Source organism: Arachis hypogaea, chromosome 13 (assembly GCF_003086295.3).
Source record: "Arachis hypogaea cultivar Tifrunner chromosome 13, arahy.Tifrunner.gnm2.J5K5, whole genome shotgun sequence".
Lineage (NCBI taxonomy): Eukaryota > Viridiplantae > Streptophyta > Magnoliopsida > Fabales > Fabaceae > Arachis > Arachis hypogaea.
Genome location: NC_092048.1, coordinates 124,717,647 through 124,789,735, shown reverse-complemented (window position 1 = coordinate 124,789,735; position 72,089 = coordinate 124,717,647). Strand labels below are relative to the sequence as shown.

Genomic DNA, 72,089 nt, shown 5'->3' with positions numbered 1-72,089 from the left:
CGCTGAACAAGAAGGACTCGTTGTTCTGCAGCAGGGTTTGGTTGGTTGTGTTGTGGTTCTTTTTTGATGTTTTTAGTTTGGCTTATTTTGGTTTTCTAAATGCCCTTGTTTTTGTATTGATGTTGTTCCTTACTTCCAACAATGGATCTATATAAAAAATAGACTTGCGTCCTCCACCTCCCTCTTCGCAACAACGCTGTTCTTGGCGCTGCTATTGGCTGTGTGTCGCGCGCCATCATCTTCCTCCAATTGCAGATTTAGAGCATATGTGTCTTAGTTTGTTGGAGTGATATTAGAGAGAGAGAGAGAGAGAGAGAGATAGAGAGAGAGAGAGAGAGAATTTTATTAAAAAGTCAACACAAAATTAGAATTTAGATATTTTTGTCATACGGAACCCTTCTTTGATCGGTACAATGTTAATTTTTTCTTTGACAGGTATTTTTGTCAGCGTTTGTAAAGTTCATGATACAAATGGATTCTTTTCCTTATAATTAAATCGGTTACTTATGAAATTGTTATTTTTTCAATGAACATTCATTCTTAATTCATAATCAATTGTCTACAACATTAGTTATTTATTTCGTAAATTAGATATATAAAACAAACTTTTCAAATTATAGAATATGTATGCATCTGACAGACTTAAATATTGTTTACCTAATTTATACTCATATTTTTAATTGCCAAAATAAACATAGATATTCTTTTGTTAAAAGAAAAAGCTGATGTAGAAACCTATTGTTACCCCTTTTGCCTAAATGCCCTCTTGTCGTTGCCGCCTCCGAATTCCTGTCCCCCTGATGTTCTCCGAATTCTTTTGTCGTTGGGCTTAGTGCGCTTTGGTCTTATATTGCTCTTGCTCTGCACCAGTGTCCCTTGGGTTATAACCACTTATGTATCTTGCCATTGCCCTACCGCCAATTTGCAGTGTAGTACCTCTGCACCGATTTGACACCTGCATTTCCACCATTTCCTCCTCTCCACCTGTTGCGTGGTTGCTATTGATGTTGAGTAAAATGCATCCAAGTGTATAGATCAATCGATAATGTTACTTTCTTGTATGTACGTTAGTTAGAAGGTGTTTTTCCTTTAACCTTATGGAGAATGTTGGAAGTGAAAAATAGAGAGATGGTGAGAAGGAGAAAAGTCAGTAGGTACAAGTTAGAAATAGAATCTCAAGTATCCATCAAGGTCAGCTCCAAAATAGAGAACCTTTTGCTAAGAAGTAGGGAGTGAACTCTTAAAGTATTTGAAACTCAAAGGCATTTGAAAATTTTAGAAGAGTAGAGCAAAGATCTTTTATTGTTTTTGTGGACAATATATCATAATTGGTGAATCTTCAATGGCTGTGGAAATTTTTTAATTATGAGGGACAAGTTATAGATGTCTTCTTATTGAAAAGGTAATGGTTAAAGACTCTTCATAAGTTTGTTTTTGTCAAATACGCCTTCAAGAACCATGCACATAGGACAGTTTATAACCTTGATGGTTGGAATGTAAGTGGAGTATAGTTATCAGTGTCAAAAGCTAAGTATGAGAGAGGTGATAATAAAGATGGTTATAGTGTCAATCCTAATAGTTATAACATGAAGGAGAAATAATGTTCTCAAAGAATGGAGGAGAATGGATATGTGGGTTATGGAAGATCTTTTAAAGAGGTCCTTATTGGCTCTGATTATGTAAAAGAGGATAAAGTGGCTGAAAAGTGCAAAAATAAAGACCAGGTGATGGTAGAAATCATTAAAGGTAGTATGGAACCGAGTATAATAGAGAAATTGCAAAGGAGTATTATTAGAGAATTAGTAATTCCTATAGATAAGGAGGACATCATCCCTTGTTTATTTTAGGATTAGCATACTCTGTTTGAAGTAAAATCTATAGGCCGGTTCAAAATGATAATTGTTTATAATTCAATTGAAAAATATGGAGGAGTCCTTCTAATCATTTTTTCTGTTCAATTATTTTGGAGAAGTAAGGAGATGGTCTGAGAATGAATCCTATAGAATAAGGAGGACGTGGATTAAGATTCACGGTATGCCACTTCATGCTTAGAGTGAGGAGAACTTTCATGATATTACAGAGGTCTAGGATACTGTTATAAAATGGGATAAAAATTCTATTCAAGGTAAAAACTTCAATCCGATAAGTGTCATGGTGAAAACTACTTGTGTGCCCATAATACAAGATCAAATTATGCTAAAAGTAAATAAAGCAAAATATGAGATCTTTGTTCATTACAAGAAAAACGCTGAGTATTGTCAGATTTACCGACAGAAAAATAAAAAAAATAATTCGTCGGTACTATGTTTATCGGTGGATTTTCCGTTGGATTAAATCCAATGATATAAACCTCGCCGGTAAATATTTATCGTCGGATTTTGATGTTTGCCGGTAACTTGCGGTAAATTTAACGTCGGAATGTGATGGTTCATGGGTAAGAAATCTGAGTAGCGTTACCAGAGGAAAAAATCTGACGGTAACGTTGGCACCATAAAATGAGCCTTCGCGCCACTTTACCGTCGGACAAATTTGACGGTAAGTCCGACGGAAAAAGATTTTTTTTTTTAAATATGAATGAACGCTACTGTTGGGATTTTCCATCGGTAAATTTGTCGGTAGCGTGAATATTTTTATTTTTTTCAATCTATGATGTACCCCAATAGTTAATAATTAATAGCCAACTCTTAATTAACATAAAATAAATTAGTATTTTATCTGAAAAAAGTGATTAATATATGATGCAAAATATCAAATATACAAAATGTAAACATGAAACGAAAGTTTGATAACGAAATATATAAGATAGAACTATGTTTTTAATCTTATTCAGATTCATCATCTTTTTCCTCTGATTTATCATCATCCTCTTCCGAGATAATTTCCTGATCATCGAACTCGTCTTCTTCTTCTTTGTCTCTATCAACACCGTTTTCTTCTTGAAGATCATCATCGTTCAGTGGTAGTGTGTCGTCATCTACCCTAAGGTCAATGATGTCATCATCCATAACAGCCGACTTAAGAGTGATCGGAACACTAGTATCAACCACCATTTTCGAAGAAGTTGGGTCATGAATTTGGAAAGGTTTCTGACCCTCTGTCCCATCAGACTCGATTTGACCTCTTGACTTAGTCTTAATCACAACCACTCAACTAGACTTGCAAGACCCCAAATAAGACAAATAGTATACTTGTCGTGCATTTTGAGGTAGAATAAAAGGATCGTAGTGCATATATTTTCTGGTTACATCTACTTCAGTGATATTGTAGTCCTTGTGCATTCGTGTTCCTTGATACGAACTTGGCTCATACCATTGACATTTAAACACAAACACCTTGTATGTAGTACGACCAAAATACTCTAATTGAATTATATTATACAACACACCATACCAATTAGAATGTCTAGTTGTCCACTGCCTGAATCCCCACGAACTCAGACTCCGGTGTTATATGTTTTCTTTTCAACTGATCATTGTAAAGAATGAAATCAATATCCATTAACATTGTATATCGGGTAGCTTGTGCCATTATTCATTGGACCCCAACTAAGTGCAAGTAGTTCTGAATCTATTGTGTGCATTAGATGCACTCTGACCGTATTCTCTGAACCAATTGAAAAAATTATTCAGTGATGTCTCTGGATTTATTTCTTGGAATAACCTATGATACAATAGGATAAATAAAATTTTTTTAGTATAATGAAGTTTTGATTAAATGAGAAATATAGTATCTTATTAAGTACAATAATTACAAAGGCTTAAAAACTCATATCAAGTAGGGTGAACCCTGGTCACAGTTAAGCAACACATGCAGATATACGGCATCGATTTTCTTTTTCTCTAACCAATAATCACTACCTGCACCCATTGCAGCTCCTTTCAAAATGAATATTGGATACGTTAGTCCTTCTGACGAGGATTCTCCTATCTCATCATTCCTTCCAACTCTTGTTCTACGTGACTCAACATGAGATTCAAAATAGAAGGAGCAAAATACAGATATTTCTTTAGCAAAGAATGATTCATAGATACTACCCTCGATTCGAGCTCTGTTCTTCATGGTGTACTTGAATGATCCAATCATTCTCTCAAACGAGTACATCCACCTAAATTGGACTGGCTCACATACTCTTGCTTCGTAGGGCAGGTGGATTGCTAAGTGTTCCATGACGTCAAAAAATCTAGAAGAAAATATCCTTTCTAACTTATAAAGTATGATCAGAATGTTCTTCTCCATTACTGTGAGATCATTTATGTTAAGAAAATGTTGAGCTAAATTGTCTTTCCAATAAGACAAGTCCCAAAATATACTCTGCTTAGTCCAATTATGCTCCTTACCATATCCCAGAGGTTTCACACTATCCCGTTATCAATAATCTTTGGGATTCTACTGACATGATGCCAAACTTGAAAACCACTCAATCTCATGGGTGTTTCTTCTTGTTCAGTTCTACTCTTCCTAAACGAGTCTTTGTTGCACTGAAAAAGATGATCAATATCGACGAACCTTCGATGACAGTCAAACTACGAATTCTTACTCCTATTTGTAAGCAAAATGCCTTTGTATCCTCCATGCAAATAGGACACGACATTCTGCACTAGGTGGACCAACCTGATAACATCGTGTATGCAGAATAGTCGTTAATGGTTCACATCAACACAACATGCAGTTAGAAGTTTGTATTGGTTGAAATATCATACGTTTCCACACCATTAACCTACAATTCAATCAACTCATCCACCAAGGATTGCAAAAAGACATCTATTTTGGTCTTTGGATTGCTTGGACCAGGTATGATACAAGTTAGGAACATGTATGGGTCCTTCATGCACATTTCGGGAAGTAGGTTATAGAGAGTCACCACTACAAGCAAACAAGAGTATGCATTACCGAAATTAGAATTTGATGCAAATCTGTTAGAGTACAAAGCTAATTTAACGTTTTTGGGCTCGCTGGCAAATGTAGGGTGGACCCTATCAAAGTGCTTTCAAGCATCTCCATGTGACGAGTGCGTCATAAAACCATCATCTATCTTATTTTTACTATGCCAGGTCATGTGAGAAGCTAAACTCATTGATGCATATAACCATTTTAGCCTAGGAATTAAGGATAAGCTCTTTAACCGTTGTTTACCAATCTATTCTCTCTCAACTTGAAATCTCGGTGCATCACAGAATTTACAAGTAATTAGATCTACGTCCTCCTTGTAATATAGCATACAATCATTCAAACAATAATCGATTTTCACTGAATTTAGATCCAATTTCGAAACTAACTTCTTTGCTTTGTAGTGGCTTTGAGGATGCCACTAGTCCTGACAAGTACTAAGTCGTTGCAAAAGGTGGCCCACTTATCAAGAGACTCTTGGGTGTGATTTGAATCAAATTTAACACTCATTATTCTAACATATGCAGACAATTTCGAATGAATAGACCCCTCGTACAAGGGTTTCACGGCAGATTCTAACAGATGATAAAAGCTCTTTGCATCTGGGTTAGGCTCTTATTCAGCATCTTCTATATCAGTATAACCTATTACATCAAACATCATTTCGTTGTATCTCTCTTGGTTACCATCCCAATTCATTTCTTCCATATTTGGTTCTCTAACCACTCAGACCCTCGTCGATCGACCCCCAGCCATATTAAAATTTGAGGCAAACTGGTTAACTCCCTTCTCATCCACTTCTCTGTGTTTCATTCATATCCAATATCCATCCTTGAACCCATTACGTTAGAGGTATATTCAAAGGTCCTAACCACTTAGTTAGCCGACACTTATAGCACGGACACCTAGATACCCCTTGAAACCTAAATGGTTCCATGTTGAAGACATATGCAACAAACACATCAATCCCCTAAAAAAATTCAGGTTTTAAACCCCTCGACCACTGTTGTCCCTATCATACATCCAAAAGGATGACTTGGAATCATCTTGCAACAAACACCCTAGAATTCATCCAACAATATAACTTATTAAAATTTTAGAAAATTTGGCAAGATGTCTCTTATAATTAGAATCTCCAACCAAATTTGATTATTATTTTCACACAAACCGAACATGTTTTAAACAATAAAAATGAAATTTCGGCAAAACTTTTCCTTAATTCAAAGACATCCACCAGTTTTCATAAAGAAAATTGTTGCAGGTATAAATTAGAACAAACACGAATTCAATAACACGTCAAATCCTAATCATTCTAGTGCTCAACTCTTTATAACTCTACAATTTTCCAGCAAACAAGGGTTTCGAGAAGGCGCCTCTACGCAACCTTCTTCTACTTCTGTCCTAAAACGCTATCCTAAGAAAAGTAAGTCCGGCATAAAACTTAAACAATTGATTATATTTAAAGATAAAAAACCTACCTGGAACACGGATGCATAGAATACAGAAGAAGTGAACTCCAATTGATCTCAGAGAAATAGCACTGTCCTAATAAAAAAGAAAACTTATTAAATTCACAAGGTGAAACTAATTCAACAAACTAAACAAATTCTTTCAACCGCTCGAGCACTCTTAATCTCACCCTACTTAACTTACCTTAACTTAATTTAATTTCTATTTACATTAAATTAACATAATAAAACCTAATCGCAAACTTCATTACACTAATTTAATCAATAATTTGATAATAAAATACCTAACAAAATCCTAAACTCACAAAAAATATGAAAAACCTAAAAAAACTAAAACAAACCCTAATCACAAACTTCATTACACTAATTTAGTCAATAATGTGATAAAATACCTAACAAAATCCTAAACTCACAAAAAAATATGAAAAAAACTTACCAAATCCTAATTATAAACTTCATTACACGAATTTAATCAATAATTTCATAAACTACTTAACAAAATCCTAAACTCACATAAAAATCTTAAAAAGTAAAAAAAATATGCCAAAATTACCTCTGATGGTGGCTGCAAGATGGTGGAGACTTGGTGGTGATAGGAGGCGGAAGTGATGGCGATAACGTCACCAACATCGACGGCAGTGACCATGAACGCGAACAGCAGCAGCGTTCCCGACAGCTCCAGCAGTGATCGACAACACCATGAGCGACAACGTCCAGCGGCGGCAGCAGAGGTTCCAGCTGGTAGGGCGACGCCAGCAGCTTCAGGGCAGAAGAGAGAAGATGATAGGAGAGATAGATAAGAAAGAGAGTGAGTTCGCAAAAGAGAAGGAGAGGGGTTCGCGTTTGAATTTTACCCCAATTTTACTGTCGGATTTATCGGCGGAATCTTTCGACGGTAAATTTGGTAAACGCAGCGTTTCACTAAAACGATATACCAGCAGCCGAATCCGATGAAAGATCCGCTGGTAAAGTTGGCACCACTAAAATAAGATTTCGCGCCACTGATTACCGTCGGTGTCCGAACATAAAATTCGATGGTAAGTAATTCGGGAAACTAAATCTAGCTTGTTTCTAACGTAAAAGTTACCACTAAATCCGACGGTATTCAGTGTGCTTCTTGTAGTGGTTAAAGAGACATATAGCGATCTTCTTGGTGACAAGGGAAAGATTTTGAGAGTCAAAAATAGACGAGGGGTGAACGGATATGAAAAAGACACACTTTTTGGCAGCTTTGAAAAAAAGTGAACAGTCAAGTAAAAGAGTTATAGAAGAAAGACGATGTGATGGAGGAAGAAAAAGGGAACAACATAGCACATGAGATGGGCGTAAGTTATGATCTGTTGGTAAACTTGTCTCAAGGAGAATCCATGAAAAATGATATAAGTGAACTTTTAGACATACAAAAAACGGAAGATGACAGATGCACTAATGAAAGTGATACATGAAACTCAATTGGATTTAGATGGTGGTCCAAGCCAAAAAGTGATCCAAAATAAAGTGGGACAGGGTGTAGTAGCTCATAAAGTGGACGATGATGAATTAGTTTTTGCACTTCTATATCCACCGGGCTTTGAGAAAGATATAAAAAATGAAAGTCTTCATAATAGGCCATGTAAGGACAACAAAGTCAAGAAGAGTAGGGTTGTAATAGGTCCTAATGTCACATAGATGGGAAAAAAGGGAGCGCAAGTTAGCAAGACCTAGAAGAAGATTGAGAGTAGAAATGAAGGCTAAGAAATGCTTGAAGGAAAAGAGAGTAAAGACGAATAGTTCTAGAATCAAGAAGAGAGGCATAAATGAAACATCAACCAAAAGAGAAACAAGATGATTTTCCACTAACAAGAAAAGTGAGAATACGTTGGGACGAGACTATAACAGCAAAAAAGAAGAAGTTGAATTTGCAGATGAAACTATAAAAACTTGGAACGTGATAACTCAATTAAAACTGACTTGCAGTAATAATGATGAAGCAGTAGCATATATTAGAAAGGAGTTTGCGAAATCTGAAAGGAAGAACAAAATATCTATCTGAACAAGATCAAGAGAAAGAAGAAGAGCTAGTCGAAACCAAGTAGACAATAATAACTAAGATCTTCATTTTCTTTAAAAGTGAGGAGTTTTTGTAAATCAAAATCTTTAGGTGTGGGTATTTTTAACTTATTTTTATTTTTACCTTTACAAAATCCAAAAAATAAAAAATAAAAAATAGTAAAAATAAAAACAAAAAATAAAAATACAAACTAAAGGCATTCTTAAGTTTTTGACACATAACATTATATCTTTATTAAAGTAAAAAGTTTTAAAAGTTATACTAATAGTAATGTGAAACGTGTTCTAAAGTATATATTTTTAGTATTCTTTATTTAGGATTTATATTTTCTATGACGACCAATTGAGTTGATCCTGTTTTAATTTCACAGCTTTAGCACATCTACATACTATTTAATTGTAACTCAATGGTAAAATGCATGGAAGACGACAACATACATTATATTTTCAAGTTTCAACCAGCAATGCAAATATTATTGGAGATCATGCATTTTACCCACCCCCCGGCTCAGCCTAATAAACGTCACTTCCTTGTACATAGTGCATAGATGGTTAGATACTATGTTTGTAAATTGTAATATATATGTTAGTCACATATCATGTTATGATAATATAATTAAAAAAATATTGGTCCCAGCCATATCCTCTATAATCTAGTATGTAGTAATCAGATCACAATCTCTCTCCATTTGGACTACTTATTAACGACTTGTGGCTACCAATAAAAGCAATTTGATGCAAAAATCATAACAAAATGATCAAATTGGCAAACTGTGTAAGCAAGAATTGATATGCAATCTCATCGCATTAGTTTTCCGATCCAGCTGTATACTTTTAATTACGCAGAAAGTACATTTTAATTTATAAGGAAAAAAAAGGTACGAGGAGACAAGTGGAGATGGCTTTCTTTCTTCTTCTTCTTCCTTTTTTTTATTTTTATTATTTTCGCTTTGATTAGCAAATTGGGAGTATGAAGACACGGGAAAAGTTAGGTGATGTTATTTGTTAAAGAGTGCTTTTGCTTTTTTGGCTCTCTTTGGTTACATTAGTTGTATTAAGAGTCTTAAGAGTGGTATTAGTAATAATAGTAGCACTACTACGTTGATCCGTATCTTGGTGGGTTGGATCTCACTACAACTCTGATATTGTTTCTCCGGACCCACCTTTAGTGAGTAGTAGATAAGACTTAACACACAAAGTGAGACTTGGACTTGGAGACTCTGCTAATGCCATCACCAAACGAATGCACATGCCATGTTAGCTCTCGGATTTGATTTATCGAAGAGTGATGCTATTGCATATGATGATCTTATAGACTTGTTTTTAAGGTTAAAAAATATATTTTTAAAAATTATATTTCTATTATATTCAGGAATATTATTGTTTATACCTGGCTCATATAATGTAGCCCAACCCAAACATATTTGGCAACAACTCTCGTATTGGACCACTCTACAAATTTGACCCAAGAATATCAATTCAACTGGTGTGGTCTCGTTCATATAGATCGGACCAACTTAGATAAAGATAATTACAATTCGTATTCAATCCAATTTAAAAAGCAGATTAGATACTTTCTACACTATTTCGATTATTACCACAAAAATAATAACTACCTCAAATAGACGAGTAATTTTTCATTATGCAAAAAAATAACCATCCATAATTATCAAAAACTATCTTCAAAAAAATGATTTAATAGTTCTATCTATAACTCTATAAATAATTAAACACTTTAACATTCAATATTTTTTCAATTTAATTTTACTTAAACTTTCTAAATACCCTTGCTAACTTAAATGTTAAAGTCCCTTGCAGGTATCCCTATTGCTGCCTATCGCTTTCAGGCAAGGAGAAACCATCGTCTTAATGAGCAAGTCGAAACTCTCACCCTTAAGCTTTGTAACTCTCGTCCAAGTTCAATAAATAATTCAGTTTTAGATAATATCTCGGAATAATTATATTTAGGTATTATAAAAAATTATTTGTTTAATGTTATTAATAATTAAAAATTATTTTTAATATTCTAAAGAATAAATTATAAATATATTTGTTTATTATACATATTTTCAAATATAGTTTTCAAAATATTTCTAATATCAATAAAAAAGAGTTTGTAATAAGAAATTTAATAATTTTATATTTTTTATGATAATATCAAATATCTATCTCTTAAGATGAAAATAAAAATTTTAAACTTTAATAAAAAATTGTTTAGAAATAATATATTTTTTATGAACAATTTCCATAAATAATAAATTAAAATTCTTTTAAACAAACGTCTGCCACCAAAACTAATTAACCCTGGTATGGTTCGGTCCACATCCAATAACCTAGTGAGTTATTAGATATGCAATTGAAGTTGTTGGAGTGAATCTACCTTTCTAGCTATCACAAATTAAGTAGTCACTACTCACTATATACACACAACTAAGTGGTTGATTTAATCAACAATTTCGCCTACCGGCTGCTCAAGTATAATTGCAAATAATCCATTACCATATTGGCCTGTTGATAATCATAATATCATATCCTTATCTTGGCTTAATTATATGTATAATGATTTAGTGCAGTACAGAACAGTGCTTCACACTGCTTTGACTGGGAAGACTTGCCATCCACAACTTAAGCGCCTAGTATTTCTACAAGTAGCATACACAGCGTTTATTATATGTATTCATGTTCATATACGTCACAAACCACCATGGCTTTAAAATTGCAAAGTATGTGTTTGATGTTACAGGACAGCAAGTACCACACCATAACATACATATATGTGTTACCTTCTTGTACTTAGTTTATTTGTTCAAATTGGATGATTAAATTATCTCCTTCCAAGATCTTCAGGTTGATCTTCCTAAAGATGCTTCTAGGATTAAATATTCTACTTTTTTGTCTTAGCTATATCTTTTACCCTCTTCTTTATTATTATAAAATGAGCACAACAAATATCATGATGACAAATGTGTAACTTTTTTTGAAAAAAAAAAAAAATCCATGATTTTCTATTTCTGTATATATATCTTGCATTGTTTATTCTCATGTTGTGGATTAATTACTCGAACAAATTATTGAACCTGGAAGTACAAGGGCATGCGTTATATATACCGCTTTCTATCCATAAAGAACCTATCAGTTTTCATTCTTATCTTAAAAGCCACTCAGCTTATACAATTTGCAAGTTTATTTGTGAATTCATATTAAGAGGCATTGGGAGTACAGTAGGTACATTAATATTAATATATAGAACATGCAAGTAGCTACTATACTATAGTGTGATACGTTTTAACGAAAAGGGAGTTGATGGATCGGATCGGATATCCTTCAACACATTCCAATTGGCTTATCTCTCTGTGAATCTGAGTATATTATAATTCTGTCCAGTTACTTTTGTGACTTTGTCTTAACCAATCATCTTCATGTGTATGCCTATCTGAAAATGTAATTCGTTATATACTACTAACTTTTTCTAGCCCTATATACCCTTAAATAATTCACGGAACTGAAACCCCAAATCTTATTACTTTTCATTAATATAATCACTTTTAGTGGGAAACTTCTCCTGATTTACGAGGCGTGTCTTCTGTCTGTGGGAAGGGTGGTTTTTCTAATTTGGAACCAAATTTTGGATGGTAAAGTCTTGACTCACGAGACATGCAAGTTAACGAGCTCTCCTGACTAAATTAAGAATTTGTTAACAATTAAGTGTTTGTTTTAAGCTGGTTTTATGTGTAAAATTGTGTTAAGACAAATAACAGTATATGTTTTCATAGAGAAAAAAGAATATTTTTCTCATGTGATACGCAAATATGGCTTAATTAATTAATGCAATTTTTTGTGGGCCTATAATCCTGTACTTATTTAATGAAATGAATGTTAAAACATTGGTTAAACCTTCTGGTGAATAGAAACCTAATAAGCCCTCTTAATATTTTTGGGCATAATGATAACTCTCTTCTAATAACAAAAAATTTCGAGTGACAATACCATTCAAACTCGCGGGTATCTGACTGTTTCGTTTATGTCTAATTAAGGTGAAAAATTATCTGATTTAATATAGAACAAATTTTTTACGAAAGTTCTTAAGCGAAACGGGATCGAATTTAAAAAATATTCGTCCATACAAATATATATGAATATATATAATATATCTAAATATATAAAAAGTTATTATTTGATATTATATTATTTTTAAATTTGTAAAAAAAAATATACATGATATATATCTCTAAGAATTATTTTCCACATACAAGCGTTTTTTCCATATAAGTCTTTACAACTTAATATTATATTATTCTTAAATTTGTAAAAAAAAAATATACATATTATATATGTCTAAAAATTATTCTCCACATACAAGCGTTTTTCCCATACAAGTCTTTACAAGTCGTTTATATCCACGTTCTTCTTCTTTTTCGCTTCGTTATTTTTCTTTTTCGTTCATCAACACCACCTCTTCCTCCTTTTTTCATTGAAATTTTTTCCCTCTTTTTACTATTTTGAATCCAATCAAGTGACTGAGGTGTGGTTCAATTTAGAAGAAAAAATGTAGCATTAGAGGAAATATTTTTCTATATTTGCAACAAATTTGGTGTAACACGGAGATATTTAGGTATAACACGAACATATTTGGGTGTATTATTTTAAGAATTTTGGGTGTATTTTTATTCTGAAAAGTTCTGCATAATTCAAAACTCTTCTTCTTCTTCCTCCTCATCTTCTACAACTTTTTTTTATCATCATCACCATCTTCTTCTTTTTTTTATTCATCTTTTCTTTTCTGTTTTACCTTCTCAAGTTTCTTCTTGTTTTACTTTCTTAACAAGAATAAAAACAAAAAAATCAAACAAAAAAAAAGAAGAAACACATAATGCTGCAAAATTATTTGGAAGAGGATGAACTTACATTAATTTAACTAAAAGAAAGAAAGAAATAAGAAAAAAATGCAGCATTAGAGAAAATATTTTTCTGTATTTGCAGCAAATTTGGGTGTAACACGAAGATATTTGGGTGTATTTTTATTCTGATAAGTTCTGCATAATTCAAAACTCTTCCTCTTCCTCCTTCTCATCTTCTACTGCTTCTTCTTCCTCATCTTCTTATTTCGTTTTCTTATAATTCTTTTTGGGAGAAAAAATCAAATAAAGAAGAAAAAAATACATAATGTTGCAAAATCAATAGAAAGAGGAGGAGAAAAAAATGCAACAACAATAACAACAATAAAAAGAACCACGATGAGGATAAAAACACAAAGAAGAAGAAGAAGGAATGCAAAGAAAAACGAGGAGGAATGCAAAGAAGAAAGAGAAGTAGCAAGAGGAAGAACATAGAATACAAACATTGAAAAATAACCGTTTCTCATTTCACGCTATTCAAAGTTGAGAAAGCGCGTGTTTACACGCTCTTTAAATTGAGAGTTGTTTTTGTTGGGTTTGAACTGACTTATATGCCAAAAAAACTTGTATGTGCAGCAAGTCTCTATGTCTAAATATGTAAAAAGAATTAATAAAATTATTAATAATATTATTTGATATTGTATCATTCTTAAATTTGTAGTTTAATTTGGAGAAAAGAACAAATAAGTCTCTAACTTTTTGTTCCGTGGATATTTTTGTCTCTGACGACCATTTGAAAATACTTTTAAATCCCTAACCTCTTAAAGTTGGACATATGAATCCCTCCGTTCATGTGTTCCGTCAGACTCAACGCAAAAAATTTGACGTGACTCCCGTTGTGCTGACTTAACCGTTAGTCCATTACGGATGTATACGTAGCGGAAGAGTTTTCAAAACGGGACAAATTAGTTCCTTTTCTTGAAAATAGTAAGACACATAAATCTTTCTTCCCCTTTCTTCTACCTCTATTCACATACCATCATTTTCATTTTTCTTCCACTTCTTTCATCCTTTCTTCTTCTTGTTCTTCTTCAAATAATAATAATAAACATTCTTATCAAATCAAAACAAAGCAAATAGATAGCAACACTGAATTCATTGAATCAAAACAAATTAAAACAGTAATTATAATTTATTCACCATGAACAATTTCTTAAATCCTGAATGATTCATGACACAAGGTCACATACTCACATGATGGTTGACTTTACATAACCGATAACAATTGAAAGAGAATTAAACATGAAAACATAAAGCACGCACCTTTTGGCATCAATTTGCAAACGTCAATGGAGGAATGCTTCCTTAACCAATTTACATTCTTCTTAATTTCAAGAGAAATACCTGGTGAGGATCTTTAAGTTGGTGCTTGATTTCTAGAATCTTCTTTTGCTCACCATCAAATAAGCCTCCAAAAGGATCCAAATCCTCGTTCGATGATGGATTTTTTTCTACTGTATGCTTCATCGGCATTTACTTCGCAATTCAGACATCGGAGAAGTGTGACAGTGGTGGGGTAGAAGAATTCAACAAATGAGGACATTGAATTGGGGAAAATTTTAGGATTTCTGATAAAGGGGAAATAACAAATTGACGAATGGGAATAGTAGAGATTTGATTTTTTATTTTTGACAGGGAGAAGAGAGATACGAAAAGATATGATTTGGTGTTTATTGGGGAAGGGAAGAAGGGTTCCTTGAAGAAGGCGAAGAGCGAGGAGACAACATGGGGCTGGAGAAGCTTGCTTCGCGCATGACTCTGCTGATGCTTGGGTCATCGAGGATGGATATGATGAGCTGCTCAAGCTCCACTTTGACGGTGAGGAGTGCATGCTGCTACTGTTCTAGGTAGCCGCGGCGCTGGTGTGCCTATGCATGCTTCAGTGCTGCCATGAGTGCGTTGGAGATTGATGACTAGAGGAGAGGTTTGTGTTCTGGGAAGTCGGAAAGCGCCCGAGAGAAACATGGAGAGTGCCCTACACTGAAGAGGGTGACGAAGAAGAGGGACTAATTTGTCCTATTTTGAAAACTCTCCCATCACGTGTGCATTCGTAACGGCCTAAATCAGCACAATGGGAGCCACATTAGACTTTTTCGTTGGGTCTGACAAATCCACAAAAATAGAGGGATTCATATGTCTAATTTTTTAAGAGGTTAGGGACTTAAAAGTATTTTCAAATGGTTAGGGACGAAAATGTTCACGGGACAAAAGGTCAGGAATCTTTTTCTCTTTAATTTATGTTATGTATATAATCATAGTTATATAAATTTTAAAATTTAATTTTGTTTGTTAAATTTTAGTAATTAATAAGGCTGGTAGGGGCAGGGTGGATATTTGCAAAAATAAATTAGGATATAAATTTTTACTACTTGCAATTAAAAGCGAGCGGATTCTATATGGGTTATTGTAGGGTAAGACGGAGTCAGATAGAACAAAACCCCTCTCTATTGTCACCCCTACATAAACCTTATTATTCAAGACAGAAAGGAAAAGTAATTAATAAGGGCTTTTTTTGGTGTAGAAGTTTTGAAAATTAGACCTGTCGGTCAGACCAGTTCAACAGCAAAAAGTTTGGTTTAATTTTTAAATTATTTTTAATTTGTTTGAATTTTAACTTCTTTTGTCGTTGCAACTTTAAAATAATTAGTTTAGCAAGGCTGGTGGTGGCAGGTAAAAATCAATTACTTGTTTTTAACTAATTTTATGATTGATGATTGGTCTTTGTTGTTATTTTCATAACTGTTCTCTTATTGGTCTATTGAAACTTAAAATTTAATCACACATTAGTTATCTCCACTTTTATTTTCTCTCTAGTTTTGTGCTTATTTTTTGTTCATTTTCTTGGTTGATTATAAAGCTAATGTTCAAATGTTCACATCTTATTTTCAGAAAAAATTGAAGTCACATACAAATCGGAAATTCAGAGAGTACAATCACACCAAACATTGATAGGGTGAACATTCTCTGTAAGTTTTATAGTCTATTTTCAGTTCTTTTGAAAGCTTAATGCTTGAGAAAAAGTAAACAAATTTATATGTTGATTTGGCTGGTAGTGGATGAAATTTTAATTTGGATTAAGCTTACTAAGTCAACTACGTAGACCATTAAGAATAATAAAAAATGATATATGGATTATCTTTTAGTGAACATAAAAGGTTCTTGATTGGTTTTAATTTTTTTTATAAGTGTGCAAACAATATTTTAAGACAAATTTTTAGTCATAATGTGTATATATACTTAATTTTTCTTATATGGGGGTTACTATCCTATAGTGTAGTTGGTTATTATACTTTTTTTCTTTTTGCACTTTAATTTTAATTTTTTTATTTGTTTGATTGGTTGGTATTAGTTATATATGCTTTTGTTCTCTTCTATTGTAGGAGGAAGATGATGATGAGTGAATTTATAAAAAAAATTAAAATTTAAGTTTATCGACGGACTTACCGTCGGCTAAATCTGTCGGTAATTATTAATTTAGTTATTAGTAAATAACATATTACCATCGGATTTATGGTAATTAGCGGCGGACAAGAAAATCCACCGGTAAATAATTACCAGCAAGGTTTACACCATCGGATTTATTTTGACGACAGTAAATTCGCCGGTAAATCCGACAGTAGTATCCGACAATTTTCTTGTAGTGTGCTCCGAGTAGCCACAGCGCTAGTGTGCCTATACGTGCTTCAGTACCGCCATGAGTGTGTTGAAGATTGGTGACTCAGGAGAGGTTTGTGCTCTGGGAAGTCGGCAAGCGCTCGAGAGCAACACAGAAGTAGAGCTCGAGTGCCCTGCACTGAAGAGGATGACGAAGAACAGGGACTAATTCGTCCCGTTTTGAAAATTCTCCCGCCACATGTGCATTCGTAATGGCCAAGTCAGCACAACAGGAGTCACGTCATACTTTTCTGTTGGGCCTGACAGACCCACATGAACGGAGGGATTCATATGTCTAATTTTTTAAGAGGTCAGAGGCTTAAAAATATTTTCAAATGGTCAAAGATAAAAATGTCCGTGAGACAAAAGGCCAAGGACTTATTGTCCTTTTCTCTTTAATTTATGTTATGTATATAACCATAGTTATATAAATTTTGAATTTTAATTTTGTTTGTTAAATTTTAATAATTAATAAGGGTGGGTAGGAGCAGGGCGGATATTTGCGAAAACATATTAGGATTTAGATTTTTACTACCCGCGATTAAAAGCGAACAGATTTTATATGGGTTATTGTAGGGCAGGAAGGGGTCGAATATGACAAAAACCCTCTCCATTGCCACCCCTACTTAAACCTCATTATTCAAGACAAAAAGAAAAAGTAATTAATAAGGACTTTTTTTGGTGCAGAAGTTCTGAAAAATCGGACTGACCAGTCGGACTAGTTCAACAGAAATGCGGTTTGGTTTAGTTAGAAATCAGATATTTTGAAAACCATTCACAAATCGCTGAATCGGTCGAGAACTGATCGGTTGAATGGAATCGGGACCCGGTCGGTTCAACAAAAACTTTGTCATCTAATGTTAGGGGCAAAAGAAAGCGTTCAGCCAAGTTCTTCTTCTACTCTCAACAAGGCTTTAGTCATCACCTCCCATCCTAAAAACACAACCTTAGGTTGCAGTGGTCTCTCCCACCGCCACAAGGAGTGCGCCGCCGTTCGTTGCGTTTAGGTCTTTAGGGACCTCCGTGTGCTCGTTCGTTCGTCCACGCTTCTCCGTCATTGAACAATTGATGCGTCACTGCGTCTTTCTCGAGCTCGGCATCAGTGGTCTTCGTCAGTGGTCGTCGTGGTCGAAGTCTCCAACGGTCCAACTTGCCTTCTCTTCATTTGCTCAGCCGCGCTTCTTTTGCCGTCCATCGTTCTAGTCGTCCTTTGTTCATCTGCTCAGAATGAAGGCAATAGATTCATTTTTATTTTTAATTTTTCGTTAGTTCTTAGTTCTGTTCAGAACATTGGTTTTTTAGAGATTCTTCTAGTGCTACTCATATTGAAATATGAATCATTAAATTATTAGCTTTGTTTTAGATTGAATGATTACTGATTAGTTGATTCATTTAGTCCTTTGTTTTCGTTCTTTGTATTGTTCTCTGTGTTCTTACTTTGAATGATTAACTCTGCTCACTACTGTTGTGCTGCGCTCTACTTTGTTACTTTTTTTTTTTTTTTTGTGTTGTGTTGAAAAATTGTGCTGAAATTGTTGTGAAAGCCTGAAACCATGATGATTTTTGTTAATCTTTGGAAAAATTTGTTACTACTGTGTAACTTTTTATTGTGTTATTGTGATTTTATGATTGGTATTGTTGCTGTATAAGTTTTAATTGTTCCTGTTGGTGGTCTTGCTCTATTTTAAGTTTTAATTAGTGTTGTTGTCTTATAATTTGCTATAATTTGTTAATTTTCATAAAATTTGGTAATTCTTCTTGTGTTGATGGTTAACTTATTTTAATTATTGAGTATTGTTTTTGTCCCTAATGTTTGGAGTAAGTTCTAAAGTTGTCCCTAACATTTAAATCGTCCTATTTAAGTCCTTAACGTTTTAAAATTGGCTCAATATTGTCCTGCCGTTAGGGATCTGTTAAAAGAATTGACAGCGTGACAAAATTGAAATGATTTTGAAACGTTAAGGACTTAAATAGGACAAAAATATTAGGGACAAAAACGATACATATAAATAAATTTTAATTTTATCCTTCAATAATATCAATTTTTTGCGTTACATAGTTATTTAATTATTTTTTAATCACATCTAAGTAAATTTCACTTAATCATATTACTTTTATTCTAAATAAATTTATTTTTTATAATTTTACTCTTAAAGATTTTTACTCATCATAAAATGTTTGTAGAATGACTAGTACATAAACTTGCAGAAAAAATACATATACAATAAAGTATAAATTATACATTTTGTCTCTAATGTATCGAAATTCTTTAATATTTAATTTAGTTAAACCTTATTTTTAATAATTTTAATCTTCTCTTCAATAATTTCAATGTTTTTACGACAAATAATCACTTAATTTATTTTTTAATTTTGCTCTTAATAAAAAATAAATTCACTTAGAAAAAAATAATGTGATTAATAATAAATTAAAAATAATTGAATAATTATCTACTATAAAAATTTGATATTATTGAAGAATAAAATTAAAAATAAAGTTTAACTAAATTAAACATTAAAGAATTTCGATACATTAGAGACAAAAGGTACAATTTATACTTTATTGTATATGTATCATTTTTTTTTCTTTTCCGCAAGTTTATGTACTAGTCATTTTACAAATATTTTATGATGAACAAAAATCTTTAAGATTAAAATTAAAAAAAAATAAATTTATTTAGAATGAAAGTAATATGATTAAGTGTAATTTACTTAGATGTGAGTAAAAGATAATTGAATAAATATGTACCATAAAAAATTGATATTATTGAAAGATAAAATTAAAATTTATTTTTATGTATCATTTTTGTCCCCAACATTTTTGTCCTATTTAAGTTTCTAACGTTTCAAAATCATCTCAATTTTGTCCCGCCGTTAATTCTATTAACAGATTCCTAACGGCAGGATAGCATTGAGCCAATTTTAAAATGTTAGAAATTTAAATAGAATAATTTAAATGTTAAGAACAACTTTAAAACTTACCTCAAATGTTGAAGACAAAAATGATACTTTACTCTTAATTTTTTATTGTGTTTGTCCTTGTGGTATAACTTCTTCTTATTTGAAGGTTTTTTTTTTTTTTTTGGGTTCTAAATAAGCCGGCATTTGACTTAGATGAACTTAGGTTGTTTTTCTATATGAAAAATATTTAATTATTTTTTAATTCTAAGTCATTCAATTCTTCTATTAGGTATTATGCCTCTAACTTCATTTTATTATCATTTATCAGTAGTTAATTGAACTTCAATTCATTTTATTGCCTCTAATTCATTTGTCTTAGTTTAAAATGGATATATGAGTTTTTAAATATACTGATATGATAAAAAAATATTTTTAATTTTTATCTTATTTTTTCATATAAAATATGAGTATTATGTCATTATGTAATAATAATTTAATTTTAATCATCAAATAATATACATCATGGTACTTAGATGTTTGCTTCTTGTTTTTTGGAAATATCATCAGTTTTTTGGCTGATCCTTTTAATACTTTAAAACTTTATTTATCTAAAATTTGACAAATGTTACACTATTTATTTGAGTTTTGATAAATACTATACTATATTTTTAGATATTAAAATTTGAATAATATTTTTATGTTTATATTTTTTAAGGTGTTTATTTATAATTTATTTATTATTTTATTATAAAATAATTTTTTAGTTAAATTACGGTTGAATCTGTTAGACGAATAATTAATCGGTTTGGTTTTCAGAATTGCCATAGACTCAGAATCCCTTTTTCAAATTTTCATATTGGTATACTCTATACAATCTTGCTATATCTACATTTTTTATAGTATATACTATTTTAACGTTAATATTTTTTAACAATTAATATTTATATAGGGATGACTTTGGTGTATTAATAAAGTTATTGAAATTTGCTTCTACCGAAGAAAACGGGAAAGCTTCCAATGTTTTTGGTGAACGGTGAGCACTAAATAATGGACTTCAACATTTTAGTCCAGAGCAATTGTCTTTATTCTTCTTTAAGGTATTTTCTACTGGGCTCTAGTTGCAACTTGTGTTGTTGCCCAACTACATTTTTTTCATTGTGACATTACAATTTTGCTTAAATAGACTGCAGCAAGAGATATGGATTGACAAATTGAAGTTATCATCGTGACTTCGGACCAAAAATTGGAGCTTTTTTTTTTTACCAAAATGCATCGTTTCTTTTATCTCGTAAATGAGATAAGGCCAAATAAAAATGAAGCGTATATATTGTTTATAGTGTAAACGAGATACATGTTATTTAATTTCGTTTATACTGTAAACGAGATAAGAGAGTAATTATGACATTTATACTGTAAACGAAATACATTAAGACAAATTTCTAGCAGCTATAAAGGATGTAAAACTTTTTGTATTCTTCACAAATATTTTACTACTTCTTTTTTACCTATTCCTTCCGAAAACAAGCCAAAATGTCTAGTAGTAGTGGATACTTGGTTGTAAGTGTGTATCCGTATTGTCGTATGAGAAATAGTGATAATGGGGTGACATTTGAGGGTGATAATCCCATTCTGTTATGTACCCGGCCAGTAAGTTCATTGTCAGAATTAAAGAATCTGATATTGGGTAGCGTCGGTAGTAGCGGGAGAAAAGAGATCGGAAGGGTGGGGTATAGGTTGCTAGCACCGATGGAAAATTGAATTTTTCGATTTTGTCTGTTTTGGCTCAATGGCGACGAGCATGTGCGCCCTGATATTTGATATCCATGGGAGAATTATGGCGGAGCAAGTGATGGAGCTTTCTGCGGATGTTGGCAACGTCAGTGGTGGTGGATCTGGGTCGTCAGACTTCGTCCATGATGACCTACCTCTCGCACCACCACTGATTCATGTTGCTAGTCTAGTGGAAGACATGAATGTCGACGGTGAGGACTCCGACAAATGTCTGACACGGCAAGCCAGTCTATACCAATTCCAATACTCCTGCGTCGGCCGATAGTCGAAGCATGGCTGAATGGATATGCAGTGTCTCTCCCCAAACCGAACCCTCCATCGGTCGTACCACTCATGAAGCTTGTAGGTCACCAGACGTCTTCGCCGCGGCCCATTGTAGTCAAGGAACTTGTCGACGTTGACCGGGTCCCCAGACACTAGCTGCTCACCATTGAACTGGCGCTTCACACGATCGAGATGGTGGAATTCCACTATATTGAAGAAAACGAGGGGGACAACAGATATCCATGTCCCCCACTCTGCCTCCTCCTTCAGACATAGCGGGCAGATATCCTGCAGTACAGGATCATCGTACGGCGTCCACGTGAACTACAACAGACACATTGAAAGAGGTGTCAGTGACAGTTGCTATAAAAGTTTGACTAATTTATGCAATTTAACCAAATAAAAGGGTACATGACTTACCTCATCCCAGAGTAACTGATCCAACTCCCGATGCCATCGTCGAACCCTCTAGTCGTGCTGCTTCCTGCTTTGCTGTATCATGTCGATTAACCTGTGGACATTTGCAAGATTAACCACCATTCAGTTAATCTATCTTAATATTTTATGCGAAAAATGAAGAATAGTAAAATTAAACTAAAAGCTACCTCGCAGCCATAGGATACATGTAAATCTGTTGCTTAGGTAGACACCACTTAGGAAACCTCTGGTATATCTAAAATACCAGCAAAGGAGTACATTCGACGATGTCTGTGGTGGAGCGGTGGGCCCAAGCATAGGGAATGGTATGTCCAAGCAGATCCCCAAGATGCACCTCTGAAAGTCGTCCAGTAGTGGGAGCTATCGAAGATGAACATGATTATTGGACTTATCAGTCATCAGGTAACCCCCAATCATCAACAGTATGTAGCACCTCGCATACTATCGGAGGGTGGCTGGATCATCAGTCTTGGATGACATCTGTCGGACACGCTCCCGAAGTCATGTCAGCTTCAGAGAGAAAGACTCTTTCCTCTACGTTTCTTGTTGTTGGACTACAAGAGGCCTGGCACTGAATAGCTTCTCAACCAACTCCTGGGCTCCGGTCCCATACTATGTGTGAAAGTCACGAAAGCAATCACCCACGGGCTCTCCATTAGCGTGCAGCTCGAGGTGGTATGCGACGTCTTGTAGGGTGATTGAGCACTCACCCCAGGGCAAGTAGAAGGTGTGGGTCTCTGGGCGTCAACGGTCAACAAATGCCGTGATTGGGGAGTTGTCGAACACGAAATCCCTAAGCGGCAATGCATCACCGAATCCGACCTCCCTCAGGTACGGGACAATAGCGTCCGGTGGTAGGAGTGTGAGACTCACTCTCCTTGGAAGAAGTAGGCGAGACCTCTGGTAAACATAAAAATATCGAATGAAAAATTAGTTTGACTTATAAGTAAACTATTTAAGCAAATAACTACAAATATTTAAATTATAAATTTATTTACATAAAAAATGTTACTTGAATAATAAAATGTTTAGTAAAATAATTAACTTAAACGTCTGTAAAATCTAATGCAAATGAAAATGTTTCGTAAGATAATTAATGACTACACCAATAAATGTCTATTTTATTTTAATTTTTAGTTAAATAGTGAATAACAAAATTTATTTCGCATCTCCTATATATGGTAGATTAAGTGAAAACATTTACTTGAATAACCAACAAGTACACCATCAACTTGATAACTTAGTTTAAGTAACAAGAAAATTTAACAAAAAATAATTTACTTAAATATTTAGTAAATACAATCATAAATATTTTGCTACTTAATTAGGTTTATTACAAATTGTTAATAACCTTAATTAATAACTAAATTAATAAACATATGCTTAATAATAACTTAGATTAAAGAAAAGCTAAACTAAACAAACATTTAACTAATATCCATTTTAAAGTATCCTTAACATTTAAACTACTCCTAACTATATATTTATTCACCTAACATATACTGCATACTACTTCTATAAAAATAATCTAAGTATGATAACACATCTATGCTTTAACACAACTATAAAACGAAAAACAACACCAACCTCAAAGTCGGCTGCTCCTGCAATGTGTCAAGTCGCGTTCAGTTAGGTAGCGTTTGGTAGAGAAATAGAGACTGGGAGACAGATACTGAGAGATATAAACTGAAATAAGTCTCAATATTATATTTGGTATAGAAGTGTACAGAACTAAATTATGTCTAAGTATCCTGCTTAGTTTAAAATAAAACTAGAGACTGAAATGAATAAAATTACAAGAATATTCTTAAATATCAAATAAAACCCTAACCCAAATCCAATTTCAAATTTTCAGAAATCAAAGTGGTGCCCTAACCCAATCCATCATCCCCTTTCTCCTCTCCCCTGAGATTTCTGTCCAATCAACTCCTCCGCTCTTCCCCGCCGCCGACAGCACCGTGAAGGATTCCGAACGACGGCGGCGCGTCTGCAAGTCTCCGGCAGTTCACAATCGCGTCTGCAATTCTCCGAGGGTCATGTTGTGGCTCTGGTTTGCGCGCCTCTAGGTCTGCGTCGCCACCATCGCCACCTTGTCGGAGCTGTCTCTCTTGTGTCCGCCATTTCTCTCTCAACAAACCTGGAATCCTCTGTTTACTGATTTGGCCTCATATGGATAAAAATTTCAGAATCCCCATTTTCTGATTTGCCCTCATTTGCTTAAGATTTCATATTTCTGCTTGATCATTTGTTTAAAATTTCTGTTGCACGTGTTCTTCTTGTATATTTGTATATATCTGTTTGTTTCCTTCAATCCCAAATCCGAATATTGGTATTAAGTATTAACTATGTCATTATGCAGCCTGAACTAGATATCAATCTTTCTGATGTGAAATCTCAAGTAAAATTATCTCGAAGCATTTGACAAAATAATCTTGGAACTGTTGCATGTACTTACAAAAATATCATTCACTATTAACATTGATGCTTACTAATTATTCTGTTCTATTATGCAGATAATCAGCCTCAATAATCCTGGAATCTTTGAGGCAAACCAGGTATTGCATTGGTGATCTCATTTTATGACTTGGTAATTTATTGTGTTCCACTTCCCATGTTATACCTCTGGGCTTTAAAAATCAAAATTGATTGAAACAAAATGCATATTTTGCAATTAAATTAGCAACAATAAACATTTAAGTATTATGCCTGATTGGTACCTATGCTAATTCACAAGCATTTGGTGATCTTTAGAATGTTTATGTTATACCACATAGTATGCTTTAATAAATTTCTTTTAGGTTTTATTATCCACTTACTAATTCTCATGGCCAAATAATGGAAGAAAAAATGTTACAAGGTTTAGTTAATTGCTGTGTCTAGAGAGGAGCATGTAAGAGTTATCATTTGTTATTGCTTTTTTCAGGTCAAAGTTAATTGCTAATTTCTTATGTTGTATCTATATTCTTGATCTTAAGACTTAATTATATAATTTGCCATTTGGACTTTGGACATCCCTTATTTTAGATGCTGTGAATTTGAACTTCACATTAAAGTTACATATGATATTTTTATCGCTGTTCTGATTTTTTTATTACTCTCACGGATACAGCAGCCTATTTAACAATGGTATCTACAAGTAGAAGATCTCAAGTGGTTCCTACGGCAGCGGCAGTTCTAATGCAATGGGCGAATGTTTTTGCGAGTGTGGTTTAAGAGCTCTCGTGATTTAGTTCCAATTTGAAGTTGATCGAACAAGTTGAAAAACTGCAGAATGAAATTGTATTTCTGACATTTTTAGCGTTCTTTCAAATTTTTTGTTTTGTAGTTTGTATTGTTTTGATCATAGTACTGTTTTTTAAGTTCTAGTATGAAATCCAGATTGAAACAGGCATATGGATAAATTGTATAAATTAGTTTACTGTAATGAAATACTCTTTCCTTCTTACTATTGCAAATTATGAACAGAATTATAATTTGTGTCATTGTCACTTGATTTGAATATTGAACAACCTATGCATTTGCTAAAAAAGACAACTTTGTGAGCAAAGGACATAACTTAAGAAAATGTAAACTTAAACTTTGTGAGCATCAGAACCTGTTAAATAGAACAAATGCTAAATAACACAATATTGAAATGCTTAATAAGATCATTAATTCAATAATGCTTAGACTAATTATATTGAAATGTTGTGTTAACATAACTAATACCATAATATTGCAGTAAGCATTAAATCACCTACTCAATAGTCAATACATACTAAAAGACAAGCAATAAAGTCTTTTCCAGCCAAATGTACACCAAATCATAATTAATATCTTAAACCCTCTAATATATACCAAAATGACAAGCAATACCTTTTTAACCATCCGATGCATACTAAAACATTAACATAAGAAGCACAGCACAAACCAATTCATAAGAGCTGCATAAACATCAATTCTAAAAAAACCAAGCATGACCAAAACCAATTCATAAGAAGCACATAAACATCAATTCTAAAAAAATCAAGCATGACCAAAACCAATTCATAAGAAGCACAGTACAAACACAATTGATGAAATAAGATATGAGAACAAAGAACCAAATGCATAAAAGCTATCCATGCATTTATATATTAGAACAAAGAACCAAATCCCATTGAAAAGAGAAAAGAAAGATTCTATCTATGAATCTATATATTAGAACAAAGAACCAAATCCACATAAGCTAGGTCATGACAAAAAAAATGAACGAAATTAGTAAAAAAATTTGGCTACAACTAACCTAGGTTACAGAAGCTATGACGACGACAAGGAGGTGGTTGAACTCGACAGCAACAGGGGAGACTCTGCAACGGGGTTCCTCGAACGTTGTCCTGTGAAGGAGAAAATGAGGACATGAGAACACGCGGCCTAGGAAGACGAACTTCGACAGCGACTCACTTACCTAGCGGTGGTTATGACGGCGGCGACGAGGTGATTGTCCTGGCACTGGCGATGCAGAGGCTGCAAGCCTGCAACAAGTCTTCAAAGAACAGATGAAAAGATGGAGTGAAGGCTGCTAAACACTGAAGCCGTAATCTGATTTGAAAAAAGGGTAAAGTTAAAATTAATTAATTAGAATGGGGTATTTTAGATACAAAATATTATTAAAGTTTCTGTCTCTGTCTTTAAAAATCTTAGTCTCTAGTATCACTACTTTTGGAGGTACTGAAATACTGAAATTTTAGAGATAGAGACAGAAATTTAAATACCAGTCTCTAGCTCAACAAACATAATACTGAGTTCCTATCCTGCAAACAAACACTATCTTAATGTCTCCATCGTGATTATCAGCGTGCGCCATATTCTTTAAGTAATTTGGAAATATGGTTAAAAAAAGGTAAAAGTGAGAGAAAATGCCAAAAAAGAGAAGTCAAAGGGTCTGACTGAAGGCTGTGGACGAGATACATATATATAGGCATTCGCTTCTATTATTTCGTTTACAATGCAAACCAAATAAGAGCATTACACAACACGTCTATAAACGTGATATGATCATGTCGTCTCGTGCCTTATCTCGTTTACAATGTAAACGAGATAAGAGAAGCAGGAAAAATACTCTAAATTGTTTATTTTAATAATTAAAATATTTATTTTATTTATTTAAAAAATTTTAAAAAAATACAACCAAATAAAAAAGCTATTCCTTTCCTAAACACCGCATTAAGTAATAACTAACAGGGTGTTTGAAAATCTTTGGAATTCAATTCTCATGAAAATTGAATTCAATTTCAATGTTTGAAACAAAAATAATTAAATTAATTTAGATGAAATTCAATTCAATTCTATTATTTTCTCTCAAAATTAATTCCAACCCAAATAGGTCCGATTTAAAATTTCATTCAATTGGAATTTCACTTAAAACTTAAAACGTTTAAAATATTCTTATAATCTAATTACTTTTTCTAAACTTTTTTCACTCACTTTTTCTTAATGTCTCCTACCTTTTAACATACAATTTTTTTTTTAATAAATAAAAAAATATTTTCAAAAATACGTTATTTTAACTTTAATTTCTGGAATGCGCTTTTTTTCTTGTTTAGGATGAGTTCGTCTCACTCTTGGCGAACTTCACCCTAATTCTCTCTAAAACCGTGACTGATAACGAAATTCAAATTTCTAAGTCACCTAAGTTTGTTTTTGAGAACAAGACATAAACGACAGAGACACAAAATTTTATGTTCTTGTATCCTATTTGTTGATAAACTATAACAAATTATAAAAATCTAATTTATTCTCATTTTTTTTCATTCAAACAATTTGAGACGAAAATTATAATAATAAAAAATATAATTATAAAAAATTAACAAGAATAATGAAAGAAAAAATAAAAAATAAGTTGTGTCCAAATACATATTGTCTGTGTCTATGTCTCATCTATCAAACACAATTTTGTGTGTCTTGTCTCCGTAAACAAACGCAACCTTGGAGTACACAAAAGTACACAGACAACAAACATGACTTCTTTAATATCCTCGGCGCCTTTCGTGACATTGCCTGCCGACCTGCTTCTATTTGTCTAGATGTGATCCAAGCGGGTTTAATTGTCTGAGGAGCATATCTTCCTAAGATCAAATATGATATTGATTACCTCAATAGGATATTCCTTTCATTCTTTTTCTATATTGCTCACGGAATCTAGTTCTTTTGGGGTTATAGTTGATGGTTGTTTAGAAATCTCATCGTTATTCCAAAACTCTACATAAGATTTTCACCTCATATGGTTCCTCAAGAATAAAACAATTACAAAAATGAATTTAACTAATACCAATAAAAAATAGCATGAGATTTGTTGAAGAAAGTGAGTAAGGCTTGTGAGAAATCGAGAACAAGAAAGCAGAGGCGAAATAGAAAAAAAGAGAAAAAGATGAGAAAGAATTTGATGTAACTGAAAAACGTGTTATTGAAAGAATTTTTTTTCTGCGTAATTATGCATTCAACCTTGCTATTTTATAGGCAAGGATAACTAACTCTAGTTAACATATCTCACACCCCCAACTTAGAGAGACTTTTGTGGAGTTAAGCCCTAAAATGGTCCCTGATATTGGCGTCGTGCACTAAAATCGTCCCTGAGATCCCAATTGCACCAATTACGTCCCTGAGATTGAGAAAAGTGCACCATATTAGTCCCTGAACTATTTTCCCTTAACGACGTGATGACATGGCTGGATGACGTGGATGGTAAGTGACACGTGTCACTCCATGATTTGGCCACATGTAATGATATGATGATGTGGTGACCAGTGACACGTGGCATGCTGACGTGGATAGTTGTGCCACGTGTCACAATGTTATTTGACCACGTGTCCGTTTGTGCCACGTGTCGCGACAGTATTCGTCCACGTGTCATCCATTATGTCATCGTTGTAAATGCACCAAATTAGTCCCTCATTTTGCATTAAGTGACCCATTTTAGTCCCTGAAATTGAATGTCGTGCACCAAATTAGTCCCTTCACTAATTTTTTCTCATTTTTTTTAAATTTGAAATTTTCAATATCTTAGATGCAATAATTTCAATTCTATTTTTTCATATATCATTTAAATACAAGTGCTTTCATAAAAATTTGTAAGATTTTAGTTTCAATTATATAATTTTTTTAATAATTGAACATTGGTAATTTTTGTAATATATAAGTATGTTATTATAAAAAAATAATTATATGATTGATTGGATACTTTTTGTTTTCATAAAAAAACATGTGCTTTTAACAAGAAATCAATAATTAAAAAATATATATTTTTTATTCTTATGAAGTACACGTTTTCGTTATGTGTAAATGAGCTAGATTGAAGGTATTTCAAGCACTCTCACTATCAATCTATCATCTCCGACCTTTGCAGTATAAATAAAAGAGGTCGGAGATGGTAATGAGGGAAACTTGAAATGCCTTCACGTCAACTCCAAGACGTCGGTTAGAGGTATCTGCAAAAGAAAAAAAATATTTTATAAAAGTACTGAAAGAGGTCGGAGATAGTAGTGAAGGTGCTTGAAATACCTTCACGTCAACTCCAAGTCGACGGTTAGGATATTCGCAAGAGAAAAAATATTTTATAAAAGCACTTTTATTTGAATAACATGTGAAAAAATAGAATTGAAATTAATGTATTCAAAAATATTAAGAATTTTGAATTTATAGAAAAAAATAAAAAAATATTGGTGAAGGGACTAGTTTGGTGCACGACATTCAATTTCAGGGACTAAAATGAGTCACTTAATGCAAAGTGAGGGACTAATTTGGTGCATTTACAACGATGACATAATAGATGACACGTGGACGAATACTGTCGCGACACGTGGCACAAACGGACACGTGGCCAAATAACATTGTGACATGTGGCACAACTATCCACGTCAGCATGCCACGTGTCACTGGTCACCACATCATCATATCATTACACGTGGCCAAATCATGGAGTGACACGTGTCACTTACCATCCACGTCATCCAGCCATGTCATCACGTCATTAAGGGAAAATGGATCAGGGACTAATATGGTGCACTTTTCTCAATCTCAGGGACGTAATTAGTGCAATTGGGATCTCAGGGACGATTTTAGTGCACGACACCAATCTCAGGGACCATTTTGGGGCTTAACTCGACTTTTGTGCCAACCAAAGTTTGCTCTTAAATTTGCTATAAAGCAAAAGAGATAAGGGCTTAGTCATAATGTCTGCTACTTGTTTTGAGCTTAGAATAAGTTATATTTAATAAGAAAATTTTTTATTATAAATTAAAAAAATCACTATTTTCCAAAAAAAATATGACTTATTTCTGTGTTACTGTGTACTCTTGTGTATTTCTATATACTCTAGGGATGATGATAATAGTTATTTCTTCTCATCCAATCTGATATTTATGAAGATATGTAGTGAAATTTGTACGGAAAATAAGGCGAACTCTATAAAAATATAGAATTTTGCCGGGATTAGGCGAACTTTATTAAAACAATGGAGTTTGTAGGGATGCAGTGAACTTGCCCTAAAAAAAAAAAACATATCTATTAAATTAAAGTTCAAATAACATGTTTTTCGAAATATTTTTTTTTAATTTATTTCAAAAAAAATTCCTTTAACACACTCTTTCTTTTTTTCACTACCTTCATTTTTTTCACTTTTTTTTTTTTCAACTCAATATATACCTATTTCTTTGGAAGGTCTATATTATATATATCTAAAAAAAATATCCACATCTATAGATTTTATGTGTTTAACTTAGATTAATGACACCAAATATTTGTCATTACTTCTGGATATTTAAAGTAAAATTGTATCAATCATAATACTAACAAAGAGTGACATAATTTTATTCTATTTTAATAACATGAATTAGTTATTATAATTTGCTGTTAATAACTAGTTTTTTTTTCTTGTTATGTCAACAAATTAATTTTTGATAATTCGTATTTATTTTTTGTTGTTGGTTTATTGTTAGAATCAACCATAAAAAAATTACTTAATTTTTTTAATTAATAATATTTTTTAAATTTAATATTTTTAGATTAATCTAATTTTTATTTTTATAAAAGAGGTAAACAAATTTTAGTGAAAGAAAATTTTAGTTAAAATATATAATTTTTTAATTATTTTATATAATTTAATAAATAAATATATTTATTATTTAAATATGATATTATATTAATAAAGAATAAAATTGTCTATTATAAAATTTTAATTTATTTAATAAACATTTCAAATACTAAAATTTAATTTAATTCTATAGTGTTACTAATTTATTCTAAATACTAGAATTTAATTTAATTCTGATTAAAATTTAATTTTAGATAGAATTTAATTTAATTTTATATCATAAATTTTTTTTCAAACAGGATGTAAATTTCACTTATCAAAAGCTACGTACAAGAAACACTACCTTCAGCAATACAACAATGCATTGCTCATTGAAATTTATGAACCAAGCATACTTGCAGATATTGTATTACCTTAAACATGTATCTTAAATCATAAAATCCCCTAATTCTTATCTTGTACTATAAACATATTCACATACCTTAACACCCTGAATCTCCACATAAAATGTAGAAAAAAATATTTGTGCTATATAATATTTGTTCTGGGATGGGTTAACTTGGATATGAAACTTTCAATGGAGGCGTGAGCTGTTCCAATGGGAGTTGGATCTAGTGAACCAGCTTCATAACACCTTGAGAATAGTTAAACTTGCGCTTGGGAGAGAGGATAGAGTTGTGTGGAAATATGATAAGCAGGGTATTTTTTCTACTAATTCATTTGTGCAGGTGTTGCAGGTAGAAATGGCTCCAGAGGATATCTCAAGCTACAGCTTCACTAGGTCAATTTGGAAAGGACTTGTCCCTCCTAGGGTGGAGTTATTTGTTTAGTTTGGCTTGATTGGCAGGGTCAATACGAAGGAGAGATTGCGTCGGTTCGGGGTTATTAGCCAAGAAGATTCTCTATGTGCCTTATGTAAAATAAGCGATGAAAATGATTACCACCTGTTTCTTGGCTGTAATTTCTCTTGGCAGGTCTGGTGTGCTTGGATATCTCATGTTGGCGTGCAATGGATATACCCGGGTACAGTCAAGGAGCATTTCCAGAGTTGGACGGAGGCATCAAGTAAAAAGGAGGAGCGCAAGAGTTGGATGGTGTGCTTTTGTGCCATTATATGGAACATCTGGCTGGAACGAAACCGGAGAATTTTTCAGAATAAAGAAAAAGAAGTTGAGGAGATTATCAACTTGTCTATTCAGAGCTACACTGAGTGGTTAGGTGCTGACCCCTTTAGTTGTTGATGGCAATGCCGGAGATGACAAAGGGTTAGATCAGTAGGTCTAGTTGGTTACTGCTTTGTATTTTATTTTTATTTAGTTATGTCCTCGCTCCACTTTGTGTTGAGCTCCTACTTTCAAAAAAAAAATGACAAAATATATGTATCTATGATCCACTATTAAACTAGTAAAATTAAAAATCTGAAAATATGAAATTTTATTAAAATTTGATTAGAATTTAACCGAATATAATTAATAATTTTTAATTATAAAAATAGTCGTTAGTTTATTCTGTTCACCGAATTTTAATTGATTCTTATCTTATCTTTTTTTAATTTAGATATTTGTTATGACTTGTGAACATCCCAAAAGACAAGATTTATCTGTATTATACTATTATCTTGTAATTAGAATGTGGTCGTTGAATATTATTCACAAAACAATACAGAAACAGAAGGGAGTGAGAGTGAAAGTGTGATGATGGAGTAAGTAAACTAAAACTAGTAAAGTGTATTCAGAGAGGGGTCCACTCCTTAATACTCTCTCTTCCAAATTCAATTCAAGATAAGGGAAGGGGAAACTCTACTCTACTCTTCTCTTCTCTTGTCGCCAAGGATTCAGGTAAATTCTATTTTCTTTCGCAATTTATTTATTTATTATTGCTTTCTCAAATTTTATAATTGTGTTTAAAACTGTGTTGCTGTTTTTTTGTCGTTGTTGTGTTTGTTTAATTGCCCCAACAACGTAGTAGTGTTAATCTTGTGGGGTGCATATTCAATGGCATCCTCACACTCGGAAGCTGCAAAGATGGAACAAATTATAACAGAGTTCTTTGCCAAAAGCATTCATATAATACTTGAATCAAGGGCACTTTCTGTCTCCTCACGTAGTTCCTGTCTTGATCAAGCTATCTCCTCTCCATGTTCCTCATCTTCCTCCTCCCCCAGCGTGCGCCCCAGGGATAAATGGTTCAATTTGGCTCTTCGTGATTGCCCTGCCGCCATAGATAACATTGACCTCTTGCGCCGCAACAATCTTGACTTTATAGTCATTGATGTTATTTTAGTGCAAAAGCCTCTTGGCTGGGACCCCATGAGTTTATCCCCCAAAAGGGTTTTTCCTAGGAGTTCTTCACTCAAGGAAAGATACCCTTTCAGCTGGAATACCGATCAGGAAGAATTGGGACTTGACACAAACACTGAAAAGATTGTAGAGAGATGGGTGGTTCAGTATGAGAGCAGGAAGACAAGGGATTCTAGTTCTGGTACTAGGAGGTCAAGTAATGTTTCTTTGCATGCCTTGTATAAGAAATCAACTTTACTTCTGAGGTCCTTGTATGCCACTGTTCGACTTCTACCTGCCTATAAAATTTTCAGAGAGCTAAATTCGTCTGCACAGATTCGTCCCTTTACTCTTGCTCACCGGGTATCTTCCTTTTGTGAGCCCTTCACCCGTAAAGAGGAAGCAGAAATGATGAAATTTGGGTTCACCCCTGTGGATGCTTCTTCTGGTAGGCTGTGCCTTTCGGTGATGTATCGCCCATCTGCATCGGATGTGAGCTCTGAACCTTCAACTCCGTTGTCCCCGCAAGTTATAACTGACTATGTTGGCAGTCCATTGCCAGATCCATTGAGGAGGTACCCGTCTGGATTGCCATCACATGGCTCTCCTTCGTCATTGCCATTTTTGAGGCGACATAGTTGGAGTCACGACCGAGCCTCACCTCCTTCCATTACTTATTCACCTTCACCAACATATTCAGAATCTCACACGTCTATATCTAATGCAAGTTCTCGGCGTTTACCACCTTCAAGTTTGCCCCCTCATCCAACTGAGATGTCCTTGTTTCAGAAGAAGAATTCAGGTTTTGATGAGTGTTATCCCTCTCCATCACCTTCAATATACTATCCCGGGTCATTACCATCTAAACCACTTTTACGATCTGAAAGTGCTCCGGTCAGCATACCTAATGCTGAAGCTGCAATTTCCCCTGGATACCCCAACACTAACAGGCATAATTTGCCATCAACTCCTCCACTTAGAGGTTTAAGGTGTGTTTCTAAGAACGATAGAGGTGTGAACACAATGCAAACAGGTGCAACAGCTGAGAAGGTATGCTGCATACTAACCATATGAACTTTTTCGTTGGTTCGAACATATTGGATTTGTTAATAGGCCGCTATGCCTTTTGCAGTTGTTTCCTCTTGGAAAAGATGAACCTCGGAAATACTCTGGAATCAAGATATCAGCTTGCAGTTCACCACAAAGCTCAAGTAGGTCTTATCAGGATGATTTTGATGAAACTGATTTTTCTTGCCCCTTTGACGTCGATGATGATGATCTGACAGATCCAGGCAGCAGGTACTTTGTGAATTTGCTCAGATTTATGCTTCCTTATTTGCCAATCTCATACACAAGATATTTGCTTTGTCAAGTAGCTTACGGTTCCAATAATGTTGTTTGAATTTGTAAAGAAAATAGCATAATCACTATATAACGAGGGTAACTCAATTGAGCAGGAGAACTACATGCAATTGGAAGGTCATGTTTGGTCCAGGAAAGTCTAGGGTAATACTATTAGGTTCTCAGTGGATTGGATTTCAAAGTATATGCTATGTGAAACATAGTACTAATAAAGTAATAATACATAACAACCTAATAAATTTGAGCAGAATTTTGGGTTCTCTCAACAATCCTGCATAATGTAGTTCCCACACTGTATTTTGGATGCTGGATTCCCTCCCTAAATAGTTGTGTTATAAGCATTAGAAAAATGACAATCCAAATACCAGTATGAACAGCATAGGATGTACATGGATCCATACTGCATGCTTGGTAACTATGATTTTGAGCTCAACTAATTGTTGTCCATTGAGCTAAAATGGAAAAGATCGAATTATAGGTAAGAGAGAAAAAAAAAGAAAAAAGAAAGTAGTATTAAAAGTAGTTATTATTATAAATTGGTGAACATCACTGCTTGTGGAGAAAAACTTTGCATCTTCTTTTCCTCTTGATCTGTCCACTTGCTCCTTCAAATTGTACACATATTTTTAAGATTATATATCAATGAGTAGATACTGAAATGACTTAGATGCACTGTATGTTCTTGTTTATTCTGTCTCATCTTTGACATTGTTTCTTTTAATCCGCATTCAGTATTGAATGCTATCTATTCCAGAATAGATTCTTGTGGTATATGTATATTTTGAATTAATCAGCTTTCTGGTTCTGATTTTCTCCCTTTAATGGTGTCTCATCATTTTTAAATAACTCAATTCAACATTGGTTCATCCAACCTGTTCATTCACTATAAAAAGTGTGTGTGTTGCATCCACCCTGTTCTACCATTTTTTTTTTGGGGGGGGGGGGGGGGGGGGAGAGAGATTGGTACCATTAGTTAGCCCACTGGTAAAAAGTCTGAGACTACCTGCGAAGGTTTCTGACTTGGGAATAGGGTTAGTGATGTATCACTGAGTACAGTGTGTGAAGTGCAAAATACCACTTCGAGTAGTGTTGTATACTGTATTTGGTATTTACTAGTCAGGGAGACCGGAAGGGGGTTGTCCCCACCCCTCTTCCCCCTTTCCTCTCCTTGACTGCTAGGTTTAGAGGGTGGGTTCTCCACTTCCCTTGGGTGCATAGCAGTGTCCATTCAGTCATTAGATTCGATATTTCATTCAAAACCTAACTTTCGTAGGCTCTCAAATTACTAGGTCATGTATGATCTCCTGACAATGAATCATATTTTAAACAATTGTAAATTTTCTAATATATAATATGTAATCTGAGTTGTTTTCCTTGGCTTTTTTAAAGTTGTGGGTGACTCTAAATATCTCGGGCGTAGTTCTGTTTTTCTGATGTTAACATGAACCCTTGTGCATAACCAGGGCGGAATCATTTGATCATGGTCATATGGCTGAGGCATTTGAAGCTGGAGGATTCCTTCCCATCAGAAAGTCCCAGGATGCTGCTGTTGGTGCGCTTGTACGTATGCTGAAGAAAGCACCACCTCTCCGGCAAGATTTCTCTACTTCTGAACACTTGTCACACAGCACACGCCCCGAAACCTGGAATGCTAACAACATTCAAGACATGAATCAGGCTCTAGAAGCACCAGTGCCAGCAAGCATGATGTCTTCCGGGCTCTCAGCAACAAGGAAAACAACAACTGATGCATTGGAAGAGTTTCATGGCTACAGAGAGATGAAAAACCTGTTGCTTACACGAGGTAGTAAGCCCCAGATATAGTATACCTGTGGCATGTTTGGTTTCTCTTTTGGAAATGCCAGAAGCTATTCTGTTGCAGCTTCTTCCCAAACTACAGTTTTGGAGTTCTAGAAGGGAAATTATTCATGCTGTATTATGCTTCTGCCTAACAAGGTTCACAGTGAAATGGAATCACTAAAAACAAAAACACACCTTTTTACTTGATAAAATTAAGCTAATAGAAAGATATGTTCTTTTTCTATTTTGAAAATATGTGTAAATATGATCATCATGTGTGATCTAAAGGTTTTTGATCCAATGGCATGGTGTGCCTTATACTATGTAACACACATGCAAGTGCTAATAGTCAACTTCCTGTATATATATATATATATAACACGAGGCAGAAGCTTTATTTGCTATGCTATTTGATCTTATTGGCCAATCGTGTACTCAAGTTTATGAACTTTGGTTAGGGTCTTTCATATCAAAGTATCATCTCTGCTGTTATGATTATAAGTTTATTTTTCATGAACATCTCATCATATTTATCATTTACAATATATAAATTGTGATAATAATGACATATTTATGTTGATATCTATAACAATACTTGATGGATCTATAAATATACTGAAAAGCAAATTACCTAAAATCTTATTGTATTCATTGTATTGGGTCTTTCTAAAATTGTCCTTTCTAGTAATACGGTCCAATTTTTCACTTTAGAGTTAGAGGCATGAAGTACGAACGTCATTTTCTTGATAGTATACTAAAAAACGAAAAAGTAAAACTGTGAACACAATCATTGGTTGTAGAAAGCCTTATTACCCCATACATTGACAGGTATATTATTTTAATTAACTCGTGTTTCAATTGAAAAAAGGGTTCTCACATAAATAAATTGTTTGAAAACTAATATTACGTGATTGTTATAGTGTTTTATATGTGCTTATTATTTTAATGTAAATCGGTTGTATGATTTTGTAATTTGTGTATAATGTGTGACCTAATCAACTTTTGTAGATATTATATTAACAATAATGTTCTGCATTTAAGTGATTTCACTAATTAAGTCCAACTAAATTGTTATAATTTTTTTTTACATCCACGCATTATTTATACGTAGCTGACGTTTAAATGTAAACAAGTTCCCACTTTTAATGTAAATAGCAAAATTTTTCTTTTTTTTCTTTTTCTTCTAAATTTACGCAAGCAGGTTCCTCTTCTTCCCTCCTCCTTCTCCTCTTCCTCATCCTCCTTCTCTCTCGATGTTGCGTTTTTTTCTTTTTCTTTTCCTTTTTCGTTACCTTTCTCTTTCGTTAGCGTCATCACCAATAACACTAACATTTTGCAAATATCTTTATTGGTTTTGATTTTCTCTATGCCATCATTAAATAATTTCAGTTCATTTCTTAGTTTATTTTGGTTTATTTGTGTGTTAAGTGAGGTTCACTTGATGCTGCTGATAAGTATTGACCAAATTTTTTATTTTGTAAGTAATTTCGTTTCATTTCTTAGTTTAATTGAGGTTCATTTGGATCCAAAAATGAATTCGATATGTTTTTGTTAATAATCGAGTCTTTTTTACTGTTTGTTCAAATCTGAACTAATTTCGGTTCATTTGTGTACTAATTGAGGTTCACTTGATACTGCTGGTAAGTATTCACCAAATTTTTTAGCAAAGAAGAATGAAATTATTTATTATCACTTTATTCAATTGCATTAGATTCTACTCCATTCCATTCAATTAATTCAGTTTTGAACAAGCAGTAAAAAGGACTCAATCATCAACAAAAACACATCGAATTCATTTCTGGATCCAAATGAACCTCAAATAAACTAAGAAATGAACCGAAATTACTTAAGGAATAAAAAATTTGCTCAATACTTATCAGCATCAGGTGAACATCAATTAACACACAAATGAACCAAAATTAGTTCAATTTTGAACAAGCAGTAAAAAAGACTCAATCATCAACAAAAATATATACAATTTATTTCTGGATCCAAATGAACTTCAATTAAACTAAGAAATGAACCGAAATTACTTAAGGAATAAAAAATTTGGTCAATACTTATAAGTAGCATCAAGTGAACTTCAATTAATTCACAAATGAACTGAAATCAATTCAATTTTGATCAAGCTGTCAAAAAGACTCAATTATCAACAAAAATATATCGAATTCATTTCTGGATTCAAATGATATCAATTAAAAGGAGGAAAAGAAAAATGCAACAACAATAGCAGCAATAAAAAAAATGACGATCGAGAGAAAACACGTGAATAAGAATAAGAAGGAGGAAGGTGAAGAAAAAAAAAGGAAGAACACGAAGAAGAAGAAGGAATGCAAAGACGAAGAAGGAGGAAAGCAAAGAAGAAGGAAGAATGCAAAGATGAAGACGAAGACGAAGAAGGACATGTTTGCATTATTGAAATGCGTTGTGTACACACTTGTGTAATAAAAGTAATTTTTGTTGAGTTTAAGGCAATTTAGTTGGACTTGGTTGTCAAAATTACTTGAATATATAGCTAGACTGTTATATTAGACTGGTCTTAAATTTTTTAAAAATTTAGTTGTCAGAGGTATATTTGAGTCTTTGCATGATTGTCAGAGTCTTTTGTGTCTTTCTAGTTTAGTTAATTATTTTGTTATCTTATGTTTTCTCTAAAAGATGTCTCATGTATTGCTCACTGAGTTTAAAGAAAAATTTGAAAGGAAAAGAAATAACAAAATGCATGAGGCTTGAGTTATATATTATGAGTTTTTCTAGTTACTTTGATGTGGGGGCATGTTCTTTAATTCCTGAATGTATGAATAAACAGTGCATATTTGATCTTGAAGTTAAGAATGTTGGTTCTTAAGGTACAACAACTTAGAGAAGTATTATGAATTCTCTAATTGAGTAAAACATTGATCCTTGAAGCAAAAAGACAACAAAGAGAAAAATAAGTTTAAAAGAGAAAAAGGTTCAAAGCTCTGTGCATCAATGGTTAGGAGGGTCAAAATTAATCTAAAACTCAAAAGAGTGGTTTTTCCTAACCATATGCTTGTGGTGGAATGTGTCAAGTAACCCTTGAGACAAAACACTAAGAGTTGTGACCAAATGCAAGTACAGAGTATGCCAAAGGCTCTGAGCACCACTGACTGAGAGAAATTAAAAGAAAAATTAGAATTCAAGGAGTTCCTCAGTTAAGTGCTTGTTTTGTTTTTGTATCAAGTTAAGCTTGAAAACAAAACACTTAAAGTTATGGCTAGGCTCAAGGTGCAAAGCACCAAGAAAAGAGAAGAAACAGTTGTGTTCAAGGATCTAGAGCATAAAGAAGAGAATCCATAATATCATCCGAGTTCTAGAACTGAAGGTTATCAATACTTCTGAACTTCAAAGGATAGTGAGATGCCAAACCTATTCAAAGTTAGAGTGTCATTAGCCCCACTCAGTACTTAGACATGAGCTTAAAGAAACACTCAAGGCTTGAGTGTTTTTCTCTTTTTTTTTCTTTGCCCTATACTGTTTTAGTTGCTTGAGGACAAACAACAGTTTAAGTTTGGTGTTATGATGCGTGAGCATCTTGTACCCTTTTTCCCTTTAGTTTCTAGTTGTTTTTAGTTAGAAATTATTAAGTTTTATATTATTTTAATGCAAAAGTCCCCCTTTGGATGCTACTTTGAGTTTTTCTGGTATTTTTGTGATTTCAGGTGAAATTCGGAGCAAGTTGGCAGAGTTTTGAGTTAAAAAGAGGAAAGTTGAAGCACCCCCTTTGGGCGCTAAACGCCAAGGTAGAGTTTAGCGCCAGCAAGCTTCACAACCAGGGACGTTTCTGCCCCCTTATGGGCACTAAACGCCCACCTGGCGTTTAGTGCCAGGCAGCCCGAGTTGAAGCCCACTCTTTTAGAGCATCTTTAGTGGATTTAGTTTCTATTAGTTATCTTTTATTTTTTTTTTGTAACTTTTATTTACAAACAATATCTTTTAGTTTTAGGATTTAATATTTTATTTTATTTTTAAATCAAATTAGATTAGATATAGAAGGGAAAAGATTCACCCTTTAAGGGTGATCTTCGGACCTTCAGATCTTGGCTCTTCCGCACTTTTCAGAATCCTAGTTTTCTTCTGTAAGCCATGAGTCACTAATCCTTCTTGATTAAGGTTAGGAGCTCTGTTTATTTCTATGGATTAAGACTATTATTCTTCTGTTTTAATCAAGTGACCAAGAGATTGGTAGTTGATGAAGTTTAGAGGAAACTAAATCACTAAGAGATTAGGGTTTAGTTAATTACAGTTTGCCATGAAATAAATCTTGCATTATTAAAATAGTTGGTAAGAAACCTTAATCCAAAAAAATAAACATCTCCGATATCTTAACTATTTTTCTCATTGATTTATACACCAAACGCACTTACTTGCTTTCTTTACTCTTGATTTATTGTTTAATGCTTTCAAAACCCACCCAAACAACCTTTTCTGCTCGCCTAACTAAGCCCATCAATTGAATATTGTTGCTCAGTTCCTCAGTCCTCGTGGGATCGACCCTCACTTACCTGAGTTATTACTTGGACGACCAAGTGCACTTGCCGATTTAGTTATGGATATTCCAAAAATCCGCACCAACAGGGCAGTAAATCAGCCCAACAACACAAAAACAGCTAAAAAGTTCAAATTACAGCAAAAAAGGAGAGTTTAACCACAGAAACAAAGACAACTACTTCCTCTCCATATCAAAAAATTTGCCATCCTAGATCATCTTGAAATCTCTAATAGCAGCGATGTAGAAATCGGGAGCAAGCAGCAGAACCTGGGCCTTCATCACCTCCTCGGTAGCAGGAATGGCATCCCGGGTATCCTTTATAATTTCTTGTTCTTTTTCTGCATGTTGATTGCCTTAAGACAAGCAGAATCTGCCAATTTCACGGCCTTATCCATCTCCTTCTCAAGCACTTTCACCCGATCCTCTGTTGCAGCGGCCCGACCTTGAGCATCATTAATTTGCTTTAGGAGGCTAGTATCTCATTCAGTCAGTCGTTGGATTTCCTCGCCTGCCTCCTTCAGTTGCTTCTCAGCATCTGCCAGCTTCGTTTCCATTGTCTCTCCCTCATCCTTCAACTTGGAAATCTCATGCTAAGCCAACCTATACTTTCCGTCTAGAATCTGGCATTGGGCCAAGACCGGATCTACTTTTCTCGCAATAACAGTTGCCCAAAGAAGACTTTGATAAGTCCATTTGTCCTGGGCCACCAGGTCTTCATCGCGAAAGAAGTTTTCAGTATGCGGCAGCAGTTGAGAATCAATAAAGGCTTCTACATCAAAATGTTTCTCCATGACGGAGAGGTGTTACCTTAGGCTGGACCCAGCTTTCTTTTTCTTCAGGTTGGGGATTTCCAATATATCATCATCCCCCATCCTAGCTCCTGATGAGAGCCCAACCATAGCCCCTTTCTCTTGCTCGGCCTCCCCGATAGCACTATGACCAGGTTGGGGTTCGGGTTAGGGCTCAGGTTGGACTCCCAACTAATAAGAATAAAACACACAATTCACTACTTGTGAGAATTAGAGAAACAACAATATCTACTCACAACAAGTATTAACACCAGCATAATAATACCCAATAGAAGCGAAAGAATCACATAAACCAAAAATTAGAGACAAGCTAACACACCAAGATTTTTAACATGAAAAACCTCCTCAATGAGAGAAGTAAAAATCACGAGTCACCAAGACCAGGAAGTAGCTTCACTATGATAAAAAAAAAATAGGGTACAAGAGAGTCACAAATTAGTAAGAGAGATACGAAATGTCTCCCAAGAATCTGGTTGAGTATTTAGCAACCACAATCCTTGAACCTCATCTTCAAACTTGATTCCCATGCTTGACAACTGATCCAGAGCCCCTTGAAATTCATTCAAGTGATCTAATACTTGTGACCCTCCTTGTATCTCAAATTCATCAACATATTCAACAAGTACAATTTATTATTGCCAGACTTGGAAGCATACAAGGATTCAATTTGATTCCACAAAGTCCTAGCATGAGTCTCGTTAGCAATGTGATTGTAAACATTATCATCCACCCATTGCCTAATAAAACCACAAACTTATTGGTATTCAAACTCCCATTCTTCATCCGTTTTAGATTCTGGTTTTTGTGTAAAAAATACGGGTAAATGTAGATTTTTTACAAACAACAAATCTTTTATTTTACCCTTCCATAGATGGTAATTAGTGCCATTCAAACTTATCATCCTAGTAGAATTATTTGCCTCCATCTTTCAAGCAAGTTATAACCAAATACCCAAAATTGAGCTCTGATGCCAATTGATAGGAATAAAATACACAATTCTCTACTTGCAAGAATTAGAGGAGTAACAATATCTACTCACAACAAGTATTAACACCAGCACAATAATATCCAATAGTAGCAAAAAAATCACATAAACCAGAAATTAGAGACAAGCTAACACACCAAGATTTTTAACGTGGAAAACCTCCTCAATGAGAGAAGTAAAAACCACGACTCACCAAGACCAGGAAATAGCTTTACTATGATAAAAAAATAGGGTACAAGAGAGTCACAAATTACTGCACAAAATGTGCATACAACAAGCCAAACAACCAAAGCTTCAAAGCTTTCAAAACAAGAACAAGAAGATGAAAATACCACAAAATCAAAGCTACTGTGCATAGCCAAATATCTCCAGATACAGACATGGAATTGAAGATCCAAACAGTGAAAACAAAGAACCAGATTTCTAGAACACACTGTCCAAATTTGAGCTCAATCCAACGGTTAACGAATCTACAACAACCAATTTACAGAGACAGCTTTGTGTATGTGCGAAAATAACTTTCTCTCTTCTTTTCTCTCTAGTGTTTGGTGTTCTCCTTTCAAAATGACCTCTCTCACTCAACCCTAACTCACCTTAGTCACTTCAACTATTCATGGGTTTGGATACTAGCATTTGGGCTTTTTCTCCACATAGAAAGGAAACCCAAAAACCCAACAAATAAATCTCCCCCTCACGACTATGTGGAAGTAACCGCCAATCCGGCGATCAAGCAACAAACTTCAAACTTCAATCTTGGTAAGGCCTCACTAAAGTCATATATATTTTATGTACTTCCAGTTTCGTAGTCCTACTTTCTATTTTTAAATTCACAGTGAAGAAATCTAATCCATTTTCCAAGCTTTACATTTCAAGCAAAAAATGGGTTGTGTTTATTATTCCACCTAGTGTTGTGGTTCCTGTCATCATTCTTTTATGGGTTAGAAATTATGAATTATCTCAATTAGTTGCTAGTGTTTGAAAATATTGTATGTTGATAATAGACAAAATGGCTGCCACTTTTATGAGTACGAGTATATTACACTGCTGGGATATTTTACTTAGTTCCTGAGTGGTTGTCTTGTTAGTAACATTTTAGTTAGAGTGCCATTTTATTAGCTTATTGTCACTTTAAATTATCTACAAAATAGTTTAACACACTAAAACAAATTTTTCATGTTGACATTTAATATTTAAATATTTTTTTTACTATTTAACATTTGAATTTGTAGTTTGATAAGATCATATGGATTTGGTTGATAATATTTCATGTAGTATTTTAAATTTGGAAGATATTTTAAGTTTTATATTAGACTATAATTATATTTTAGGATGTTTATTTATTATTTTATTCTAAAACAGTTTTTCGGTTGAATCACCGATTGAACCGGTTGGACCAATAAACCAGTGAACCAGTGACCAAAGCAGTTTGATGACCGGTCCGGTTCTCAGAACCTTGGGCATCACTATCAATTACCCAGCTGAACTCATCATCAGAAACAAGATTGACCTTGTACTCATAATCAGCAATATCAATAGTAAGAAGATCATCTGAAATAGAAGATACATGATCATTACCACTATCATCCTTCTTTTCTTGCTTACCTTTGTTTTCCTTTTTCTAAAGATAGCAATATTTTTTAACATGACCCATTTTGTGACAGTAGTGACACTCAACATTCTTGTATCTTTCCTTGGATTTGCTTCTGATTTTACCTCTACCCTTTTGAATTCTATTCTGATTTCTCCTCCTGGTTTCAGTGACTAACATTTCAGAGTATGACGAAGAATTCTGCATCTTCCTTCTCATCTCTTCATTTAAAATGCCACCTTTAATAAGTTGCATGCTCACATTACCATTCGGAGCAGAATTAGTAAGAGAGATACGAAATGTCTCCCAAGAATCTGGTTGAGTATTTAGCAACCACAATCCTTGAACCTCATCTTCAAACTTGATTCCCAAACTTGACAACTGATCCAGAGCCCCTTGAAATTCATTCAAGTGATCTAATACTTGTGACCCTCCTTGTATCTCAAATTCATTAACATATTCAATAAGTACAATTTATTATTGCCAGACTTGGAAGCGTACAAGGATTCAATTTGATTCCACAAAGTCCTAGTATGAGTCTCGTTAGCAATATAATTGTAAACATTATTATCCACCCATTCTGGTTTTTGAGTAAAAAATATGAGTAAATGTAGATTTTTTACAAATAACAAATCTTTCATTTTGCCCTTCCATAGATGGTAATTAGTGCCATTCAAACTTATAATCCTAGTAGAATTATTTGCCTCCATCTTTCAAGCAAGTTATAACCAAATACCCAAAACTGAGCTCTGATGCCAATTGATAGGAATAAAACACACAATTCCCTACTTGCAAGAATTAGAGGAGTAACAATATCTACTCACAACAAGTATTAACACCAGCACAATAATATCCAATAGCAACGAAAAAATCACATAAACCAGAAATTAGAGACAAGCTAACACACCAAGATTTTTAACGTGGAAAACCTCCTCAATGAGAGAAGTAAAAATCACGACTCACCAAGACCAGGAAATAGATTTACTATGATAAAAAAAAATAGGGTACAAGAGAGTCACAAATTACTGCACAAAATGTGCATACAACAAGCCAAACAACCCAAGCTTCAAAGCTTTCAAAACAAGAACAAGAAGATGAAAATACCACAAAACTAGAGCTACTGTGCTTGGCCAATATCTCTCGCTACAGACATCTAATCGAAGCTCCGAACGGTGAAATCAAAGAACCAGATGTGGAGCACACACTGTCCAAATTTGAGCTCGATCCAACGGTTAACAAATCTGCAGTGACCAATTTACAGAGACAGCTTTGTGTATGTGCGAAAATAACTTTCTCTCTTCTTTTCTCTCTAGTGTTTGGTGTTCTCCTTTCAAAATGACCTCTCTCACTCAACCCTAACTCACTTCAGCCACTTCAACTATTCATGGGTTTGGATACTAGCATTTAGACTTTTTCTCCACACAGGAAGGGAGCCCAAAAACCCAACACCAACTCCTCGTTTTGGGGAGCCTCCACCCCGGCCTCGGGAGAACCAGGGGCATCGTCATCCCCATCAGGGAAGAAATGGGTCATCAAGCGGATGAGAGTAGTGTTCACACTTGCCATCGCAACCAAAGAAAAACCAACATGTTACCAAGTTATTAAACAAGAGTAAAAAGGTCGGGAAAACAGAAAGAATAATAAAAGGAACAAGTATCCTACATTCACCCACACAGTCTCGACCGGCGTCCCAGTCGCACATAAGAAGATGGGGATTAAGAGGATTAGAGCCGATCATGGCCAGCAAAATGTCAATTATCTGTTGGTTTTGCCAACCTATACCCTTATAAGTCACCTTAATTAAATAGGTGGAGCCAGCGCCGAAACTCCAGTAGGTCGGAATACGCATCTCCCCTTCAAGGGTAAGCCAAAAGGGATGGCAACCTCGAACTGGTCTTACTCTGAAAAAAGTTTCTTTGAAATCGTGGAAGGAATCTTCAAAGAGGCTGAAGATCCTTCGATTTTGTATAGCTCGGAAAGAAAGATACCCATTTTTGTGCTTACCCTCTCGGGAGCGATTTGTGAGGAGGAAAAAGAAGAGGAAGACTTCTATGGTAGCCAGGAGTTCTAGGTACTCACAAACCATTTCGAAGCACTGGATAGTAGCCTAACTGTTCGGGTGAAGCTGAGAGGGAGCAATGTCACACCGATTTAAAAGAGTCAAGACAAATGGGCAAAAGGGAAGGCGAACGCCCATAACAGTAAACACAGGCTTGTACACCTACATCCAATCAGGGACACGGGGGAAATTGAGGTTAAGTTGACAAATGCATTTCCCGGGCTCCAGAACCAAAAGTTCGTAGTTCACCTTCTTGGGACCGCCTCTGCATATCGCTCCTGAGTCACGGAGCTTCTGCAGGTCCTCCGCGGTCACTTGTGACGAAGTACTGATCACGTTGGATGTACACCACATATAACGGTTCATGGGCTTAGGCAGAGGGGGAGCCATCCCGTGAGGTCGCATCGCCATACCTAAAGTGGGAGCACCACTTAAGTTAATCGCAATGCTGAAGGTATATGCTAGTCTAAAACTAAGTTATCTTACACTAAACCACCCTAACCTAAACTACTCAAAGGACACCTATGGCACCCCCCCTAAAAAGCTACCTAGCGTATTCCAGTTTGGTTTGAAAAAAGCAACAGTAAGGAGAACCAGGGCAGCAATGGCTTGGAATAAACAAAAATGGTGAGTAAATGGTCACTTACTAGTGTTTGCGGCGTACAAAGATGTTGGAGGCAGAAAATGCCTGGTCCCTTGCGGTGGCAGAGCCAATTTCACAAGCAGGATGAAGGATGGCGATCGCGAAAATAAAGACGAAAGACGGGGATGAGTGGTGGTGGTAGTTGTGAAAAAGGAAAGAAAGAATAGAGATGGTAATGTAAAGCAAAGGTGGTAACTGTAACCGTAGAAGAAGAAGTGCGAAAGGTCAGGGACAAAAATGACCTTTTTGTGTTCTTTTAAATCACACTAAAATGCATTTAATGCCCTGTCGCGATAATCGAAGGGGCACCCTTGAAACGGGAGCTGGGGCAAACACACACGTGGGGAAAGCACCAGAAGCCCAGACCCTCACCGATGATACCGTGTTAAGTAGAGATTACCCTTAGGAAGATACGAGTAGGCGAATACGCCAGTCGTGAGGCTCACGCCTTGACGCATTGGGGACACTGTTCTGACCCAGCCCAACAAGGGACAGGGCTCCATCAAGTGGACTCGCAACCCATCCGTACGGCCAGACGGCTTCCACAGGACCCAAGTATCTCCAGGAAGAACTCGACAGCTGGCGGAAGTTTCTAAAGGCCTGGGCCCTTGTAGAAGGAAGGCCCACCCGAATGGATGGGGATAAAAAAGAGGGACCTACCCCTCTCCCCATGTACTTCATCATTACCCTAAAACCCTAGCCGCCTCATCGTACGGACGCTAATATAAGCATTAGAATGTCTTTGAAGGTGGCTCCGCCGTCGACCAACCGACGACTCACCGGCGCAACCCCTCGCTCAAAGCCAGCATTCAGGTCTCGATCTACCACTCAACACCTCACATCCGACCAACTCAACGAACTATTGAACATCATTTATAACAATTTTTTAATATGATTAAATATTATTTTTCTATATGTTTTTAAAAAATTATTTAATTATTCACTATCTCTTATTCAATTTGTGAAATTCACTTATTATAGTATTTATGGTATAAATAAATTTTTTAACTAAAGTAGTTACTATATTCAAGACCATTTTAATAAAGAATATTAGTACAATATATTAATATATAGATAATACGTTTTTATTTTAAATAATTTTTAAAAAAATTACTAATAATTTAAGTTGTATTTACTTAGGAAATTAAGTTTTAATTTAATTATTAACTAAATAGTTAGTATTATGAAATTAATTATCACTATTTTTATAAGTTGATTTATTTATTTATTTTTAATTTTTATATTAAATCAAATTTAACTAAATAATTATTATTGTAAGTTAAATTTAACAAAATATTTTTTAATATAAAATACAAAAAAAAATAATTTATATTTTATATTAGAAAAAAAAAACGTAATATAACCAGGGATAAATATATACATTTATATATAATTATTAGTATTTTTTTTTTAATCTTTGTAGAAGCAAATGCCCTTTTTTTTTTTACGCTTAGGTTCGTTTTTAATATGTTGTTAGATTATTCGATCAGAAAAACTATATTTAAAACTTAAATTGATGACTAAATAATAATAAAAATAATAAAATCTGATGTTTCCATATATTTCTCTAATTTAATTAAAGCAATTTGGGCATCTAAGTGATTGTATCCTCGTCATGCATGATGCATGATTCAATAATATATTAAATAATTACTGGCAGAGCCTTCTCGATCCAATGTATTAATTAAATAATGGGCATATGCTAGGAAGGTATCATGCATAATGACAATGGCATACAATGCAAGGCTAAATGTTGTGAAAGTTAGTTTGGCTGCTTCTATGTATGTCTTATTTTTTAATTCATGGTAGCCGAAAATATCAAAGTAAGGTGTTGAGACTTGGGATTGGGACCAGGGGAGAAGCCAACAACCGAACGTTTTCTCCAATTTGTTCTTAATAGGCGATTAAACACATTAATGATGTGACTTATTCCAGAAATGGCGCTGTCATTCATGTATCATTCACCATGTATAATCTAATCTAATATTAATCATCAAGAGTATTATTATACTTCATACTCAGTGCATAAAATTATTGATGATCAGGAGGTACCTAGCTAGTAGCTGCAAAATGGACTTTAATTTTATGTATAAAAAAAATTATTGTCTAAAAATTTATATATGTGTATAATTAATTAATTTTTGGTAGTCAATTTCAATTTTGTTATTTTTTATATTTTTTTATTCATAATATCTTTTCTCATCTCTTTTTTCTTCTTTTTTTCAAAATTAATTTATGTACTAATGTAATATTACATCTCGTTGTTTTTAACCACTTATTATTATGATACATTTTAAACTCTAAATTTTAAGTCATAAATTATAAATTTTGATTTCTAAATTTTCTAAAGAATGAAGGTTACAAAAATAATTTTAACACTAAAAAACCTTAGTTAATATTGACTTATATAAAAATTAATTTTCTATACATTTTCATTCTTTTTATAAAGGAATTAGTTAAAAAAAAAAATACGGGGTTTTAAAATTTAAAACTTTAATAACAATAAAAATTATTTACATTAAGGTGTACTCACATGAAGCTATCTACAAATATGATAAATGAAAAACGATAAATATGATATATTTAATTAAATTATTATTTAATAATTTTTAAAATCTTTAAGTAAAAATAATTTTATATAATTAAATAATTACTCTCTCGTTTGCTTTGATTTAAAAGTTTTTCGCTCTTCTTCTAGTGTTCTACCTCTTCTCTTCTTGGAAAATAGGGGTGACAATAAAGTAGATAGAGGCGAGTTTTTGTCCTATCCGACTCCGTCCCGCTCTACAATAATTTGTATAGAACTCATTCCACTACTATTCGCAGATAGTAAAATGTTGAATTTTAAGCCGTTTACGTGGGTATTTATCTCGCCCCTAACCCATCCCTATAATTATTAAAATTCAACAAACAAAATTAAATTTTAAAATTTATATAACAATCATCACATATATAACATAAATTAAGATAAAAATTTAAGTATGATACAATATTATTAATTATTTTACTAATTTTATATATATATATATATATATATATATATATATATATATATATATATATACCGGGACGAGTAGAAACGGATATTATCTAAACCTGACCCCAGCCCGTCCCGCTCAAGACTCTGCCTCACACGGGGGCGAGATAGATACCCGCAAGATCGAGTAGTGTTGCCACTTCTATTGAAAAATTGCTTATATAAACCGCACATTTTTCTATGTTCTTTAATTTTTTAATCAAATTAGAGACACTTACTCTTGATACCAATTGATATGACCGTTATACATCGGTTATAAAGTTATAACTTGGCCATAGACATTATAGATCGACCATTAATAACTGCACCAAAACGTCAGATATGCTATTACTCTCCGACTATAATATCATTATTCGGGGATACAATTGTTACTTCTCACTCTCTGATATAAAGAAAATGGTAAGAAGATCGTTTCGTTGCATTCTGCAAAGCTTAATACTCACTTATTTACTTGAGAGTTGGAGTGCCTCTTGCAAGTACCCACCCCCTTGTTTCCTCGCCGCCGACGTATATCTCATCTTGAGGGAGAGCTTACAAGCATTCACCAGTAGACGAGCTATACATTGGTCAAAACTCAGCAAGAATAATTGGCGTCCACTGTGGGGTCTCGAAATAAAAACCCTTTTTTCTATAGGCCCAAAAATTTCCTTCTCTGATCATGGCTGACTTACCTCCTCCCACACCATCCGAACTTCTCCGGATGGTAACAAAGTTACAACAGACTAATCGGTGTATGGCGAAAGAAAATCAACAAATGGCAAATTAAATAGCCGAGCTAACCAATGCTCGGATTGAGTATAACGACGGTCACAATGAGCAACCAGAGGATGAAGAAAACAATTTTGATCCGACACACGTTTCTGAAACTCAGCAACCTGAGAAAAATCAATAAAATGATGATGAAGACGAGTTAGACAATGCTGTTGGGCCATTCACGGCAAACATTATGAATTTTAAGTTACATAAGAACTTCACCCTACCGCTAACGTTGACTCCCTACGATAGCATGGGAGATCCGAAAAAGCACATTAAAAAATTTTGATTTATGATGATCGTTAACAGTGCTTCTGATCTTATTTATGTCGTTACTTTCCTACTATTTTTTACAATCCTGTACTTGAATGATTTTCTTTCTTTACTCGGGAATACAATCATTACTTCTCACTCTTTAATATAAAGAGAATGATAAAAAAATCGTTCTATCATTGCATTCTGCAAAATTTAATACTCACTTATTTATTTGAACATTGGAGTGCCTTTTGCAGGTACTCACCCTCTTATTTCCTCATCGCGAACGTATATCTCATTTTGAGAAAAAAACTTACAAGCATTCGTCAATAAACAAACTATATGTCAGTCAAAACTCAGTAAAAACACCAATCAATATAATTAGGCTAAAGTTGACAACAACAAAAGCTTATTGCAGGATGGGACAACACAGGAATTGGGAGGATTAGGTCGATTATATTTTATGGCACTGTTCAGGCAGATTACTAACGTCAACTTTAATTTAGGACAATTAATTGAAATGCTTATATTATATCATAACTGTACTATAGTCTGATTACATGCTAATGTGTACTACACTACTTCGGATGTTATAGGGGGAAAAGAAAAATGAAGCATGGAATAATATTAGAAAAGTTTAGGAAGAAGCTGATCGTGTTGGAACAATGACAAGCTCTATATTTAATAAGAAGGCAAATTGCTGCTGAAGTTAAATGTGATTAGGCCAATCATATATTATAATTTATATGTATTTAATTGGTTGGTCACTCTTGATCGATTACGTTTTGAAAACCCATTCTCATTTTCAATTAGTAACGAAGAGAATATTCCCACATGGGTAACATTATTCCTAACCTTAACATGTCATCATGGTGTTGCCTTATGGCTCATAGCTATATAGAGCTTAGGCCTTATAGGATTGCATTTTGTTTTTCTCTCAAGTTTTGTTTTTTTGTTAACTACAATATATATTAGGTGAATGCTATGATGGTGCCTATTTACTAAAAAAGGTTAAAAGTTATTATTTAATTTAAAAAAGATAAGAATAAATAATTTTTAAAAAATCAAAACTTACTACAAAAAGTAAGTTAGGCAAAGTTTAGGCAAAAATTTATAGGCACCATAGAATTGGCCTATATATTAATATCATCTTATGATTATTGATAGGAGCATTTTTTTTCCTACAAACAAAATATAAACTATCAAATTAATTTAAATTGGTCAAATAATTAATTTATTTATTCGTTTAAGTAAATATCGAGAATTTAAATCTTGTCTTGTACATACAATAATATATTGATTAGAGATAAATTCTTAAATGAATTTCGATCTATAATAAATTAATTATTAATCTGTCGAATTAAAAAATATTACAGAAAAAACATAAACAATTAAATACGGTAATTAATTCCTCTAATTTGTAAGTATTAGAAGCTATCTAATTTGAGTATTTAAGAATTTTAAATCTTAAGTTATATTATTATTATTATTGAGTTTAAATGCTATTGCTAATAATATGATATATACTAACAATACAATTTTTTTTTATTTAATTAGATATTTGTATTTATATAAATTTTAAGACAATGAATAATTGAGTTGAATAATCTTAGTGATAAAACATAATATAACTAAATATTTGTAAAAAAATTACACTAACATTTTACAAATTAAATCCTAATCCTTAATTATTTATATCTAAAACACGGACATGAAGGAACTGATTAATTTAAAAAGATTACTCCAGTTGCTACTCTGACTTATATGATAGATTTATGGCCACTTTTTGGTACTACGTAAGCATAGTATCCTGTAATCGACCCAGCAAACAAAATGGAAGGGAGAGACATTAGACAAGTGACACCGTACCGATAAAATATTCTCCGAGTATGAGGGGAACTTCTTTCTTTTTTCCCTACTAATCTTCTAGTTTTTTAAATTCAAAAGAGTCCACTAATAGAGTTGTTAAACACTTCTAAACTCTCTTGCTAATTCCATAATCTTTTGTTGCCTTCCCACTTGAACACAGCTCAAATTGTCATTTACCATATTTACCAACGAAAAAAACATTGCTTCCAATCATTTTTATTGAGCACACCCTAGCCAAAGCTATACTTCCACATGTCCTACAATCATCATGTATTATTTTCAGAAAAATTAAATTATTGCATTTAAAACTATTTTTGAAAAAAGTCAGTCAAAACTGACAAATAATAATACAATATAAACATTATAACTCGGTTATCATTTACATTTATTTTAATAACCAACTATTGATAACACAACGGTAATTTTCTCTTCACACACTTACAAATCGAACTTCAAAACTCAAAAAAAAAAAGTTTTTATACTCATAATAAAAGAGAAAATAATACTCATATTAATTTGAATATTAAAGTGCCTTTTTTAGGTACCCGCAATTTATGTTCTTAGTGATTCGAAGTATATTTCATCTATGAAAATGCTAAGTTCAATCATCTAAGAAAGAATCAAGTAAACTTGAATTGGACGAGTTATACCTAAACGAGTTCAATCATACAAAAACACTAACTATTTAAGTAAAAGAATCCTAAGTTTGTCTTAATTATTGTAAGGTAATTTACCTCCTAATAGCAGTTCTTCGCAACACTTCACTTAGTGACTTCTCACTTGGAGATGCTTGACTTGATTATGATTAACACCTTTGCTGATTTGATCTGAACTCTGCATTGGTCAAAATTTTTCCACCGGCAATCCTTAGAATACAATTTTTCCTTGGAACGTATGATAAGATCTGGAAAATTAGTTGCATGTGTGCTTTCATATATCCATGCATATTGTATGCTTTCAATTGAGAATATAGTTTTTGCATGTTGGTATACGAAAATGTTTGGTATAATATGGTTTTCACTACTAATATATAAGAGAAAGTATAGAGGCCAGCACTTTTATTAAAATTTGGCCAGTATAATCAGTAAAAGAAAAGTGAGTAATCTCACACTATTGGATAAAATCTCACACCATTAAAAACACTGATAATAACTAATTGATAGCTATAAATCACAAAATTTGTTGGCTCCTTATCACTCATCTAACTATAAATTAGTAAAAGGCTAAGAGCAAATATTTCGCAGTATGACAGTTGTCAATTAGGTAGGGTGCATGCATGGGAGGATTGAAACAGGAATATTATTGGAAGGGGAACAAAGAATTTCTGGTGTACTCAGATCAGTTTTGGGTTTATTTTTTAAATCAACCAAAATTGAATACGCAACTTCAAGGTACCAAACCCTCATCATTTAACTGCTCTAATGATTTTTTTAGTGCAATCCTGCTTGCTTTGATAATTGATCCTATCCGTGGTTGCATTCTGGTAGTTAAACGGTCCATAGTAAGGCAATTTAGATAAAGGAATGAATATATGGAGGATAAAGTAACTTCGAAATTGTCCTAATCTTGATCTAATTTTTAAATCAAAGGATATCTATTATATAATGTTATTGTGTTATATTTTTTAGTAAATTATTGCACTTTAAAAAAAAGATTTAAGAGTCGTGCTATATTTATTGTCTCATTATTTTGATCTTTTTTATCTTGTGCTGAAATATAATATTGTTTTAGAATCGTTATATTGCCCAAAAATAAGAGAGATTTTACAAGAGCTTACATAGCTCTTCTTCTACAAAACAATTTTTTTAAATAAAAATTTTATATGCATATAAAAAATTAACTATCAAATTAATTTTTATATATGTATATATATTATTTAACTTATTTTTAATATGTATTTTATATTTTGATATATATTTTATACGAGTGACTTATTTGGTGATTGATTTTTTTGTACATATAGTATTTTAATTTTTTGCTATAAAACACAAACACTTCGTTGAGTTTTCGTGTGCACGTATCGGACGTATTTTGGATATGACACTCGTCCGACAAGCGTGTCTTCTGTGTTCAATTGTCTTAATAAAAAATAAAAAAAAATTTTGGATACGTTTGGATATACTTAAATACCATCACATATCGGTATATCTAACTTTATTCTTAACATTTATTCTTGAAATGAGTTTAGATATAATGTATATTATTATTTATTAAAATAAAAAATATTTTAAATATTTTATATAATTAAAAAATATTTAAAATAGTTAAAAAATTAATTTATATTTTAATATTAATAAATATCAAAATATCATTATAATTTATCTAAAAAATACTTTATATGTTATATATATGTTATGTCCCTATATTTTGTAAGAAATTAAAATTAGTGTTCGTGTACCTGTCGTGTCTCGTGTCCGGTGCATCATAGGGTTTTTGAAATTAAATTACATACACTAAATTCTTATAATTTGGAACAAATTACCTTATTTAACAATTCAAATTCAAGGTTGGGTCACTATATATAGTAGCAGGGGAATCGGTTTCCTCCTTATTAATTAGAAGAACTTAGAAACAATTAAAATGTGTGAGCCATATATTTCATTACCTGCCATGAATGTGATGGCTTGTGAGCAATTTGATTACTCATTCAGCCCTCCCCCCATGAACCAATTACTCCATGAATATATCTTACAAGATGCATTTCCAAGCCAATCAGATGATCACTTATTATCTTCTCCAAACATCATCTATGATGATGTGTTTGATGAAATGCTTGAGCAAGAGGCCCTGAATGGATTCCTCCATCCAGAAAACTCACAGCAGCCAGACTTTGATTTCATTGGCCATAATGTTACAATGGCTATTGAGTCTGAACTGTGCCAAGAAAACATCCCTATAGCCCAAGAAGAGGAGATGCATGTCTCAAATGAAGAAGGAGATGCATATTTGATGGGAATTCAAGCAGAGCTAATGGGAGAAACTAGTTTGGGAGATCTATTGCTATTAGGAGCTGAAGCTGTTGAAGCACAGAACTTTGTTCTTGCTCTGGACATAATAGAGAGAATTAACAATAATGCATCATCATCATCTTTTTTGGAAAATGGTGATTCTTTATTGAACAGGTTGGCTCTATTCTTTGCTCGGGGTCTGTATTATAAGAGTATAAATGCTCCTCAAGTGCAGTCTGATCCTGTTTCAACACACAACAATGCCTTCGGTGTGTTTCAGATACTCCAGGAACTCTCTCCCTATGTAAAATTCGCTCACTTCACTGCTAATCAAGCCATCTTTGAAGCCACAGAAGGTTCTGAGGATGTTCATGTCATTGATTTTGACATCATGGAGGGGATCCAGTGGCCACCATTGATGATGGACCTTGCAATGAGGAAGAACACTTGTCTTAGAGTAACAGCTGTTGTTGCAGATCAGCAGAGTGTAGCATATGTCCAGCAAACAGGAAGAAGGCTAAAAGAGTTTGCAGATTCTATCGATTTTCCTTTCGCTTTCGATCAGATAGTGATGGTTGGGGAGGAAGATCTTCAAAGAGTTGAACTTGGTCATACAGTTATAGTCAACTGTATGATACACCAATGGATGCCGAACAGAAGCTTCCCATTGATCAAAACATTCCTTGATGGTGTAAGCAAGTTATCACCAAGGCTTGTTGTTTTGGTGGAGGAAGAACTTTTCAACTTTGCTAGGCTAAAATCCATGTCGTTTGTGGAGTTCTTCTGTGAGGCTTTGCACCACTACACTGCACTTAGTGATTCACTTGCTAGTAGTTTGTTGGGTAGGCAGAAGATGGAGCTAACCATGATAGAGAAAGAAGTTATGGGGCAAAGGATTTTGGACAGTGTGAAGCAGTTTCCATGTGAGAGAGAAGAAAGAATGGTGTGGGAAGAAGGGTTTTACTCCTTGAAGAGGTTCAAGCGTGTTGCTATGAGTAGCTGTAATGTTTCACAGGCTAAGTTCTTGGTGAGCTTGTTTGGTGGAGGCTATTGGGCAGGACTCTAGGTTGGCTCTGTGTTGGAAGTCAAGGCCTTTGACATCTGCTTCAACCTGGGTACCTGCAACTTATTGAGGGGATGATGTGGATCATGGATGATTTGAGTGACTTTTCTGGCTTTCTTGGCTCATCGTGTTTATTAGATGAGTCAAACCATGTAATGCAATGTGATGTATTGAGAGCCCATAGAGTTGTTATAGTTTGCTTATATGTTACTCTGTCGTTCTTGATGTATGTATATAAACTGAATAGCTGTCTGAGTGGGCAAGCCTGTTCCATGTAATCCGATCAACTTCATGTTCTGCATTAGGAAGAAATATGCATGATTGTGTAACTGTGAAGAGAACTCTTAGATTAATATCCGATGTTCACTGCAAATTTATTTTGTTATTAAGTGTATGAAATTTTCATATAGTTTGCAGCACAAATGCAGGGTCTAAATTCCAACTTATGAAAGAAACAGTTGGCAAATTGAAGCACCACCATACATCCCACTATCCCAGCATTCAGTTTTTGTTGCAGCACACAGTTGACAAATTGAAGTATTGCAATGACCAATTAACTGCTGAATTCAGCAACCATAGCAACGGAAGTGTGACTAAAGCATTCCTGGCTCTTTGGAACAGAGTACGTTTTTGAATCCCATTTTAGCAGATTCAACTAGTTCGTTTGACACAGAGAAAATTCTTTCTAGGAATCCACGGTAAGGAACCGAATGAGTAAATACGTCCATTTTGACAGTAAATGTCCTGAAATAAATGCATCTGGATCCAAATGCACATGAAAGACTGATTACATTTATTCACACAAACCAAATTGATAGATAATTAGAGATAAGAGGATATGATGCTGAAATACAAGTATCCATAACAAGCAAGCTTGATATCCAAGAGACTATCAATGCCCTAACGTATATTCTCAATTTCTCACCATTACAAAAATGGGAACGTTCAATGCAGTGAACTAAGTTTACATCAGATTATGAATAAAACTTTGATAGATGAGATAAAAGCTGCATAGAAATTACAAGCAATTCATTTACCCCTCCAACAACAGAATTTCAAAGTCCCGCATAACAAAAATCTAATCATTCTATTCTACCTTATCGGCAGAAGCAGCTTTTGCATTCCGAAACCCTTTCTTCAATTCAGTAACTCTTTTCATGCAAGCGGCCTTTGACTTCCCGGGAACCGCAGCAGCCACCTTATCCCATCTCATCGCAGCCTCCTTCGGGAACGCTTTCAGAGCATTCAGCAGCGCAATGTCCTCGCCTGAACTCCACGTCCCGTCACCAACGGCACCAGAACCACCGTTCTTCTCCTCCTCCTCCCCCGCCTCTTCCACCACTCTCTTGTCCACCGGCTTCCTCTTCTTCAGGAACTGCGCGTACGACTCCGAATCGTCCACCTTCTTCTCCGCCAACTCCTTCGACTTCTTTATCACGCTCTCCGCTCCGTGTCTCCCGCCAAACGCCGCCGCTATCGCCTCCCACCGCCCTGGCTTCCCGACGGGATGCTTCGTCATCTGCTTCTTCAGAATCTCCACATCCTCTTCACTCCACTCCTTCTCCGACACAACGCCATTTCCGTTTCCGTTTTCGTTGGCTCGGATCTTCTCAGCCTCCCGCTCCGGCGATTTTACGACCGGAGCGACAACAGATTGGACTTCGTCGGATCTGCGGGATTTGGATCGGCGCTGATATTTCTTCTTGTTGTCATCGTCTTCGGCGAGGGTTTGTTGGTCGGGGAATTCGAGGATGGAGCCCCGGCCTACACGGATATCTCCGGCGGTGAGGGAAGGAGGGGCGAAAGGTCCAACGAGGAGGGAGAGGGCGAGCCAGAGGAGGAGGGACTTGAATGGCTCAGCTTGGATGTAGAAGATAGAGAGGAAGAGGAGGATGGCGGAGGCAGAGACGGTGACAATGAGTAGTGTCTTGGTTGGTTTGTTGTAGGATTGGTCGTCAGCGGATGAAGGCGGTGGCTGTGATCCAGATTGGAATAGGAACCTAGGCCTCGTGTCGTCGTCGTCAAGGAACTCCATTGATGCTCGCTGCAAGCTTCACGTTGATTGTGTTCTGAAAAACTGAAAGAAGAAGGTGAAGAAAGACCCTTTAAAAACGTCGTCGTTACGTTCGGACTTTGTTTACCATTTATTTAGTGGGCTGGGAATCTATTAATTTGAGAAAGCCCATAAGAGTATTGTATCGCTGAGCCCAAAAGAAAGAAGCAGAAAGCGAGGAGAAGATCAGCGGCGCAGAGGGATATGTAACTAATGACTGCTGAATTTGATGAGTGATGAGTGATGAGTGATGAGTGATGAGTGATGACGGCCACAGCAGAATAAAATCAGTTGATGGGACAGAACAATTTATCTATTGAGAATGAAGACAAGATTAAACTACTATTGGATACAGATTAGATAAGTATAAAACACCAAGCCAAATAGGCATTTCCAGTCATTGCGAGCTTTCGTGAGATTGGAGAACATAGCAAGGGTTTGGCCGTTTGGACTTTCCAATTCCCAATTCCGGTTAGGGTTTCCCTTTCTTTCGCATTCGTCCTCACTCTCACAACAGCTAAAACAAAAACATGTGTCATTAAGCTCCATTTTCGTTTATTCTCGTTCCCTTCACTCGTGCTTAGTGCATTGTTGCTTAAATTCCTCGTATGCCTTCCGTTGAGTTCTGAATTTGTTTTGGTACTTAGTAAGTAATTAAGTTCGATTGTGTAACGTGCTGTTTGTTCGTGTTTTGATGGTCATGGACCAATTATCGATTGCTTGCTGTGTTAATTTTGATATGAAAAGTCTGTTTCAAATTGTAATTTTCCGCTTCCCTTGTTATGCAGAATAAGGATTTTAGCGAGGTATCGATGAGTTTAACGGGTACAGAAAGCTCAGAAGATGGTGCAGGGCATCCGGAACCTCCCGATCCTGATGTTCTTGAAGTTGACCCTACCTGTCGCTATATTAGGGTAATGCAGTTCTGATTCAGTGTTTTTATTCTTTTTATTTTCACTTTTTACTTTTTCGAAGACAAATAAAGAAGCATATCATCCGTGCATCAAGCTAATTATCCTTTTTGCATTCGTAACAGTATAAAGAAGTCATCGGCAAAGGAGCTTTCAAAACTGTGTATCCATTGTTTTTTGCTTCCTTAACATATGTTTTCTTTTATTTATTTATTTTGGATTCCGTGGCAGTATTAATTTGTTAGCTGGTTCTTTTACCTTTCCTTTGACTGTTTTTTCTATGCCAAAAAATAATGCAACTAAACTACCAAGCTAATTTAGACCACAGTGCAATGCATTTGTGGTTATGTTTTCCTTAATATGCGATTGATCAGTTACAAGGCTTTTGACGAAGTCAATGGAATTGAAGTTGCATGGAGCCAGGTTCAAATTGATGATGTGCTACAGTCACCAGGTGACTTAGAGAGGTTGTACTCAGAAGTGCATCTCCTGAGATCACTGGAACACGATAACATAGTAAGATTCTACAATTCATGGATTGATGAGAAGCACAAAACTGTTAACATGATTACCGAGTTGTTTACATCGGGCAGCCTCAAACAGTATGTTTCACTATCCTTTTAATATGCATTTTTATCTCTCTGTCTTTTTTCGTGAGCTCAGCCTTTTTGTTAGTGGATGTGATGTATGATTTAGGTATCGGAAAAAACACAAGAAGGTTGACATAAAGGCTATTAAGGGATGGGCAAAACAGATATTAACAGGCTTAAGCTACCTCCACAGTCACAACCCACCAATCATACATAGGGACCTGAAGTGTGATAATATATTTATCAATGGTCATCAGGGAGAAGTTAAAATTGGAGATTTGGGGCTGGCAACTTTCTTGGAGCGAACCAATGCCAAGAGTGTTATTGGTACATTCTTCTATTTTGACAAATTTTATGATGCTCCTATTGATTGTGTATGGTTGAAACATTAACCAAAATTTTGAGGATTTCTCTCATCTCATTAGCTATAAGAATGCTGGTAGACACTTATTTCTTAATTCTTTGTGCTAATACTTAGTGACTTTATAATAGTTGTGTTTACACATATCAAATCTTGGTAGGAACCCCGGAGTTTATGGCACCAGAGTTGTATGATGAAAATTACAATGAATTAGCGGATATATATTCATTTGGTATGTGCATGCTTGAGTTGGTGACTTCTGAATATCCTTATAGTGAATGCAGAAACTCAGCTCAGATATACAAGAAGGTTTCATCTGTGAGTTCTACATCACTTGTAATCTTCTCCAAAACAGCTTATTCCTGGGATTATTCAGACATTATAGACATTTCATTTTTCAGGGTATAAAACCTGTTGCACTTTCTAAAGTCAAAGATCCAGAGGTAAAATCCTTCATTGAAAAATGTCTTGTCCCAGCATCTGAAAGATTGTCTGCAAGGGAGCTTCTGATGCATTCCATTCTTGACTTGAATGGTTCGACAAGGATTCATCCTTTTCCATTACCAGATATTGTTCTTCCCAAATTTGGAGCCTTTGAAGGCCGATGCTTGATGTCAGAAGGTCCTACTAGTGCACGTCATGGAAATATTTCTATGGATCTTGGTGGCATGAGTGAACTACCTGTGATCACCGTATTTGATAACTCTACAGATGACGCATCATCATCTCATTCTCCATCTGTTGAGATAAGAATGCCAAAGGGAGGTGACATATTCTTTCTCAAAGGCCAGGAAAATGATGACAATTCTGTATCATTAGTTCTCCGGATAGCTGATCAGAGTGGTAAGTATAACTTATAACTCAGTCAACCGTTCAAATAAAACTCTTGAATTTATTGGTGAAAAATTGTATACTTTGGTATTTAACTGCAGGAAGGGCAAGAAATATCCATTTTATATTCTACCTTGACACTGATACTGCTGTCTCCGTTTCAAGTGAAATGGTTGAGCAACTTGAGCTTGCTGAACAGAATGTCCTCTTCATAGCTGAGTTAATAGATTTGTTACTGCTGAAGTTGGTTCCTGACTGGAAACCTTGTGTTTCAATTGACCATTTGGTTTCTCCAAATGGTAAATATCATGTGACCCAACGTAGAGCCTTGGAGTCGGCCAAATACCAAGAAATCCCAAAACTTTCCAGCCAAATTGTGCCTCAAGAGTTAGGTGCCTTAACCTCAGCTGGAAGATCAGCTGCAGAAGAGAACCATGATAATATGGATTTTGATGAGGTTGTATCTCAAGAGAGCATTGGTATGCAAAGAGCAACTAAGACAGATGATTTGTGTTCTGAGGTGTCGTATGCTTCAGCAACATCAGAACTCAACGATAATAAGCTTTCTGTGGCTTCATTTATGTCTTCTGCTGAATCAGGACTAGCAGACTTAAACATAACTATACCGAATGGAGGGAGTCAATCCTCATTTGTAACTGAAATTGGGGGATCTCCTGATTACAGGATCAAGTTTTCAGAATTGGGAAGTGATGATACGACGAGCTTCTCTACTCATCCTTCCTCCCTGCTTGAACGCGAGGATGAATTCAGAACAGAGCTAGAAATGATTGAACAGAAGTATCACGAGGTAATTAGATTTTTCCAGAAGAAGATACCAGGCCATCATGGAGATTAGAAGAAGAATGTCAGAAAAGATGCTATCATCATCATCATCATCCTCATCATAGAATAATCTGTTTTTAGCCCTTTTTTCTGGCGGGGTACATATTTTACCAGTCTTTTATTAGGTAGATTCTGTGTCCCATCCTTCTTTCATTACCGTGACAACTGTAAATAGCACGGTGTGGATGAAAATGTTCTCTTGCCATGGCACTGAAATTCTATTATTTTATTTTTCTGGACGACAAATCAGAAGAGTTTTATGCGGTCTTAGAATAATAAGAGAAATAACACCAAAAAAGAATAATAAGAGAAATTGCGTAGAAAGTATCTCATGGATTGATTTATCTCTAAGTGTTCTCTTGTTTCAACATTTTTTTGGAGATAACAGTTAAAGATCTTTCAGTTTTAATCAGAGTCAAAATGGTTTTTCGGTTTATAAACTAATCAAAATAGCCTTCCACTTTTAAATCGGAAATCAATTTAGTCTCTCTGTCAATCACCAAGTAACGAAAATCTTATGTGGACTGTTAACTTTTACACTAGTATAATATGAGAATGCATTAATCTGATAATCAAAATGAACTCTTTTTAAACTAAAAATGGTTTTTCAATTTTAAATCGTAAATCAATTTGGTCTCTCTGTCAGTCACCAAGTAATGAAAACTTTATGTGGACCGTTAACTTTTACTCTAGCATAACAAGAGACGTGTTGAGATGGAGTAAAAGGATACAATCAATTTAGTCTCCCATATTTAGGACTAAGAGTTTGTTTGGGTGAGTTTCTAAGAAAAGATCTTTTCTTGAGTTATCTTTTTTTAAAAGATCTTATGAAAAAGTAAAAGTAATTTTATGTTTGGGTATCTCATGCAAAAAGATCTTTTTATTTATCAATTATGTTTGGGTACAAAGATATAAAAGTACTTTTTTGTTAATTTATTAGATGAAAAACATCTTTTTTTTTTTAAAGAAAAAAATCTTTTAAAAAAAGATGTAAATTACAACTTCTCAAAAAAGATCTTTTTTTTATTTTTCTAGTGCTTTTACTTTTACTACTAGAAATTTGCCAAACACACTAAAAAAATTAAAAAAAATATTTTTTTATCAAAATAATGGCGCCCAAACAAGCACTAAATTTGATCAAACGCCAACTCTAAACTCGTATAATGGTCTTCTTCCTTCCATGATTTGCCACAAATCCAAACTCTCCCTCCTCCCGTATTTGAAAATAGAGTTCTTATTATCATGAATGTGGGTGAAAAACTGAAAATAAAGCTCATTCTAATAGTAGTTTCACCACCTAAAGTGTGAGTTGCCGCAAGTCAATGGTTATGTGGTATCCCTGCAGGCTGCCTATAACCATAAGGAAGGCAAGAACCCTAGAGAATTGCAGATGACAGTTCTATAGATGTCGAAATTATGACGTGAACTTCTTTATCCATTAAACTCCTGAGTATGTTAATTATTGTTGTATGATTTTGTTGAGATGAGATGTTGCTATTTCTTCCTAGATTGATGAGCTATGGAATTTTTTACGTGGGTTGATTGAGACAATGAAATCCAAATATGGGGAAATCACAACAAAACATGGGAGGCTAGAACATACATCTACATGAAGTTCATTTTGGTCATTCTTAGATAAAATTTATAACTGGCCACAAGGATTGACAGCTAAAGTTTGCTCGTCAAATAGAGCTTTTAGAAATTGATATCAAGATTGTTAAACTGATGGTATTTGTATTGGAATAATGTTGTTGATCTAGTATGGTGGAATAACTTAGAAAGGAAATAGAAACAGTTGTTATGGAGATGTTGGTTGGTAAAGTGTTTGATATTTGGTGATTGGCTTTGTTGCACGTAGGATGGCAATGACTTTCCATGGGAAGGGGACGCCTCAGTCTCCGTCTAGTAAAATGCTTCGGTCTCTATTCTATTTTTATTACGAGTTTCTATTTATTTTTCTCAGCCGGGGAGATACTCATGGATATCATGGATATCCATGATATTATTAAGTTTTGAATTTTTTTTTATAAAAAAATTAACACAACTATAATACAATCTTATACAATTCAACTAAATATATCAATCAAACACAATTTAAATACAAATTTAACATAATAACATACACATAAAATTTTTAATATTTATGTTAGAAACAAGAGAGTAATTTAAAGAAAGTGTTTTATATATTATTCGGTATGTTGAAAGGTACAATGTACAAGGGTATATACAAGTGCTAGAAAAATCAAAGTAATAAAAATACAAAATTTTACAATAAATACACAAATATGATATATAAATATAAATGATACTAACTGATCTTAAATGATCCTAATTATACTCTAACATCCCCCCCCCTCAAACTCAAGTGGGAGCTAAAGATATCATTTTGAGTTTGGATACCAAAGCTCGAAAACGAGTAGGTTGATGAGCCTTCATGAAAATATTTGCAGTTTGATCCAGAGTTCCAACAGCTATGAGACGAACAACATCAATAAGTAGACGTTGCCGAAAAAAGTGACAATCAATCTCAATGTGTTTGGTGCGTTCATGAAAAACATCATTATAGACAATCTGAATAGCACTGCGGTTGTCACAAAAAAACATCAGTCAGGGACGACTGAGGAGCACCCAAATCTTCGAGAAGCCAACGAATCGAGACAACCTCAACAGTCGTGTCAACAAGAGCATTTTCATAATACAAATCATGATAGCAAACAACTTGGTAAGCAGTTTGATAAGCAATTTTATAAACACAATACAAATAAATTATCCTCTAGCATTCTTCAATAGATAATAATTAAAAAGCTCACCTATTAATAATTTCATAAGCAATTTAATTAACATATTAATCAGCAATTAGAGCAACATTTTTATCACTAGTTTTATCAACCATCAGCACTAATAAGCTCAGCAGCTCAGTAACAAAATTTTATTTATTACAGTAGCAACAACTCCTTCTACAACTCTTTTCTTTTTAAAGATTTTGCTGCATAGTTGGCTAGAAAATGTTTGATGGTGAGAACAATTTATCAAGTATAACTTATAATAAGTTTCTTTCAATTAGACACATGGCTTTTTCCATTATTTTTCCTCTTTAATTAGAAAAATAACTTATCAAGCTTCAAAATGCATTTAAAACAACCACCACCGAGATTATCCATTGCCTATTGAAGATTTCAGATGAAAACAAAATAAATAATGAACAATACTCAAATACCCAGGTTTACATACAATTTGATTGTCTATATACCCAAATTCTGGATTAGCAATTAATCAACAATAACCCATCTGACCAATAATCAAAATTAAAAGAAGAAACTTCACAAAAGAAAACATACCAGAGACAATGAGGCAAAGCACACCGAGAGGGCAGATGTTGCAATGGCGAAGGATGAAAGACTCAACGCGCAGCAGAAGCACAGCTAGGGTTTGAGGTTAACGCGGCTACGAGATGGAGAGGCAAAGATGGCAGAGTAGCAATACAAGCTCACCGCGACCGGAGCACAGCATGCAGTAATCAGAGAGGAGAGTCAGTGAGAAACATAGACAATGTGCGGCGGTGGTACACCTTCGACGATGCAGAAGAGCTACGCAAGAAATTTTCACTGCTTAGGGTTTGATACAAATAGGGGACCCTTTTAGAATTTCAAAAAATTAAAGAGGACAAAATCGTCTGAAAATATTGATACTAGTCCGTGTCCATCACTCAAAATCCATGTCTCGGCATTTTCCTGAGACATGAAATACATGTAACTTATGTGTGCTTGTGTGTAACCGTGTCCTTCTTATTTCTGTGTCTCAGAATCCAAACAATAGACACGTCTCACTGTGTCTATGTCTTGGCAAGACACGGACATCAAACAAATGCAGCCTAAAGGACTTAGGCTCATGTTGATAAAGAATAGTAGAAAAATAATAATAATAAAAAAGATGAGGAGGTGAATTTCTTACCCTAGAAGAACAAGTAGAAGGAGGAGGCATGATAACAGGAGCAGGATCATCGTCCGGTCTGAAATTATCAGGAGATGGAGAACGCGGAAGAGTAGGAAGCTGTAGAGGTTAATTTGAGATAGAACCTGTAAAATTATCACTAGGAAAAAGATCAACATTGGGGTTAGTAAAAACTAGTGATTGAGTAGGAGGAATGGACTCAAATGAGGAGAACTAGAAAACATGTGGTACTCCCAAAATACAATATGACGAGATATACGAATACATTTAGAGAGGATCCCAACAACAATAACCTTTGTGTTCAGTGCTATAAGTAAGGAAACAACACATGCGAACCCGAGGTTCAATTTTACTATGTTCGTGAGGCTGAAGAAGAACAAAACAGATATAACCAAAAACTTGAAGAGAACTATAATTTGGAGATGTATGATAATGACGCTCAAAGGGAGTAATGTTACCAAGAACAGAAGAAGAAAGTCTATTGATAACATGAACAGCAATAAGAATAGCTTCACCCCAAGTACGCTCAAGACACGAAGAAGAAATAAGTATTGCACGAACAGAGTTAAGAATGTGACTGTGTTTGCGTTCAGCTCGTCCATTTTGTTGAGACGTACCAGGGCAAGAAAACTCAGACAAAGTACCCTGTTCTGCAAGAAAGGTTAAAAGCTTGGAGTCACGGTATTCCATAGCATTATCGCGTCGAAAAATTTTTATGACCTTGAAAAACTAAGTTTTAATCATAGTGGCAAAGTTAATATAAATTTGAGGTAGCTCATGCCGATTAGTCATCAAATAAACCTAAGTAAAGTGTGAATAATCATCAATGAGAACGACAAAGTATCGAACCCCTCCCATAGAAGCGATGAAAGTAGGGCCCCAAACATTAGAATAGATAAGATCAAAAGAAAAGCAAGCAAGAGATGAATTATTGTGAAAAGAGAAAGCAGGTTGTTTGGCAGTTTGACAAGAAATATAATCAAAATACTCATTATTAACCTGACCCAAAATACCCTGAGACACAAGAGGATGCAATTTTTCTAAGGAGCTGTGGGCAAGACGGTAATGCCACAAGTGAAGGGTAGATGGAGAAGAAGCAGCACAGATATTTGACACAGGAGGAATATGAAGATTCTCGAGTTCAAACAACTTTTCGACCTTACGTCCATCCCCGATGATTTGTCCCGTTCGACGATCCTATACACGACAACCAAAAATAGAAAAATTGATATCAAAACCAAGATCAACAAGTTGACCAATAGAAATAAGATTAAAGTTCAATTTTGGAATATAATTAGTATCAAGGAGATTAAGAGTTGATTGGAGAATAGAACCCTTGTGTGTCACGTGTAAGAGGGAACCATTAGCAGTATTGACAGAAGGTGTATTTGTAGTGGGAGTCAAAGACAAGAAAAGATGACATAAAGAAGACATGTGATGAAAGCAACCGGAATCAAAATACCATTTAGAATTACCTGGAAGAGTCGAAAAAGCAGCAGGAGTACTACCAAAAAAGGAGAAAAGATGCTTAAGAAGAGACGCAATATCAGATAGAGAGATAGGAGATGGGTTGAAAGGATCAGAGTTGGTAGATTTAATAGTAGTAGCAACAACAGAAGCAGACATATTCTTGGAGAAGTTGGGATGAGAATGATACTTGAGTTGATCAAGACGTGGTGGGTGAGTAGGACAGGTAGTAATCAAATGTCCCGAGAGCTTGCAATAATGGCACAACATCTATGGGCAATTGTAGCTAATGTGACCTTTTTGTTGCCATTTGCGATATTCAACAGAAGGACAGTCTGAGAGAAGGTGCTCGGAATGGTTACAGTTTCAACAGAATTTATCCTTTATGTCTGTGGTAGCAAAAATATCTTATGTTTCTATAATAGTAGATACAGAGATCAAAGAGAGGAGAGAAAACTACAAATTCAAAGCAGAAAATGAGAAAACGGAGGGTAGAATTAGAAAGAGCTCACCAAAAAACCTTAGCGAGGGTCCCACTGTCTGCTATGTCAGCAGGAAAGACCACGTGGCACTACGTGATAGGAGGAGGAGAACGTGTCAGCGCTAATATGGCAAGAAGGTGGCACGTGCGTCGCATAGCGGGTCGGGTCGGGCGGCGTGGGTCAGGGAGTTGATCCGTGGAGTGTCTGGCGTGATGCGAAGCCGTTGATCTTGGGAGCTGGAGGCGTCTGGAGGGAGGAGAACCTCAAATGGACACGGGACTTCAGTCGGCACGTCCAGTGGATTCCGGCGGAGATTCTGGAGGCGTTGAAATCGTGATGACGAGACGAAGGCGATGGTAGTGGCGGTGACGAACCAAAGCATCAGGAAAGGATCGAAAAATAAGGATAAAGAACTGCCGGAGGAGACAAAATACAAGAGTTAGAAACCAATTATCATTAAAAAAATAACATATGCTATTGAATAATAAATACAATATATATGTGTTAGAAGAATCAAAACAATAAAAGCACAAAATCCTACAATAAATACACAGATATGCTATATAAATATAAATGATACTAAGTGATCTTAAATGATCCTAATTATACTCTAACAATACAAATAAAAATAAAATAAATTAAAATTACTCACACAACTTTTATATATATAAAGGTATTCTAAAGGTGGTAGAAAGAGCTTTCGTAAAGGTTAGGCTAATTCCAAAGGTTCCGTATGCCAGCTCAATGTCTCAAATCTGCCCTATTAGCCTATCCACATCTATGTACAAAATTATCTTGAAAGTTATGGTGCATAGGCTTCAAGGCTACATGAACAAACTTATAAGTTCGAACCAAAGAGCTTTCTTAAAGGTTAGGCTAATATCGGATAACATTTTCATTGCTTATGAATGTATGCATTCTTTGAAAAATAAAAAGTGTGGACTAGAGATTGAAATGACTCTCAAACTAAATATGAGCAAGGCATACGATAGGGTGGAATGACACTTTTTATGGTTTATGACGGAGAAATTGGATTTTGATTCTGTTTGGATAAATTGGGTTCGAGAATTTAGTCACTATGATTTCATATTTTGTCATTGTAGAAGGTCAACCTATTGGTTTTTTCAAACCAAATAGAGGAATCCGTTAAGTAGACTTTCTATTACCATATCTTTTTCTTTTTTGTTAAGAATGACTATCTTTCTTGCTGTACAAGATAGAACAAGATTGGCTAAATCAAGGGATCCAAGTGACTAGAAGATGCCCAAGGATCAACCATCTACTTTTCGCATATGATTACATCCTCTTTTGTAAGGCTTCGAAACGTAGTTGTGAAGAGATTCTAGAGCTACTTGACTCCTATAAAGGCTTAAATGGTCAAAATGTGATTTGGATAAATCGACCCTATTTTTCAGGAACAACACACCCTCCTTTACTATAAATTAGATTCCTGCCAGATTGAATATTCAGCATATAGGAGCCCAAGACAAGTATTTCGGACTACCATCCTTAGTGCACAAATAAAAAAGAGCTACTTTTAGTGAAATTAAGAAAAAAGTTCAAAAAAAGGTACAAACTTGGCAAAGAAATCATATCTCCAGTGATGGTAGACAAATTTTTCTTAGAGCAGTTGGAGAAACAGTTCTAATTTACACATGACATGTTTTCGGCTTTCGAACAGTTTACTTAATGAAATCCACAACATTTTAAATATTTTTTTGTGGGGTCAATAAAGAACAAAGAGGCACATGATCTAGATTAGTTGGGAGAATATGACAAGGCTAAAGAATGAGGGTGATTCAGATCTAAAGATCTAAAAGCAAAAAATCTTGCATTGAGAAACAATATTGGAGGATAATTCAACAGCCTAATACTATGTTAGCAAAAATCCTAAGAGGTAGGTATTACAAATATGACAACTTTATGAATGCTAAGACAGAAAATTTACCTTCTTGGGATTGGAAAATCTTGCTAGAAGGGCCTAGAGTAATTGAAAAGGGAGTGCATTGAAAGATTAAAAACAGAATTTCTATGAGAATTGTTGATGAACTTTGGCTACTCCTACCTTATTCATTTATAGTCCCAACCAATCTACTATAATAAATAAAAATCACTTAATTTGGGTTAAGGATTTAATGATGAAAAGTAAAGGATGGAACCACCAACTCTTGAAAAAAAAATTTTTCAAGAGATACAATCTAGAATCCAAAAAATTTTTTCATATGAAAATGAAAATATAATTCAATAGCCACTTAATAAATCTCATGCTTGTGATATATCTTTTAGGTATAAAAATGCATACCAATTCTTTCATGCATGACGAATGGATTTTTGATGGTATAGAATTTCACAAATGAAGTCTCGTTGCAAGTATAGTTTCTAAACCAATCACTAATCCTTTCATACAAAAAGTTGTTTGTCACTAAAACAAACCCCTAAAATTTATAAACCGAAGTATTCAAACCTCGGGTCATTCTCCCTAGGAATTGCAATAAAGTGCCTTGTTATTGGTTATGAGTTATTTTGGGGTTTTGGATAAGAAGCATGAAAAGTAAATGGCAATGAAAATAAACTAACAACTATAAAAGGCTCTTGGCAAGGTATGAAAATTAGAAGTCCTATCCTAGTTATCCTTCTCAATTGTGATGAGAATTGTTCATTGCTACCACTTAGTTAACCCTTACTAATTAAAGGAAAGTCAAGTGGATGAATTGACTTGAGCCACAAGTCCTAGCCAACTCCCAAGGAAAGACTAGCCTTAGTGCACTCCAAACCAATTAGCAATCTCTCCAATTATCAATCAACAAAGGAACTAGATAACTCAAGTGTCACTAATTACTCTACCTAGGCCAAGAGGAACAAAATCTATACTAAAATCCAACCAAGCATTTCATCAAACACTTGGAAGGCACAAAAGAAAAGTATAGTCAATCACAACAAGAATGAATTCTAACTACAATTGAATGTAAAGAATTAACAACAACAATCAAGGAAATCACAATTATAATGAATTACCTCAAATTGCATTATTGAAAGAAAACCAAGGAACAACAATATATCCAAAACAAAATGAAGAATTACAATTATTAAAGCACACATCTAGAAAGAGGAAGAGGAGAAGATTAGGAATTGGTAAATGAAAAGTGAATCAAAGCATGAGTTAAACCTAGATCTAAGAAGAGAGATTAACCTAAACCTAATCCTAATCCTAGAGAGAAGAGAGAGCTTCTCTCTCTAGAAA

General features: G+C 34.4%; 4 protein-coding genes and 2 long non-coding RNA genes across 8 annotated transcripts; 4 read left to right on the top strand and 2 right to left on the bottom strand.

The window, feature by feature from the left end:
• Positions 1-24,029: 24,029 nt before the first annotated feature.
• On the bottom strand, positions 24,030-26,931 carry LOC112733144 (uncharacterized). The gene is made up of 3 exons (XR_003168193.3): positions 26,774-26,931; positions 26,612-26,702; positions 24,030-24,652 (listed from the first exon to the last, which is right to left on the bottom strand). It is a non-coding gene; the product is annotated as an uncharacterized lncRNA (long non-coding RNA).
• On the top strand, positions 24,201-25,795 carry LOC112733143 (uncharacterized). The gene is made up of 2 exons (XR_003168192.2): positions 24,201-24,902; positions 25,457-25,795. It is a non-coding gene; the product is annotated as an uncharacterized lncRNA (long non-coding RNA).
• Positions 26,932-33,014: 6,083 nt separating the features above from the next.
• Positions 33,015-37,264, top strand: LOC112733142 (autophagy-related protein 13b). 2 transcript variants are annotated; one of them, XM_025782013.3, is made up of 4 exons: positions 33,015-33,234; positions 33,362-34,725; positions 34,808-34,974; positions 36,501-37,264. In XM_025782013.3, the coding sequence occupies exons 2-4, from the start codon at positions 33,391-33,393 to the stop codon at positions 36,859-36,861; spliced, it is 1,863 nt and encodes a 620-aa protein (XP_025637798.1). In that variant the 5' UTR covers positions 33,015-33,234; positions 33,362-33,390; the 3' UTR covers positions 36,862-37,264. The 2 variants fall into 2 exon arrangements, with proteins under 2 accessions (XP_025637798.1, XP_072068537.1); XM_072212436.1 differs by having other exon boundaries at positions 33,034-33,234; positions 33,365-34,725.
• Positions 37,265-55,926: 18,662 nt separating this feature from the next.
• On the bottom strand, positions 55,927-59,394 carry LOC112733139 (transcription factor MAMYB). The gene is made up of 2 exons (XM_025782010.3): positions 58,456-59,394; positions 55,927-58,118 (listed from the first exon to the last, which is right to left on the bottom strand). The coding sequence occupies exons 1-2, from the start codon at positions 59,392-59,394 to the stop codon at positions 58,011-58,013; spliced, it is 1,047 nt and encodes a 348-aa protein (XP_025637795.1). The 3' UTR covers positions 55,927-58,010.
• Positions 55,929-57,362, top strand: LOC112733138 (protein NODULATION SIGNALING PATHWAY 2). Its single transcript, XM_025782009.2, has one exon. It carries the CDS (start codon positions 55,929-55,931, stop codon positions 57,360-57,362), a length of 1,434 nt encoding a protein of 477 aa, XP_025637794.1.
• A 188-nt stretch (positions 59,395-59,582) lies between the features above and the next one.
• On the top strand, positions 59,583-63,272 carry LOC112733137 (probable serine/threonine-protein kinase WNK7). 2 transcript variants are annotated; one of them, XM_029291699.2, is made up of 8 exons: positions 59,583-59,883; positions 60,201-60,326; positions 60,449-60,486; positions 60,698-60,925; positions 61,020-61,240; positions 61,435-61,592; positions 61,676-62,117; positions 62,207-63,272. In XM_029291699.2, the coding sequence occupies exons 2-8, from the start codon at positions 60,225-60,227 to the stop codon at positions 62,959-62,961; spliced, it is 1,944 nt and encodes a 647-aa protein (XP_029147532.1). In that variant the 5' UTR covers positions 59,583-59,883; positions 60,201-60,224; the 3' UTR covers positions 62,962-63,272. The 2 variants fall into 2 exon arrangements, with proteins under 2 accessions (XP_029147532.1, XP_072068535.1); XM_072212434.1 differs by having other exon boundaries at positions 59,583-60,058.
• The last annotated feature ends 8,817 nt before the right edge of the window (positions 63,273-72,089 follow it).

Bases quoted from the DNA above. Each gene is read 5' to 3' on its own strand.
- LOC112733139 (XM_025782010.3), bottom strand. From the start codon at position 59,394: ATGGAGTTCCTTGACGACGACGACACGAGGCCTAGGTTCCTATTCCAA. The intron at 58,119-58,455 runs GTAGAATAGAAT...ATTTGGATCCAG, and splicing joins AAGCTGCTTCTGCCGATAAG to ATGCATTTATTTCAGGACAT.
- LOC112733138 (XM_025782009.2), top strand. From the start codon at position 55,929: ATGTGTGAGCCATATATTTCATTACCTGCCATGAATGTGATGGCTTGT.
- LOC112733142 (XM_025782013.3), top strand. From the start codon at position 33,391: ATGGCATCCTCACACTCGGAAGCTGCAAAGATGGAACAAATTATAACA. The intron at 34,726-34,807 runs GTATGCTGCATA...TGCCTTTTGCAG, and splicing joins CAGGTGCAACAGCTGAGAAG to TTGTTTCCTCTTGGAAAAGA. The intron at 34,975-36,500 runs GTACTTTGTGAA...GTGCATAACCAG, and splicing joins CTGACAGATCCAGGCAGCAG to GGCGGAATCATTTGATCATG.
- LOC112733137 (XM_029291699.2), top strand. From the start codon at position 60,225: ATGAGTTTAACGGGTACAGAAAGCTCAGAAGATGGTGCAGGGCATCCG. The intron at 60,926-61,019 runs GTATGTTTCACT...TGTATGATTTAG, and splicing joins ACATCGGGCAGCCTCAAACA to GTATCGGAAAAAACACAAGA. The intron at 62,118-62,206 runs GTAAGTATAACT...ATTTAACTGCAG, and splicing joins CCGGATAGCTGATCAGAGTG to GAAGGGCAAGAAATATCCAT.